At 48.8% G+C, this 72,089-nt stretch overlaps 1 protein-coding gene across 1 annotated transcript; it reads right to left on the bottom strand.

Annotated features, from left to right (window-relative positions):
- Positions 1-40,110: 40,110 nt before the first annotated feature.
- On the bottom strand, positions 40,111-59,307 carry LOC140605397 (ubiquitin carboxyl-terminal hydrolase 17-like protein 6). Its single transcript, XM_072777664.1, has 4 exons — positions 57,784-59,307; positions 42,581-42,774; positions 40,865-41,053; positions 40,111-40,273 (listed from the first exon to the last, which is right to left on the bottom strand). The coding sequence occupies exons 1-4, from the start codon at positions 59,305-59,307 to the stop codon at positions 40,111-40,113; spliced, it is 2,070 nt and encodes a 689-aa protein (XP_072633765.1).
- Positions 59,308-72,089: the final 12,782 nt, after the last annotated feature.

Below are 72,089 nucleotides of genomic sequence, written 5' to 3'. Positions count from 1 at the left end.
GACCTCGGTTGTTTAGTTTGTTGAACTTGTTTCTAAATCTTTAAATGGGGATGTAATAAAGGTATGTACTTTATAAGATATCTAAAAGGTCTCACTGAAATGAATATAAAGTGGCTACCAGACTGCTCGCTTGGACTCAGTGCAGATGTACCTAGAGATGGGGTTGGGGTGTCTCAGGGCCTAGCATACCATTAACCCCTCCCTGGGATAAGCGTGCCATGGTGTAGGTGGGCAACTTGGTAGGAACAGGCTCCGAGTCGTGGGGTCCCTGGTGCGATGCTGGCAGATGTCCTCACAGGGGAACTGGGAGGCTAGAGCCCAGGGAGGAGAGGCAACAAGGGGCCGTGGATAGCGCATCACAGATGGAGGCCTCGTAGGATCTCCTGCACTAACAGGAATGAGGACGATTCCCTACCGACATGCAGGCCTGTGCCCCGTAGTGTTGAGCGGGTGGCGGGACACTCCCCTGTGTGCCCGCTCAGGTGAGGGCCCAAGCGCTCCTGCACCTATCAGCCCAGAGGCCGAGCAGCCTCCTCTGCTGCAGTGAGTGTGCTCAGAGGTTTGGTTTATCATGTTCCCCAATAAAAAATGTAACTGTCACCCCCTCCTGCCCCCAGACACATGCAACCCCCTGGTTCATCACTGATCCACTCCCACCCTGGACGGTCCAATCAGCACTAGGGCTGTACAGGGTCAGAAACCTGACTCCAGGGGACCGCTGTCAACTTCGCCATCCTCTTAGAGGACTAGGAGCCACGGGGATCCCTTCTCCCAAAGAAACCCAAACCGAAGTCCTACATCTGGCATCCCAAACCTCCCTTCTCCCTCCAGCCTCCGTGCAAGTTTAATGGAAGTGCTTGCCTCATTTTGGGGGGTGGCTCACCCTTGACTATGTATGGAGCGTCTTCCTTTTTTTTTTTTGTTTTGTTTTTTTTTTAAGAATGTACTCCTTCACATGTGTGCCCCTTATTAAAGGAATCATAAGGAAAGAGGGACTGGTCATCGGGGTGTTCGGATGGAGGGGCCAAGGGGACCTGGGATCTCCAAGTTCAACTTGAAAAGTCTTTTGGATGACCCAGGGTGAGAATGGGGGTGGCAGGATACACCAGGCCTCAGTGGTTTCTCAGACAACAGGGGTTGCTCCTACCTGGTCTAGGGCTGATGACCCACCTCCTTCCTGACGCCCCATCAGAGACCCACTGGGATTGAGGCAGGGGTGTTTCCCGTTGTGGTGATTATGAGACTTGGGTATTGTTCAGGTGAGTCATGTGCAGGCATGTTTGGATGCCTCAGTTCAGGATTTAAGAGATTGTACTTTGGAGCCTGGGACTGTTATTTGGCACCTGAATTGGTTCCTCCTTGCCGTGGATGGTGCTTCCAGTCTGGTATGGGGCTACATAAGAATGCGGGAGCAGAAGTTTTCTGATTCTGGAGCATATCCAGAAATACCGCAAAGGCTCCAGAAGGTGAGAACCTCCTCTCTGGCGTCCTGTGCTTGCTCCATCTACTCCTGGGTCCTTAGGGTCTTAGAACAATTTTTATTGAGCCTGGTGGGCCATGGATGCCTTCCCTGGGTCTTGCAGGCAGTCACAAAGGGTTGCTGGAACCAGAGGTGACTCATAATATTTCCCAGAAGCTCAGGCATGCCAGCGTTAACCAGAGTAAAACTCCTACTTAATCGAAGGGGACAAAAAAGAGACAGTGTCTTGCACTGCAGGTAGGAGCATGAGGGTGCTATGTTGGGTTTTGCAACCAGCGAAACCTATTCACGTTGAAAATACAAGCAAGCCCACCGTTTAGAAACACCGTCTGTAGACTCTCCCTCAAAGTAACAAACCTCTTATTAAGTAAAGGAACATATTCATGTTGACATCACTGCAGGAGGCAGAGAAAGGGTACAAGCATGTTAGCCAAGCAGAGCAGGTGGTGTAACAATTTGAGGGTCATTTTGCATGGCGACAATCAATTCAGTGAGTTAGGTCTCAGCTCCTAACGCTGGGAAATGAACAAGGGGTAGTGGAAGGGCAGGTGGGCGGGCGTGGGGATGACTGGGTGACGGGCACTGAGGGGGGCACTTGACGGGATGAGCACTGAGTGTTATACATTGGCAAATCATAGTCCAATAAAAAATATACAAAAATTTTTAAAAACAACAACATAAAAGAAAACCCTATCACTGATGCTAAAAAAAAAAAAAAAATTATGTCACAGGCAGAGGACCCAAAGAGCATTTCAGCCTATGATTCTTTTCATTATTTTCATAAGATTATGTATCATGAAATTAGGAATCTTAACGATTTGGGGGTGTAGAGTTCAGTGGTATTAAGTACATTCATCCTGTTGTGCAAGCATCACCACCATCCAACTCCTGAACTCTTTTCATTTGCTAAACTAGAACTCTCCCCATTGAACACACCCCATTTCCTCTCTCCACCCCATCCCCTGATGACCACCGTACATCATTCTGTCACTGTGAATCTGACTTGTATAAGAATAATCACACAGTATTTTTCTTTTTCTGAACAGCTTATTACACTTATCATAATGTCCTTCAGGTTCATCGATGTTCTAGAATCTGTACATCATAATCTCCTTCCTTTGTAAGCCTGAGTAATACTCTATTATATGGATATATCTCATTTTGCTTATCAATTTATCTGTAGCCTATGGTTTTAACTTAAAAACATAATATGAAAAAAAAAACATAATATGAATGGATGCTTCTAAAAGTGTGGAGGTTTCCTGAATGAGTTGGTTCTACCCCTGTGAGTGATGACAAATTGTTAACCTTGGTGAGATGGAGAGGGGTCAGGAGAGACGAGGAGGATATAAGTCTACCATCTCTATGGAAATATATCACTTTGTAAAACCAAAACCAAAACCAAAACAAAGCAAAAAAACATAATCAGATATTTTTTTAGAGGATCAGGCTGGCAAAGGAAATCTTCCTCAGGGTTCCCCTATCATCACAGACCCCGTCACTGTCTCTAGAGGGGGACATGCAATATTTAAGGGGTTCATCAGAGTAATACACACAAACTCATACACTGGGGACTTGAAGCAGCATGTAAATTATGAATTGTAGGTCTGTTGGAGAACCCTCCATAATCATTTTCCAAAAAATCTGACCTGTTTCATGAAAAGAGAGGCTACACAATGTTATATGGCATCAACAACAAAAATAATCCATGATAAAAATTTATTGATAAAAATAATGAATTACAATTGTCATCATGAATAATATTAATTCCACTACTATTAATATGGGACATAATGATAAATCAGGAGGTTGGGTATAGAATCCTCTAAGTGAATGATAAAGGGACTGTGCTGGGCCTTACAGGGTGGAGAGTTTAAAGCTCTGCGTGTGCACATGACATCTGTAACAGGAGGCACAGATGAATAACAGGATGGAAAAAGCCAGCCAGAAGGAGGGTCTAGGCCAACTTGGGAAATTGCATGCAGACCCCTTGAGGGAGAGCCCGTGGGGCAGAGGGGGTGCAGCAGGACAGCCACCCGATTTCAGGAGCTTGGTCCGTCTGCAGGCCAGGCAGGACTCCACGTCCACACCTGCACAGAAGAGCCCAGCGTCAAGTGGACATTCAAGCTGCCATTTCTATTCCCACCCTCTCTGCCCAACATCCCTTCTGTTTCTTTTCCACTTAGACCCTGGAGCTCCAGACTTCTCAGTTCACATCTCCAAGGTCACTTAAAATATTTGCAGAGGGTCAGATGGGCCTGGGCTGTAGGAGGGTGTCACCCACGATACTCCCATACTAGCAGGGAGGACATTGCCTTCCGAGTGGTTGCCAGGCTCCCTTGGAAGACGGAGAAAAGTCGTGGGATGTGCAGGATGGGCGTTCACAATCTCTGTGCCTTCTGGTACTGCACCAGCAGCCTCTCCTGTGTACCTGAGGGGACTTAGATCTCCAGAGTTTCAGGCTGGCCTAGGGAGCCTTTTCTGTACCTCCATTGTTAGCTACAGTGGCTCTAGGATTCCAGATCAGATCAACTCATGTGGATGTTCATATGGACAGAGACACCAGCTCCCACCTTTCCAAGAAGGCAAGAGTGACTATGGGGGCCCCTGATGTGACTTATGTTGTGGCAGTTCTGTTCATCCAAGGACAACTTTCCGGGACTTCCAGGCTGGCACAAGCAGCCAGTGGGCCTAGAGGGAATTTTGAATTTTAACAGAGGCATATGTGTAAAGGATGTCCTTCAGGAGGCTCCTGTGGTATCGAGGGCTGGTCCTGCTTCTGGAGGCTGACTTGGAATATTTCAAGGTGCTCCTGAGCAAAATAAATATCATGTAGTACAGAAGGGATTGCTTTCCTGTGGACAAACTCTACTGAAGGTTGTATATCAAACAACTGCAGAAACAATTCATGGCAAGAAAATAATGAAAATAATGATGAATAACAAGAACAATCACAAAAATGATCATAGTTAGGGAACTGTAATTGCTAATGATAATCATAACCTAAGGAGATGGGAGATCAGAAGACAGGTTTCCCTAAGTGAGGGGCACAAGAATATCATTTTTCTTTTATTATTATTATTTTTTATTTTTTTTAACATTTTTTTAATTTATTATTTATGATAGTCACAGAGAGAGAGAGGCAGAGACATAGGCAGAGGGAGAAGCAGGCTCCATGCACCGGGAGCCTGACGTGGGATTCGATCCTGGGTCTCCAGGATCGCGCCCTGGGCCAAAGGCAGGCGCCAAACTGCTGCGCCACCCAGGGATCCCTATTTTTTATTTTTTAAAGGAATTTATTTATTCACAGAGACCCAGAGAGAGAGAGAGAGAGAGAGAGAGAGAGAGAGGCAGAGACACAGGCAGAGGGAGAAACAGGCTCCATGCAGGGAGCCCGACATGGGACTCAATCCCGGGACTCCAGGATCAGGCCCTGGGCTGCAGGCGGCGCTAAACAGCTGCACCACCGGGGCTACCCAGGAATATCATTTTTCATGGGGTAGTTGGGGTCACTGTTCTAGATTCAACAGTGAAATATGTTCCATGAGGGCAAAGCCTGTTAGCAAGAAAAAAAAGAAGCCCAACCCAGTGGTGGGCATTAGTTCTAGTGTGCCAACTATGGAAGAAGGGCCTTGTGGGCAAAGGTAGAAGGACCTTGGTCCGGGGCCCTGAAAGAGCCCTCCCACCTTCTAGGAGCAAGGACAGCTGGTTGACAGGGTGTGGCTCCATGTAAGGAAAGACAGGGCACTGAGGGGGACATTTGACGGGATGAGCACTGGGTGTTATTCTGTATGTTGGTAAATTGAACACCAATAAAAAATTAACTTATTAAAAAAAAAGGAAAGACAGGGGACCCAATCCACACCCAGTATACAGAAGCCCCACTAGAACCAACATTGAGCGCCTAGTGTTCTGTTATCCTTTGTATGCTAGCTGCCTCTCTGCCACCTGTTTTTTCTTTGCCAGGCCCATCAGCTTCAGACATCTCGATGTCCCTGTATGGGCCAATTATTACCGAACTTATTCCTCTCTGACCTGCAGGGTGGGACATGAAATGGTAGGATCCATGCATAAGCTTCCTGGAGGACTTTGTCAACAGAGGCAGAGTTTGACTCAGCTGCAAAGAGCCACCTGCCTCAAGGCAACTGCTCCCCAGAGTGACCGACAGGCAATGATTATTCACAGAGGCCACTCGGCTTCAATTTAGGACAAGGGTATGGGTCCTGCGAGTTCTCCAGCACCCTGTGTGGTGGGCTGATGCCGTGAGGGTGCACAGTGGTCAGACATCTCCCTCTGCCTGTGTTTCTTCCTCCCCACCCTTTCCAACCATGTTCGCCTTGAGATCACTGCCTAGGAAACACCCAGCACCCTGAACTCCATCTCCTCTGCAGTCGGGGACAACAGAGGAAAGATGCCAGGGAAGAGAGGGCCTGCACACAAGAGGAATCAAAGTCTACTGAGGCTGAAACTAACATAAAGACTGATGACGCTCCGTGTGACAGTGTTTTGTTGATTCGAGCATTTGAATTGTGAGCAAGAAAGAGGTCCATGAATTAATGGGGACCAAAAAATCAGATGGGTGTGGGCTGAGGAGAAAAGTTGATTAGGGGACCTTACCTCTTCTTGGATTGCAAAGAAGATAAGAGAGAAGTAGGCGGAAATATATGGAGATTGAAGCCTTTTTGTTTTTCAATGAAAATTTCAATCTGGGTGATGCCATCACGTGTTGTAATATTAGGAGGCAGAATCAGATTAGGGAGGAGTTCTTTCAAATAAAGTGTATATGTTTTAAATTATACAGATATATATATAATTATACAGAAAATATATCTAAAATTCATGATACAGAAAGAAGAGGAACCCAACACAAATGTAGAAATAAATTGCCTGAGATGAAAGGTCATTCCTTTCCTGTTCTGAGGGAGATGATTGAAAGTGTGAAAAATGTCAAATCTAGTGGTTGAAACCATCTACATCCCAAATTATCTACTTCATTTATGAAATAATTTATACACCATCTGATGAAGGTGAAAGTAGCGTCCACGGGGACTGCATGACAATGGCAAAGGTCTGAAGTACTCCTTGAGGAGCATAGAAGAAACTGCAATGCGTGCCTTACTAGGGCTGCCAAGCATTTTTGGAGAAAGACATAAAATGACATCACATACAATGGAATACTTACTACATCCTCTGGTGTAATTATTTCCTCTTGGAAATTTTAAGGAATTTTAAGCCAGAGGAGCTTATCTCTACAGGTGTTAAGAATTCCACTCAAATGTGTATATTGACTGTGAATGGCCTGGAAACAAAGTTATTGACCATATTTTATCATCTGATCCTGTTTTCATTTCTCCACTAACCAAGAAATAAAATATAAGATTGTTTTCTCCATTTTCTTTGGATTATTAATAAATTCTTTTTTTAATTCATTTTTATTGGTGTTGAATTTACTAACATATAGAATAACACCCAGTGCTCATCCCATCAAGTGCCCCCCTCAGTACCCGTCACCCATTCACCCCCACCCCCACCCTACTCCCCTTCCAACACCCTTAGTTTGTTTCCCAGAGTTAAGGGTCTCTCATGTTCTGTCTCCCTTTCTGATATTTCTCACTCATTTTTTCTCATTTCCCCTTTATTGCCTTTCACTATTTTTTTATTCCCCAAATGAATGAGACCATATAATGTTTGTCCTTCCCCGATTGACTTATTTCACTCAGCATAATACCCTCCAGTTTCATCCATGTCAAAGTAAATGGTGGGTGTTTGTCGTTTCTAATGGCTGAGGAATATTCCACTGTACACAGAGACCACAGCTTCTTTATCCATCATCTGTCAATGGACACCGAGGCTCCTTCCACAGTGTGGCTACTGTGGACATTGCTGCTAGAAACATCGGGGTGCAGGTGTCTCACCGTTTCCCTGCACCTGTATCTTTGGGGTAAATCCCCAGCAGTGCAATTGCTGGGTCGTAGGGAAGGCCTGTTTTTAACTATTTGAGGAACCTCCACACAGTTTTCCAGAGTGGCTGCACCAGGTCACATTCCCACCCACAGTGCAGGAGGGTTCCCCTTTCTCCACATCTTTGCTTACATTTGTGGTTTCCTGCCTTGTCAATTTTCCCCATTCTCACTGGTGTGAGGTGTCATCTCATCATGGTTTTGATTTGTATTTCCCTGATGGCAAGTGATGCAGAGCATGATTTCATGTGCATGTTGGCCATGTCTATGTCTTCCTCTGTGAGATTTCTGTTCATGTCTTTTGCCCATTTCATGATTGGATGGTTTGTTTCTTTGCTTTTGAGTTTAATAAGTTCTTTCTAGATCTTGGGAAGGCTAAAAAAAAACATTTTTTTTTGGACAGTAAGTTTATCAGCCCGTGGACACAGGCAGCGCAGTGCATGGACAGATGCGCACACCGCTGGGGACGGCTCCCACCCGGCCAGGCTGCTCACAGCATCACCTCGGAAAAAACTCAGAAACCGTGTAATGCAGTGCGTGATTCAGGGAGTCTTCTATGAACCAAAAGAAATGTGCACTTCAATAGGCAAATGTAAAACACAAAAAAGGCGAGTAGACCTGGAACCTGTGTCGGGTAGAATCTAAAACAATCCAGAAGTTGAACTTGTTTCCTCACTTTAATATTTCATCACAGGCTCAGACCTTGACACGAAGTCCCTCCGGTCCCGGTCGCAGGCCTGCATCTGGGGGGCCAGGCCGTCCCGAGGTGCTGGTCCCCTGAGCTCCTGCCGATGGCATCGATGATGTCCTCCTCCACTTTGTGCAGCTCTCGGACTTCCTCCTCGAGTATCTCCTGTTCCATCTGATCCAAGCCCAAGGCACCCCAGGCCCCGTCACCCCCGCTCCCCCGGCCTCCTCCCAGGATGAGGCTGCTGCTGCAGGGCTCCTGGCTGTGGGCTCCTGGCCACAGATGGAGCCTGGACAGCAGCAAGGACATGGTCTGCTCCACGAGGGGCTCTGCTCCGGGGCTCCCGCCTCCCTGAGCAGGTAGGTGGGTGCTGGTTGCTCGGCCCTCCGCAGGGCTGTCGTCCTCCTTGCCACCAGCCAGCTCGTCTGCATGGGAGGCTGCTTTTCCCTTCTCGGCCAGCAGCTTGTTCATTTCTTCCATGAGGCCCCTCCTGTACCCCACAACTCCTCAGTCGGCGTCAGACTTGGAGGTCTCGCCAGGGCTGGAGATTCCAGAGGCATCTTCTGACACAATCAATCAGACCACCAGAAATCAGTGGGTTCAGAGAACACTCCTCGGGCGGGACGGGAATTAAAACGGGGTCTTGTAGAAACATCACCTCTCTTTCCTGAAGACTTCCCAGCCGAGCCCTTGCTGCCCTCCTGTTCACTGTTCTCCCATCACCGAGGCTCCCGTGGGAGGGGGCTTCCTCTTGCCCTGCAGTCCTCTTGGGAACAGATGTACCGAACGCCAAGATGCCTACAGCTAAAGACACGACTGTCCATTTGTCATCCCCGTCCGTCCACCGCCGGAAATGGAACCCCTCATCAAGCTCCATGAATGCTCAGAGGGCAAAACTCACGACCCGGCTGTGGTCCCACAGTCGTGGAAAATGTACACTGAGCTGTGAGAATTGCCAGAAGTCTTGTGTTTCTGTTTTCTTTCATTGTGTTTTTTGTTTTGCTCTTCTCTGAACCCAGCCATTGGGGACATTGGGCATTTTATCAAACGTGCTATCACTAAATCTAACATTTCAACATTCTTATATTCTCTAACCTTCCAACAAGATGGGGAAAGAGCTCTCAAAGTATGGATGTTCAGGTGGTAAATACACGGAATCTCTGAGACCCAAAGAAATGCATGTTTACAATTTGCGGTTTTGACAGGAAGTGGTGTTTTCTCACCTGGTTCTCATCATGTCGTCGCATTGCAAATGACATAATGATACTGAATCACAGCACCGGCGCTTGTAATGATAGGATGCGATGGAATCATAGAAAGACGGTCCCCTGTTGCAAGGAAGTGTCTCGGCTCCGCTGCAGCTGGAGAGGGCAGTTGGCAATTTGCAACCTCTTCGGGGCTGAAGATGTTTAACAGATAAGATGGGATCGCTTCCCCAGGTGAGCTCCAGGTGGAGACAATACTTGGCTTCCCATTCCTTCAAGAGGGAGGAAATGGCAAGAAAAGAAAACTCCGAGAGAGAGAGACAGAGAATAAATCAAAAGCTAAATGACACCCGAGAATGGATGTTGAGTCCTTAGGAGCCCAAACATCAGCACTGCCTCATTAGGCACATGCAAGGGGACATGCAGCGGAATTATCGCAGCCGCACAGGCTCTTCCAGGCAGCAGCCTGGGCTGGTGGTGCCTTCATTCAGCCGAGGAGGGAGCCACCGGCCTGGGCAGGAGCTGTGCCCGCCACTGGGAGGACGGGGATGTGGGGACAAGGTGTCACCCTCAAGGGCTCGCCCGGGAGAAGAGCGAGAGCACAGAGCATCCCGTCCGCCGGGGGAAGAGCACTGACGAGGTGCTGCAGGAGCTCCTTAGGTTAGGAGGCTCCTGGGGCCCCCGGGTCTGAGCACCAAGGGTCCCCACAAGTGACACGGAGAGAAGCAGAAGGGGTGAGGCGCACAGAGCGGTTGCAACAGGCTGGGGGGTGGGGGACCGCAGGCCAGGCCCGAGGCGGGGACGCCGTCGTGGGGAGGTAGCTTGCGGGGGCCGCGTGGACCCACAGGGCGCCGCTGGGGCTTGAACCCGCTTCTGAGAACCAGGGGGGCCAGAGGGGCAGCAGAACCAGCACATCCTGGTCCTCGGGGGCAATCCCGGCGAGTGGCCTTCGAGACGGCCTTCCTTTAAAATCCCTCGGTTAAGGACATCGCAGCAAAGAACCATGGATAATCCGCAGAGGAGAAATGAGCGTGACGTGGGTCCAGCCTTCGATCTCCAGGGTCGGTCGGAGGACCCGGGGCAGCGGCCCAGGGAGGTGCAGGCGTGGGAGCTCCCCGGGGCAAGGAGGGGCCCACACCCCCGAGCTCGGGCACCGGCGGGGCTCAGCCCGGGGTCATGCCGGGCCACTCGGGAGAGGAGCACGTGGGCCCGGGCCTCCTGGAGGCATCAGGCTGCTCTCGGCAGGTGTGTCCACTAGGGTCTGCTCCACCTGCAGGGGCCCACGATGCCGGGTGACCCTGTGGCCAGCACGGCCGCCCGCCGCCCTGAAATGGAGCCGCAGCTCAAGGCCGCTGTGGGACGAGGACATGGAGGCGGAGACCGTGCAGTTTCCATGATGAGCCGCGGGCACCTGCCGGTGGCTGCATCGGGGCCTTTCCCGGGACGTGGGGCCCCCTCAGCACCAGGAGCTGGGGCGCCCAGGGGCTCAGTGCGGGAAGCGTCTGCCTTGGGCTCAGGCCGTGACCTCAGAGTCCTGGAATCGAGCCCCGCGTCCCGCGCAGCGGAAGGTCTGCTTCTCCCTCTGCCCTCCCCGCCCCCTGCTCATGCTTGGTCTCTGCCAAATAAATATATAAAATCTTAAAAAAAAAAAAAAAAAAAAAAGAAGCCAGAAGCTTTTTATTCCTTTCAAGCAAGTTTTAACTGCGCGGATAGCACCAAAGCCTTGCCGCAGGATTGTGTCCTCAGCGCACATCAGCCTGTCCTGCCACCGCATGGGATGTCCCGTCTGCAGCACCGTCCTGCTCCTCCCGCCCCAACTTTCTGCCCCGCAGACAGTGCTAGAGAGGAGCAAGGGCGCAGGCCTCTAAGCGGGGCACAGCGGGGGGGCCCCTTCCTGCTCCTTCTTCAGCTCCCGGGGGTGGGGAGGGGACATTTGTATGTCACACCCCACATTATTGCCTGATTGTTTCCTAATTAAAAAAAAAAAATTTCTTGGATGCCAGCGACCGACGGCCAAATTCTCTGACCTGCTGCCGCCCGCGACTCCAAATACAGCTCGTGTCCAGCGTTGGTCCAGCGTGCACCACGCAATTGAAAGAGAATTTATTCATTTTTTTATCAAGTCTCAGACGCTTTATCTAAATTATGGCACTATAGAACGTTAGAAGACTGCATAATAAACGCGCATTATTTTTCCAGGTTTACCGCAACACGATTGACATAGAATGTGCACGTTTCGGTCGGTGGGTGGTGCAAAGGTCCGAGATATGTGTACAAGGGGGTGTTTGCCCTGAGAGACTGCGTAGCACAGCCTCCACCTCCCGTAGATAGCGGTTCGCTGTCGTTGTCGTGGTTGTGGTGGTGACAACGTCCAGGTGCCACTCGCAGCCCCACCCGGGGCCTGACCACCAGGCGTCCCTGCCCGGATCCTTCGTGCATTCGCCCGTCGGGGGCACCAGGGCGGCTTCCGCGCGCTGACGGCCGTGACCAGCTTGGCGGGGACCACGGGCCGACGTCCCGGGAGCTGCTTTGCACAGAGCGTGGCAGGCGCCCCTCCGGGTCTCCCCTGGGGTGAGCTGAACACAAGAGCCTGTGAGAGGAGGAGAAACAGGGAGTCTCTTCAAGACGACGATACTTTCAGAAACCTCCAAACGAAGTCACCGTACATTGAGAAAACGGGACATTTCAAAAATCATATGCTACGTCAAATGGAGGCTGAGATCCTAGAAAAGACAACGTAAATCTAAGCTTAGAAGGAGGAGTGAATGCTTTGATTTTGAAATATGAAAACAACTCAAAGGATGGAGATTACTTTGTGGGTGCTCGGGGTCTGAAACAGCTTGAAACGACAGGAAGTGCCTACTTCCCCGGGGAGCAGGGGGCTCGGGGTGGAGCGTCTGCCTTTGGCTCAGGTCGTGACCCCGGGTCCTGGGATTGAGTCTAGAGTGACGGGCAGCATGTGTCTTAAGCATCCTCAAAGGCCTGCCATATCCGTTCCCCGCAACCGCTCTGTGGGTGCCATGCCTCTACTGTCTTCACTGGCTCATGCTACCACTGCTGAAGGCCTTTGGCCCTTGCATTTGCCAAGACATTTCTCCTCCCATTCCTTGAACACAGTGTTTCCTTCATCTACTCCCTCCTGGGGGCTCAGCTTAAATGCTTTGTCCACAGAAAGATCTTTCCTGGGAGCACCTGAGTGTCTCAGTCAGTTAAGATCTAGGTAACTGTCTAGATCTAGTTAACTGACTCTAGATCTCAGCTCAAGTCTAGATCTCAGGGTAGTGAGTTCAAGTCCCACTTTGGGCTCCATGCTGTACATGGGGCTTACTTAAAAAATTTTTTTTCCTGATTGGCACACAAGTCCCTTTGCCTTCATTTACCCCCACTGTGATGACCTCTTACAGCTGTATTCTATGTGTCCGTAGAATTTATTAGACTTGAAGAAGGCAGCCCCGGTGGCACAGCGGTTTAGCACCGCCAGCCCGGGGCATGATCCTGGAGACCCCGGATCAAGTCCCACATCGGGCTCCCTGCATGGAGCCTGCTTCTCCCTCTGCCTGTGTCTCTGCCTCTCTCTCTCTCTCTCTCTCTCTGTCTCTATGAATAAATTTTAAAAAATCTTAAAAAATAAAATAAAATTAAAAAATAAAAGACTTGAAGATAATATATCATGAACACATTTACTTGGTTCTTGTCTACCTCCCTCACTATACTAGAAGCTCTTGTCTACCTCCCTCGCTATACTAGGAGCTCCGTAAGTGCACAAATCTTGTGGGTTTTTTTCCTACTGTAGCCTAACTTATTCCTTCATATAGTTGTTTCTAACAAGTATTTGTTTATGTATGAATCTTATTCTCTCACCATGAGTTCCAGAACTCTGTGAACCCTTAAGCCATTCACCCGTGTGTCCTCCTAGTCACACATATGTGCAGGTGCATATGCACATACAACATCTCATCCTAACGTCACACAGTAAGCTCTGTCTTGTTTTTTTTTTATTAATTTAAAGGAATGGCATACTATGAGTAATAGAAAACAAAACGTTATTACCTCTAGGTTTAGTTGTATTTACTTTTTTAAGACCTATAACTAAATGTGGAATCAATTGACTAAATGAGCTGTCATATTGGTCATAATCTGAGCTTGGAGCCCTTTTATCATCTTTCTCTATAACATGAATTTTGTAAATGTTCAATCAAAAATGCAAAGCAAATTAAATTCACAAACATAAAAAGAAACCACATCATGCCCAGGTGGATTACATTTAAGTTAAAGTAAGCTGAGAAGCAGGTCTATGTTATATGTGTATGTAACGTGTCGTATGTGCTGTGTAGGGCAGCTCTGCTCTCCATGTGGGTGGTAACTCATCTCCTGCCATCTTCTACAATCAGTGACACAGCAACAAATAAAGCCTGGTCATCTTGATAGTATTAAAATCATCTCAACAGTCTGCATTTTAATTGACCTCTGGATTTCAAGGGGTTGAAATCTTTCCCCAAATAAGCAGCATGGTGTTCTTGGCCAGCCTGCGATGTCCCCAGGGGTGGTACATCTAATTCTCAAACTGACGTATCTCTGGAAGACCCCTTCCACCATCACTCATCTAAAGGAACTTAGAACATGAGTAGCTGTGTTCTTCATATCCTGTAGTGGATTTAATTTTTTAAATATTTTATTTATTTATTTCAGAGACAGAGAAAGCATGAGGAGCAGCAGAGGGAGAGGGAGAAGCAGAGTCCTTGCTGAGCAGGGAGGCCAATGTGGGGGCCGATCCCAGGACCCTGAGATCATGACCTGAACCAAAGGCAGATGCTTCGCCTACTGAAGGCGCCTCCTGCAGTGGATTTTAGAAGGGAAATGGAAGTTAATAACGCCTTATCTGTCTGATTCGTGCGGTTAGAGGAGACAAAGGGGCTGCAGATGCTGATGGCTCCTTTAACACCCACACTCACACTTTCTTTGAAATAAGGCACCTACATCTCACAGCTGTTGGCTTTCCTCCTTCCCTCACTGTTCTGTCTGAGCAATAGCAACAGAAGTGCTATGCGCTGCTCCTCTCAGCATAAACGAACGTGTGCCCCATATCATGTTACATGCAAGCTAGTATTTTACTACACACCTCAAGCTCACAATCTAAAAGTGCTGCATCAAAAAATAGTAATGGGAACTGGCAGAAAGTTGGCTTACCAATTATTTTAACAATATTCAAGTAAAATTTCTTATTTTTGTCAAATCTCTGGTCTCAGTACATGGCCGCAACACTATCCGACCTGAGAACTTAAGTACATAAGTACCGATAATCGTTGAGCATTGAAAATTATTAAAAACGAAAACATGTTACTTTGGATGTCTCTTTTGATTTGTCTGCACTTTTGGTTGGATTAAGAGGCAAAAGCTGCATTACTTTCCCACAGAGCAAGGCTACTTATTAAAAAATTGTCATGATGTCTGGTTAATAAGAGCGACAACAGTTGGTTTATAGAGATACAGCATGAGGGAAAGCAAAGATTTGTTAAGATAATTCTTCCCACTTAGTAGCTGCATCATACTCATTTAAACTCAAGCAATTCTGAGATACAGTTGAAGAAAAGGGAAAAAAATATGACTGTGATGTCATGAGACCTCAGATCCTCCCCACCGTCCCGCCTGTGGAGCTGGCCAGGTATTCCCAGCCCTGCACTGGCGCAGCCACAGAGGTAGTGTAATCAGGATGGATGCTGACAAACCCAGCCTGAGTGGTCCGTTGCGGTGCATGAGGGCAGCACCTCGTCTGTGGGAGCCCATCTACTCTTTGCTTTGAGACTTGTGTTACCATGATCCCCATTTTACAGATGAAGAAGCTAATTGCCAATGGCAAGTAATTGGCATGAAATCATAGAGATACAAGGTGGCTGAGATACACTAAAAACCTAGGGCATTTGACTCAAAGTCTGTGTTCTGTTTCTCAGCAGCCTGGCTGCCTGCAGATCTGTGCAAGACCCGTGCTGGTGATGCAACTCACTGTGCATCGAGAACACAGCCCAGACAGATGATCAACTGTATGCGACACCCAATCAAGAGGCAAAACGTTGGGTTATTCCTGGAAGGCGGGGTGTACTGTTTCTTCAGGCCACATTTGCAATAGTTCATAAAAGGGGTTAGGACTTGGAAGGGGTGTCTGCCTCTGAGAATTTTCCCTAAATGCTGGAAACTCTGGCACTCTGACCCCAGGGGCATGGCAGCAATGCAGACGACCCTCCCTGGCCTTCCAACCCCTTTCCACAAGCCATATTTATTGAACTGAATTGTGAGTAAATATGATCCCTGAAACCTCAAAAAACCCCAGAAAATCATATCATGGTTCCACAAGAACTTTAAAAAAAAGGATTTTATGAAGCTTGAGGAGAAAACTAAACATCCTTTTACAATATGATCCAACAATCATGCTCATTAGTATTTACCGAAATGAATGAAAAGCTGTCAATGCAAAAACCTGCACGAAGATGTTTCTAGCAGCTTTATTCACAATCGCCAAAATCTGCAAATAACCAAGATGCCAATCAGGAGATAAATGGATAAATAAGCCGTGGTCCATCTGCACAAGGGGATATGACCCATCACTGAAGAGAAATGGGCTCTGAAGCCATGAGGAGATACGAAGAATGTTAAATGCACATCACTAAGTGAAAGAAGCCCATCTGAAAAGCCTACATGCTTTATGATTCCACTTCTATGGCATTCTGGAAAAAGCAAAAATATGGAGACAGGAAAAGGATCCGTGGTTGTGGGGAGCCGGGGAAAGGGAAGGATGAATAGAGAGCACAGATGATGTGGATCGAATCACCCCACCTCACACCTTAAACTTACACAGTGTCCTATGTCAATACCATCCCAATGAATTAAAAACAAAAAGAAAAGAAAAAATATCCCAATGAATTTTGGGGAAAAAAAGACTCAAAGATCCATTGATTAAAGGAAAAAAAATTAAATATCCTTAAACCTTGATATTTAGATGATTCTCACCTTAAGAAATATACTAGAGCAGAAGACTTCCGATTACAGCTAATCGGGGTAAAGGGACCACCATAAACGACTGGAAAGGTGAGCGGTACACGTGGGGGTGGCCTTTCCCAGCCATGGACCACAGACAACTCGGCTCGGCGGTCCCTGGAAGAGGAGACGAGAAGGATAGGAGCCCCCAGGCCCCCGGCTCTCCGGGGGCACGTTCCGGGCTACCATCGGAGGAAAGCGGGCTAACTGATGTTAGGGTGCAGCGTGGAGTTCCGGAGTGAGGGGGCGGGAAGGTCCAGCAATCTGCATCTGGGGCTCCCGGGGTGTTTGCTGAGTGTGAAGATGCTCCCTCGGAGACTGACCTCCACGTGGGAGCCAGAGGCGAGCGGGGAGCCACGCCGAGCACGGTTCGGGGAGCCTGCGCAGGCCTGGAATCCTCTGCGTTGTTCGGTCAGAACGCTGCATTGCACTTGCATGTTCCAGGGGTGGACGGCCTTGCAGCTTCTGTCCCACAGAAGCAGACCCTGGCTGTGCCGGTCTTTCCAGAATTCAGGGTGCCATTGTCCTTTGTCATCCCGGTTCTCGGATGGGTAAGGAAAGATACTGAGTCTTCGTTTGACCCTTTTTTTTCCTGTTACAAGGATGTGGGTGACAAACCTCCAAGCTCTTAACACGCATGAGCTGAATCTGCAAGTCCTTTACTGCTTTTGATAAAAAAAAAAAAATGCTTTCTGCAAAATACTGTTCCCTGAGCATTTGTCTTGACTCCGTCTTGTTGCCTACTGTGAGACCAGTGGTACATATCTCCTTAAAAAAAGTCTTCTTCAATTATTTTTCTCTGATTGCTTCTAGGAGATTCTTGTCTGTGTTTTGCAATTTAATATGATTTATCATCTGAATGCAGATTTCCAGAGCGACCAAATGAGGCCAAGAATTAGCAAAGTAATGGCTGTTGCTTTTTTGTTTTGTTTTTGATGGGGACTTTGATACTTTCCAAATTTTAGAGAAAGACTGTGCCAGTCATTAGGAATAATAATATTTTAATGGTTGTCATTTCATTTTTATTTCCTGGCATATACAGGTCTCATTCCTTCTATTCTGGTGATTTAGTTTGCCTTGAGGGAGTCACCCCTACCCCATGCCACACAATCCTGATGGAGTAGCCACTGCAGATACCCCTCCTTTACCTGGAAAGGGATTGGCCCCCGGCTCAAATGCTCAGCCCATCTCCCCCTGACATTGAACTCCAGAATGGAGTCATTCTCGACTAAAACTGCGTGTGCCCGATTTATTCCACTGTTCTGTCTGACGAGGACGTTCATTACATACTCCTCTCTGGATTCTCAGGGCTGCTTTGTTTCGAGACCTGTCCAGGGTTTATATGCTCAGCGTTTTTGTGGTCGTGGTCGGTACTTGGAGCTATCGTTCCAGTAAATTACATTATCCTCTTTTTAGCTCATAACCTATTCTGGTGTTCAGGGCATCAGAACAATATCTCCTGTTGAGAGCCTGGTCCCTGCTGTTTAATAGTTATGGGTGTTCATCCATGACTATTATGTGACATGGGTCTCAGGATCCTCGTGAGGGCTTCATGGCCTTCACCCCTTCAGTGATGATCTCTCTCACGCAATGTTCTTTTATCATATAGAACAATAAAATAAAATGCTGTCCCCAGTTGTCGAGTTCATTTTTCAGTGGATTTCATAAACATGTAATTGGTTTGTTCTCCAAACTATCCAAGTGAAACTTGAAAAACGACTGACTATGCACTTAGCCCTTTCAATCGCTGGCTTCTCCTGAACCTTTGTCTCCTGGGATTTTAGATACGCCACTGGATTTCCATCATGTCAGTCTGAAAACATTTTGTCCATTTCATTCCCAACTCCACGGTGGATGCTTGTCCCTACCACATGATCCCCCCCCCACACACACACGCAGTATTGGAGGCTGAGAAGACTTGGGCACAAGTTCCATCTGCTACTGCGCTCTGGCTCAGGAATTCCCCGAGACCTGTTCTTGCCACCGTTTAGAATTTTAGAATTTTACAAATCCAATCATCCATTTACTCTGATCGCTAGCACAGCAGGCTTCACATCTTGGCTCACCTTCCTGTTTCATAACATGGATGAGGAACCTCAGATAGAGTTACTTTGAGACTGATGCGGGACATTGATTTGGTAACTGCCCACAAACACTCCTGGTCTCCACCACAGGCTAGTTTCCCAGGTCCCCATGTGACCCGGGTCCATCAGAAGCCTGAATGCATGACCTACACCCTTCTTTACCTGAATTAGAATTATAGTTCTCTCATCTGTTAAAATATAAACACTGTGTCTGACTTTTCTTGATTTAGGGAAGAATAACAGTAGTCATCGTAACATTAAAAACACTTTGAAAGATAAGATTGGATTATACTTAAAGAATGTAATTGTCATGCCACTAATGAAAAAGAACCAAAATTAAGATAAAAAATAACACGGAAGTGTGAGTCAATGCCTTAGTTAATAGGTAAGTGAATTGCTGCTATAAACCAGCCATGGTGACAGGCTCAGGGTATATAGAGAGGAAGGAAGTAAATGTTTTCTCTTAAGATACCCACAGTCTCCCGGTGGATGAGAATAAGAATCTCTAAAGACAGAACACTCACATGGTAGATAATATCCAGAGTAAAAAAGGAAAAAAACACAATGGAATTCTATATCATCAGCTTTAAAACTACCAAAGATATGAACTGTGAACACAAAGGCATTTCCAGAAACAATAATTATTCCTTAAAATAATTTATTAGCATCATGAGACTACATACTTATTATAACATAGCATTGAAAGAAAACATCTATTTCTATACACAACACACACACACACACACACACACAAACACACACTCCATAGTGTAATTGTCCTACTTGATATTCAATTGCATTAGGTCATTCCAGTGTCCCTTATCAGAGCAAGCATCTAGTGATAAGTAGAGTTGGGTTTTTTCATTTAAGTTAAGCTGAATTTCTTTTATAAGTTTCTAAGAATCTAAGTTGCTGTAGGTATTGAAGTTGGGACACTAGGCTTTCAATAAATCATAATAGTAAAAAAATTTATTGCACTAGAGATTGATTTTGTGGGAAACCATCTTTTTTCTCCCAGACAAGTTATTTTGAATGCCAATACATTTTATCGTACACAAATATATGGTAGTTTTAAACTCTCTGAGTCAAAATGGATCTTTATCAACCTTTTCAATATCATTTCTGTCACAACTAAATTTTTTGAACAACCACAAAGTACAAACCCCTCCGAATAGATTTGGTTGAAGCAAAAATAACTTATCCTAAATGTAGGAATATAAAAGTCTACCCTATTTATTTTAACCAATGACTGTAGATAGTGGCATATTTTCTTATGTTTATAAAATGACTATATTTAGGGAAAAATTAATTTTCTGGAAATGGATGAGCTGAAAATATACTTTGAAGAAGCTCTTAAATGATCTATTTATCTCACATATTTCTTTTAACATTGCTTTTCTTTATATTCTTTTTGAGGTTCAACTTCTGAAAAATAGTTCACTCCATTAAAGTCTATTCCCTGTTCTTTATTTCATTATTATTCTAAATTAACTGAGTTCTGTAAATATACAATATATGTGACCATAATTTACTATAGAGTGTTGTAGACCACTGAGTTCAGGAAGAAGTAGCATGTTAAAAGGAGAATATCCTACTCAATTTGGAGGCAATAGAGAGTAGTATTTAGGATCATAGGCTCCAGAATCCACCGAGGATTCAGAATCCAGCTCTGAAATGTTGGACCAAGTAAGTAATCCTTCTATGTCTCACCTTCTTCAAGTATAAAATGGGGGAAATGGATAGTAAACTGGTTTATATAGTTTTGAAGGTCAAAGGAGTTAATAAAAGTAACAAATGGAGAAGTAGCTGCCATATAAAACTCAATCATTGTTAGTGATTTTTGATTCAAGGTGGTCTTCACCATATTTCATTTTATTGGAAGTACCTTCTACTCGTCAGCATGAAGTTACTTTGAGATTGCAACAACACATTTTTCTTTAAAAAATAATAGGACAATTGAGTGTAGGACTCAAATAAGGGTCATATTAAATATTGAAAATTAAGTGAGAATATACATGTAATGCCATCTTCCCATATGATAATAATGCCAATCCTACAGAATCATAAACTCTACTTGGTAGGTGACAATCTCTAGGAACATCTTTGTTCCACAGGCCACAGAGTTCCTATGGTCTGCCCAAAGTGCTCTAAATATATGACATCTTTCATGCCAACGTACACTCAGTCTCCGTGAAAAATACCAGTAGAAGGACTCGGCAACAATATCACGGGATCAGAACTTATGGAATAGTGCAAAAATCCCCTCAACTTTGCCAATGATTAAGTTAAAGTTAGACCTCTTTTGTGAAATGCTTTTATAAATGACAAAAACGAAGAGTGACGATTATGGTCAAATCAACCATCTCTCCAGTTCTCTGTCTCCAAGGGGGCAACAGCAGAAGGTATGGCGTTCTTGTGGACGGAGTTCCTCATTGGAAACTGCCTAAATTTGTTTACTGAGAAACTATATAATTATATTACATGTGCTATAACACAAACTATATATAACATAAGAGAACTATATATAAAATATAGACATATATACAATAATAAATATACTGTGTATAATGTAATGCATATATATTATATATGTGTGTATATATATAATAGATAGACACAGTTCTTTTTATTTCTTTTAATTTTTTTGAAAGAAGAATACAACAGAATTTTGTTGGTCTTTCAGCATCATTGCCTCTTCAGAAGACAGTCTCTGTCTGTTAGATCGTCCCTGCCCCCCATCACCAATGTCCTGAATGAGAAGGGAAACAAAATACTACACAAAGCTTCTCGGGCAGCTATTCACTCCGTTAGAAGGTCTTTCCACTGTCTTATCCTTCAGGACTACAATAAAAGTATGTGCTTCTATTACATCTCCCATTCCTCATCGAATTGATTAAGTTGATCAAATACAACTTTAAGACCTGTATACAGGCGGAGTGTGTGCACCCTTGTGGTTGCCCCTTGCATGAGCTTCTTCCTGTCTGCACTCACTTACTTCACCTTGATTGCTTTGCTCCTTGGTGCCCCAAATAACCACTTCCACCTTTGGTCATGGGGTCCTGTCTGGGCCCTTTTCATTATCCTTACACAGCTCGTGAGAGCCCTGTGTTTAGGGCTCTTCATTTGGATCTTTTCCCCTCTCCCCACCCCCCTAGTCCTTCTCCTCTTTTCTCTTTCTCTTTTTCTTTTTTTAAAGACATGTTGTTTTATTTATTTATTTATTTATTTTTATTTATTTATTTTTTATTTTTTATTTTTTATTTATTTTTAAGACATGTTGTTTTAAAGACATGTCCGCTGATATGGGTATGTGTGTCACTCGGGGGCTCTTCTCAGTTGTGGGTAACTGGCAGCATTACACAACAGCTAGACTTTCTCAAGCAACCATGAGTCAAGAACCAAGAGGTTGAATGAAAAAGAAAAGAGAGTTTCTTATAATTCTAGAGGCAGCCAGGTCCTCTATCAACAACACGCTATAATTTTACATATAAAAGGTAATAATTTACATGATTTTTACATCTTTTTAAAAATTTACTATGACCCTTTCTTCATTCACATAGGTTTTGAGGCTAAGGCATTCCAAAACCACTGTGCCTTCAGAGCACAGAAAATAATGAGGCAAATTTGGGACCTTGAGCTTCATCACAGGCTCCTGGGTCACATCACAAGAGTCAAGGTCGATCCACGTTTTCTCATGTTCTCCAGCTCAGGTGCTCTAAGCACTTGACAGGGATCTGCAACCTACCTGTTCCTGCGGGACACTTTGCTGGGCAGGAAGAAGCCTCCAGAAAAGTGGGGTCAAGCGCAGAGAAGATGTGTCAGTTGCTTTCAGATGAAGCCTGGGAGCACAGGAAGGGGGCGTGGAGAAAAAAAATCTCCCTGCCTAAGGTCAGTGTGCTTGGGAGGGAGGTTTGAGCCAGCCTTCTGGAGTAATGGTTTGAAGCTTGTGCCACAGCGTCTTTAAATATTTTGAATATTATCCCTTGTAGCCTACGTAATTCAAGGTAAACAGCATTTTCTCAGCATCACATTAACTCTTGATTTATGGGGATTACATTGCCCTTACTCAGGCATAGAAAAGATTTATGAGAATAATAATAATACAAAATTAGGTAAAAGTTCTAAATTTCACTGCTGTGGATGTTTCACACTCCTAAATAGTTTCCATCCAGCTGTATAGGAAAAAAATTTTTTTTTTGAATTCTTTTCCCCACAACATATTCCTCTAAACCATGTAGAAAACATAATATTAAAATACAACTAATTTGAACCTAAATATAACATTGGCTAACTTTAACTGGCAGTTGCCAGATGCCACTCTAGCATCTATAGAGTAAAATGCTGATTTTACCGCGTTTAGAGGCCATAGAAAGTTTTGGCTTGCTTAAGAACTGGGGTAATTCCATTTTAAATAGTGTCGGAACTGGGATCCCTGGGTGGCGCAGCTGTTTGGCGCCTGCCTTTGGCCCAGGGTGCGATCCTGGGGACCCGGGATCGAATCCCACGTCGGGCTCCTGGTGCATGGAGCCTGCTTCTCCCTCTGCCTGTGCCTCTGCCTCTCTCTCTCTCTCTGTGTGACTATCATAAATGAATAAAAAAAAAATTAAAAAAAGTGTTGGAACTAATACACAAATTCAGCAAAGTTGCAGTACAAGCTCAATGCCCAGAAATCACTTGTGCTTCTGTACACTAACAATAGACGGTTCAGAAGGAAAGTTAAGAAAACCATCCTATTTACAATAGCACCTAAAAGAATACAAATTTAGGAATAAATTTAACAAAGATGGTAAAGGATTTGTGCGCTGGAAGCTACTACAATATTGCTAAAATAAATTAAAGAAGACACAAAAGATGGGAAGAAATGATCTGTTCCTAGATTGGAAGACTTAATGATGCCAAAATGTCAATTCAACCCAAAGTAATTTATAGATTCAGTGCAATCCCTATCAGAATTCCAATGGCTCCCCCCCCAGAATAGAACAATCCACCCTAAAATGTACATGGTACCTCAAAAGACCCTGAGTATCTTGAGAAAGGAAAAGTTGGAGGTCTCACACTTCCTGATTTCAAGACATATTACAAAGCTTTAGCAATTAAAACTGTGTGATACTGGCCTAGAAATTGACATACAGACCAATGAATGCTGAACCCAGAATAAACTCTCACGTAAACGGCCACGTGATTTTTGAAACATGCGAGGCCCATACAAAGGGGCAAGAATAATCTTTCCAATAGAAATACGAAAACTGGATATCCACAATGAAGATGGACCCTTAACTTATAACCTCAAAATGTACCAAAGACCTAACTGCAAGAGCTGACTCTAAGAAGAAAATATAGAGGAAGATCTTACGTAAAAATAAACTACTATGTTTTCTCTGACTAATCACCACAAAGGCTGTTTGGAAGCCTATCTTGAACTTCCTGTGATCTTTTTTTTACAAACTCACTTCCAGATTCACGCTTCTAGAATTACCTTTGGATGCCATTGTTTAGAAAATACATTGTACTTGGTCATTTTTAAATTTATTTCTTACAAGTAAAACACCCATTTGTTAATGATACGAAGAGTTTCCACCTTTCTAATATAAATATAAAATACAATATAATACATATAAAATACATGGTTTGAAAGCACCCAGGGTTTTGAGCTGTTAGTTATATGTAGATTTTCACTTGCTTCTCAAAATTATATTTAATGGACATTTTTGTGTATCTAATGTCACTGATCACAGTTAATATTAACAAAAGAATTGAAAATGCAGAAAAGAGTGTCCACGTACTAGTAATATCAACTAACTCATTCATTTCTAAACTACTAGATATTGAATTTTTCAAATTTAATTCCAATAAAGGCATCAGAATCCTTTTAGAGATTGTTTATGAAATTCTGAGGCTACTATTAGCAGAATATGAAATGACTTTTAAAACAGAAATTTAGGGATCCCTGGGTGGCGCAGCGGTTTGGCGCCTGCCTTTGGCCCAGGGCGCGATCCTGGAGACCCGGGATCGAATCCCACATCGGGCTCCCGGTGCATGGAGCCTGCTTCTCCCTCTGCCTGTGTCTCTGTCTCTCTCTCTCTCTCTGTGACTATCATAAATAAATAAAAAAAATAAAAATAAAAATAAAAAATAAAAAAATAAAACAGAAATTTAAGCAATATTTCAATCACATTTAAAAAGTAAGACAGTGGAGAACAGGAAAAGATCATTTGAAGAGTAATCAACTGATGACACCAGAGCTTAAGGATCGTACTATGAAGATGATATAAAACAGAATTCTAAATGGTTAGCTAATGCAAATTGGCCAAAAAGGTGGAAAAGAAAGAAGAGGAAAGATATAAGACAACTGGAAGGGAAACGCCTAAAGGTTATGTATAAGAAGTCACTGAATTTACGGTATATTGAATAGGGAGGACAATAGGAAAACTCTTCAACCACAGAACAATTCTGGAAACAATTCTGCAGATGCGGAAAGAGTATTGGGGGGCGCTAATTAGGGATGGGAAGATGGAATTCAACAAATACTTAGAAAGGAAGTCCTGAACCAGAAGGGGCCTGCGAGCCATCTGAGCCCCGTGACACTGACTTCCACGCAGATCCCAGAGGGCAGGGAGCGGGCCGCGCTCGGCAGGTGCAGCCGGGAAGCCGGTGGGGTCGCAGGCCGGAGCATCCCCTGCCGCAGCCTGGCTGGGCGCGGGCACCTGTGCAGCAGGCGGGGCAGGGACAGGTGCAGGAGGCGGCCGCCTGGGAAGGGCCGGCTGGCGGGTGTGGGCCGCCGGGCCCGGAGGAGGACATGGCCTGGGGTGCGGGTGGTGGACACACAGGTTCCCAGGCGGCAGAGGACGGGAGTTGAACCCGCAGTCAGCGGACTGGAGAGGGAATCGGGGAGACCCCGCGATGAGCCGCAGTCGACCTGGGACGGGCCGGCAGTCCGCGGGCATCAGCGTGGGCACCTCGCCAGCGTGGGTGCAGGCGAGGCTGCGTGGGGTCCCGACCTGAAGTCAGAACGGTCCTCGCTCGTCCGTCGGGTCTTGATGGCACAGCACATGCTTGCCTAGGGCTTTGCAAGCGTGAAGCAGGATCTGAAGCATTTTGGAAGGCTTTTCGCATTGATTCCTCCCACAGACGTAGGGAACAGGTGCTGTCCTTATTCTCAGTTTTCGTTTGTGGACATTAAGACTGAGAGCTTAAATAAAATGATTTTCCAAAAACATGCAGCGTATCGGGCAAGGGCTGTGTCTGCTTTCCCGATGACACACATTTTCGTTGGGAGGGACCCCGGGGTGCCACTGCAATACAATTTAAAATGTGTCTAGATTGGGATTGTTAATGTTTCTAGGGCATTATTTCCCAACCATGACTAAGAGCCAGACACCACGTATCTAAGCGTGTATTTATCACATGTAATTTTGATCAAAAATATTTTGATTGAAAAATCAAATCTTAAAAAAGAAATCAAATCTTACCACGAAAAACATTTTATAAATCTATTACATAAAAAGAAAATCAGATGCATAAGTATGTTGGATATTAAGAACGTATTTGGGTGCCTGAGTGACTCAGTCGCCTAAGCATCTGCCTTTGGCTCAGATCACGATCACAGGGTCCTGGGATTGAGCCCGACACCTGCTCAGCGAGGAGCCCGCTTCTCCCTCTCCCTCTCTCCTTCCATCTACTTGTGCTCTGTCTCTCTCTCTGTCTCTCAAATAAATAAAACAAAAATCTCTCAAATTTTTTAAAATAAAAGGCAAAAGCAAGAACAAGCAAATGAAGGAGAAATATAAATATGTAATAATAGAGATTGATGGTTGACAAAAAGTAAGGCGTGATTGGCAATACCCGCTGCTGATGACAGTGGGAGTAAAGGCGCTCATCATATTCCTAGTGGGAGTTTAAATTGCTCCTGGGAAGAGACAGCACTTTTTTTAAATTAAGCTCTCTATTTTGAGAGCATTACAGAAGCACATACGGTTGTAAGAAACACTACGTGGAGGCTCCGTGTGCTCACTCCCCATCTCCCCGCCCGTGACCTCCTGCGGCTCTCCTGCACAACACCTCCACGAGGCCGTAGGTACTGACGCAGTCCAGAAGCAGGACATTATCACCACGCACCTGTCTTCCTCCCCTCCCTGCTCCTTGACCCCCTGGGGCCGCGGAATCCTGGCTCCTTTCCCATGGTCTCCTCACTCAGGAGCCTTAATGGGATGGGAAGACCTGCGGCATTTTGGGGTTGGATTTTTCCCCTTTCCTTCCTTCCTTCCCTCCTTCCTTCCCTCCTTCCTTCCTTCTTCCCTCCCTTCCTCCCCCTTCCTTCCTTCCTTCCTTCCTTCCTTCCTTCCTTCCTTCCCTCCCTCCCTCCCTCCCTCCCTCCCTCCCTCCCTCCCTCCTTCCTTCCTTCCTTCCTTCCTTCCTTCCTTCCTTCCTTCCTTCCTTCTTTCCTTCCTTCCTTCCCTCAGAGCAAGTCTCTAAAGGTCCATCCACGTCATGGCGTGCATTACTGGCTTAGTTCTATGTGCTGCTAAGCAGTGCCCCTCGGAGCTGATGTACGACCTTCTGTTTACCTGCTCATCATTGAAAGGCAGCTGGGCTGTTCCCAGTTAGGGCTGCTGTGAACAAAGCTGTCGTAAATACTTGCATAGAGTTCTGCTGGTCTATGTCTTGGTTTCTTGAGAACAAAAGCCCTGGTTGGATGGACTGGGTCCTAGGGTAGGGGCATGCCTTGTGCTTTAAATTGCCTGGCTGTTCTGCAGAGAGGCTGTACCACTTCTGATAAACAGCGTTTCTGGGATCCCGTTTCTCTGCATACCCACCGGCATTTGGAACCATCACTATTTGTCACGTTAGCCATTCTCATTGGTGCACTGGGGTGGCTCCTGATTATTTTAATCTGCATTTCCCTGAAGGCTGATGGTGTCGAACATTTTTTCTTTTTCTTTTTTTTTTTTAAAGATTTTATTTATTTATTCATAGAGATGCAGAGAGAGAGAGAGAGAGAGAGGCAGAGACACAGGCAGAGGGAGAAGCAGGCCCCATGCAGAGAGCCCGACGCGGGACTCGATCCAGGGTCTCCAGATCACGCCCCGGGCTGCAGGCGGCGCTAAACTGCTGCGCCACCAGGGCTGCCCAACATTTTTTCGTGTCATTTGCCTTCCATGTACCCTTTGGGTGAAATACCTCTTACCCATTTTCTACTTGGAATTTGTTTTACTGTTGAGCTTTGAGATTCTTCATATGCTTTAGATACTAATCCTTTGCCAGGTATATGGTTCACAAGGATTTCCTTTACTCTGTAGCTGTTTTTCTATCCTATCAACAGTCACTTGAAGCATAAAAGTGTTTACTTTGGATGAAGTGTAGTGAATTGATGTTGTCTCTTTGTCTCTTACAGGTCAAGACCTGAGCTGAGATCAAGAACCAGATGCTTACCCGCCTGAGCCACCCAGGTGCCCCATAGTCAATGTATTTTTGAACCGACTGTGAGACTTCCTCTTTGACTCATGGAATATTTAGATTCTGATCAGGACTCTATGGTCATTTTTTTTAAATAATTTTTATTTATTTATGATAGTCACACACAGAGAGAGAGAGAGAGGCAGAGACACAGACAGAGGGAGAAGCAGGCTCCATGCACCGGGAGCCCGACGTGGGATTCGATCCCGGGTCTCCAGGATCGCGCCCTGGGCCAAAGGCAGGCGCTAAACCACTGCGCCACCCAGGGATCCCTAGGATTCTATGGTCATTTTAATTGCTGTTCACCTATAGGATTTTTCTGTGATTTCTTTCAAGATTTTAAATCTTTCTTTCATTTTCAAAAAAAAATTAATCATGATATCTTGGCACAGATTTACCCTGTTTGGCTGCCCACAGCTCTTGAATCTGTTAGTTTATGTGTCTTGTCAAAATTTGCCAAGATTTAACCATTGACTGTTTCCAGGCCCCTCTTCTATTTCCTCTCCTTCTGGAACCACAGTGACACAAATATTAGATATTTGTGGTCGGTCTCCAAGCATCTACGTTCTGGAAAAATCCTCAAGGGTCACTTGGCGTGGCTCCAATCCCACTCCCATCCCCAGCACGCCAACTGACACACCAGGGGCATGAGGCCCCACTAGGCTTCGTGTTGCCCATTTACAATGCTCGGCTGTCCTTTCTCCTATGGACCCAGCCTGCATATTACATCACCACGTGCCCACCTCCGAAGATCCCTTTCCTCATTCGCTTTCTAAACTGAGCTTTCCAGAAAGTACACCGACACCTGGTTTGCTTCCTTCTGCCCAGGGTCTTCCTCTTCAGTGGGTTTTCATGCCCCCAATTCATTTTCTCAGTTTCGAGATGGTGACATATCCCATCTCGGGGTGGTCAGAAAGACAGAGCCTTTCTGTCTTGTCTCTGCTCAATTTCTAGAAGATCTAATCTGGACCCAGAGTCTTTCTTCTGGATCCATGATCTCAGAGGATTAGTGGATGAAATTATCCAGCTGTGTAAAGTTTATTCTACTGGGGTACCCGTGAAGCTCAGAGTTATATTGTGTGACCTCCTGGCCACTGGTCTGTGACATCAGTGTCAAGTGAGGCAAGCAGAGTGAAACACATTTCTTCTCTCCACACTCCTGTTTGTGATGCTCCTCCATTCACCCCCGGAGAGCCAGCGACCATCGCAACACCACCTGTGTAGCAGATTACTAAACAAACCCTATTTGCAATCAGAAGTTAGAATTTTTTTCATGAACTCTGGAACTAGAAATCCCACACACGGCGTACATATTTATTTTAGACAATAATGTTTGCTGCAATAAAAATCTACTTATCAGTAAATAGAACTTCTCTCTTTTTCATTTCAAATCTTTAATCATTGTGAGTCAAACTGAATTATTCATAATTCTTAAAACAACATAATGTTTGGACATGTTTGCTATAATTTAAAGCAGCAATGTAGATGGAAAGAAAACACTTCTCTTTATTCTGCGTTTTAGCATATAAGTAAGCAATTAATCTCGGTTTGAGTTTATATGACTGTTTAGTAGTAATGCCTTCCTTTCCATTTATGCATTTAACTCAACATGCATTCCGTAATTTTTATTTCCTTTTTTTGTTGTTGTTAGAAATTTAGCCCTTGGGCAAAATAAAGGAAGTAATTACTTTTTGTCAAAAGGTTGCAAGACCGTAGCTCACGGATTATAAAGGAGACTTCATCAAGCCTGTATGTCTTCTATGCCTACTGTTATTTTACTTATCCTGACAGCCCTCAGAAGACAAAGCTCTTCATTAATGGACTCAACTATTACACTTCTAATTTTAACAGAAGGTTTTGGATATGTGGTGGTGTAAATGGGATATTATTTGAAAAAAAAAGTGTGAGTGAAATCCTTTATAATGTTCTCCTTTGATATATTTCCATTTAAATGGCCAATTTTATTAAAATGCAAAGGGACCCTAGGCATGCACATTTGGTCATGAGTAGCCATGTCTCTTAACTCAACACAAGAGAAATCTTAGATCTAATGAGAAAACAGCCTTTTAAGGACAGCTCTTCAGAAAGCGGCTGAGAGTCTACTCATGCATTTAGATTTATTTGTGGGTATAAACATGCATATTATAGAGCATCTGGTTTTTACCTTTTCATAGTTTATCATCATTTAAAACTGCTGAATATGTTACTCCTTGGACAAGTGATTTTGTCATGATTTTTCATGGAATGACTTAGCATAGAAGAGCGAAAATTACCTCGTTCTCATACAAGTGATTCGGAACACGAATGAATGATGATGCTTTTATTTTAAGAAGGATGTGACCATTTAAAATAATAGATTATCACTTTTAATATCGATAAACTCAGGATCTACCTTGGTAAAGATCTTGCACGAACCTACTTGGAGTAGGAATGGATTGGAATAGGCCAAAATGTGGAATTAAGAAAAAGATATTAAACTATCTTTTTTCTTTTTCTACTAGACTCTTTCTACTTTATTTTGGTACTTATCATTTACTCTAGGTATTAAAGAGCAAACCAAACAACAAACAAACAAACAAAACCCATACATTAAAAAAAAGAAAATGGGAGTTTGAAGTCGTAGCCTCTGATGTAGGGACTACTGTACAAACATTTCCTACTGTGCATTCAGGTCAGTACATGTGGAGGCAGAGACGGTGCAAGAGCTGGGCCAGCAGAGGTCGGGGCTGTGGAGGGCTGACAATGCCCTAGGGGTCTGGACAGCACCCCTTCAGTGGCGGCCCAGGCTGGGTCATCTCAGCCAGTTTCTTCAGATCCCTGCTGGTCATTCCTGGACGTAGCTGCTTCAGGTGGGGGCACGGTCTGGGACAGGTGGTGGTTTCGGGTGGGGTGATACCTGCAGGGCCATCTGCTAGAAAGCACTGCCAGTAACGGGGGATACATCTTTATCTTCAAGGGTATGAGTGGCACATATGACAAGCTTTGTTCCCCTGGAAGAAAGTCCTTCCTGTCCTGAGAGAAGCCCCACTAAGATCCCAGTGAAAGGCCCTGTCTAAGAGGAACATGGCGGGGGGCGTTCTAGGGTACAGGAGCAGCCCCCCAACTCCAGAGAGAGGCTGATTTGGCAGCCACTCTGGGTATCTCCCACTCCCACCATCCACTGTAGGCTCCTCATCTTCAACTGGCACCTGTTGGCTCGTTAGCATGAGCCAGACTCTCATCCCTGAGGGTATGTGCTGCTGAGGCCGAGGCTGCTGTGCGTGTTCATTCACCATCCAGTGTTGGCAATGGGCACCTAGACACATCCAAGGGTGTCACCTGCATGCCACTCGGTGACAACATCCCCCTATCTTCCCCTTGGTCTCAGGCCATTATTATACCTGCTAGAAGAGAGATTCTTCTTGTCCGCAGCTCCATTGGCACAGAATCTAAGGTGAACTTTCTTCTCATGAGCCCCTGCGTGAAGTGTTCTCTCTTAATGAAGACCTCCAAACCTACAAAGCCCAGAGTTTCAGGGACAGGAGGTCAGACTCCCTAAGTGGGTCCCTGGGGGTGACAGTGAGGAACCCCTCCATTTGCACCTTGGCCAAGACTCTTATCATGTTCTTGTTGGAGACATGGCACCAAAATGTGCACTTCGTCCTGGAGCCTGGTGTCCCATCTTTGTACAGTGTAGGCTCCTGGTGGACGGTATCACCTGTCACATTACCAGCTCCTCCTGATGCTTCCACAGGCCAGCTGTTTCTGGGATGGTATGGCTTGTGATCAGAACAGTGGATGTACTGGGCAGGACCCATTCCCCTCTCTTGCTGTAAAATGGGTCCTCCCTGAGTTAATGTTACTGAGTTAATTGAATTAATGTTAGTCCATTCTTGTAATGGAGGAACAAATATTCCAAAGCCCCTCACAGAGTGGAGATGGCTAAGCCCCTGAAGGTGAGAAAGGTAAATTCACATGCACAATACATATCATTTCTAATCAGGATGGACTGCTTTTCCCTTCTGATGTAAAAGGGGATTGATTTAATCAGTTTACCACCAGCGGGTGGGTGGTCTCCTTTTTTTTTTTTTATTTATTTATGATAGGCACACAGTGATAGAGAGAGAGGCAGAGACACAGGCAGAGGGAGAAGCAGGCTCCATGCACCGGGAGCCCGATGTGGGATTCGATCCCGGGTCTCCAGGATCGCGCCCTGGGCCAAAGGCAGGCGCCAAACCGCTGCGCCACCCAGGGATCCCAAGGTCTCCTAAAGAAATGCTTCTTAGGATCGACTCTGTCACTGGCAAGCTGGGAATTCCATAGTTTCAGCAGCTACGTGCCCTTTGCTAGGTGAGTCTCACACACAGTGTCCTTTCTTGCCAGCAGGCTCACCTCATGTGACCCTCATGCCAGCACTTGTGTGGCCAGTGATAAAGGCCAGATGTTGTCATAAGTAATTTTGTCCACCTTGTTGCCTAGTGCTTCTGCTGGGGTGGATGCTTTCTGGGGGGCATGCCGTGCAATGCAAAGATCTCTACCTTCTAGGTTTATCCCATATGACCGCCACCATGTCTACACCAAGATTTCCTGTCCCCACCCTCCTGACCGTTCTCCTTCTCATCCCAGGATATGTTAGCCAAGCCCTTCAACGCAGATCACATCTCTCTATACAGTCCAACCTGAGGCTACTTCTATTTCCACATGTGTGGCCCACCAGGTGCCCTGCTTGAAGCAAGGTAGCCTTACCACTCTCTGGTAGTACCTTCTCTGGGCTGGGCTGTCATTCATTTGTGAAATGACATTCATTTCTAACTCACACCCAAATACTGAGCTGGCCCATCGTGAGCCAAGCTCAAGCTTTTTCCTCCCATGTCAGCTCGTCACAAAGGATCACCCATATGTGTGTATGCTGACTGACAGGCCGAGTGCAGTTAGTGATGGGTGACATGGGGCCACTCGTTACCTATGTGTGAGACTTAACCTATGATTTGCTTAATGCTCACCTTCCATCTTGCAATAGATTGTTTCTGGACCACCCACACTGATGGTTGAATGGGTACATGATAGCCTAGTTCACAGAGAGTAGCAGTGGCCATATGGTTACTTTTTGCCTGTGGGACAGGTGCTCTGTCCCTATCAAGACTCAGTAGCACATCGGGAGTTGTTCTACAAAAGACGTACATGCTCATAGAGGACAGCATGCGCTTGATCCACAGCCCGAAGCATCCACGATGTGGGCTCCTCAATGGGGCTCACACTAATTCATCACTGATATCTCCAGAACTAGAACATGCCAGGTCCTATGGCCCACGTGTCACTGTAGCTCAAACCTTCACCTGGGACCACAGCAGGATCCTTCCTGTTTGGAGCCCCCTTAGAGCAACCACCTTGGGAGTCAACTGCTGTCTGAACTGAAGCGGTATTCTCGGGTGTAGAGCACACTGTGGCCACAGCCTGGCCTACGAGGCACCGTATGAGTCAGGATTCTTTAGAAGGATGGAAATTGGGACAGAATTCTTGCTACTTTGGGAAATCCAAAAAGATCTTACTCGTAAGACCTCAGACTGATTGGGCGGAGCTCACCCATAGTATGGAAGGTCCTCAAAGTTGACTGAACATTTGAGTTCAAATGTTTCTGAACATTAATCTTATCTAAAATATACCCTCGTCAGAGCATCTGGCCTGGGGTTTGACCGGTCAGCTGGCCACTCTAGCCTACCCAGGTTGGCACATGGGATTGACCGTCCCAGGCAGTGTTGAGCCTTCTTTGTGATGGGAGCTGTGTGATCAGTGATTTCTCCCTTAATTTTGATAATGTGTTTCAGCACCCCCCAAGCTGCATCTAAATATTTCACATAACATGGTGGGACTCTGAACGTGCACGGAGGACATCCCCATCACACGGAACACATCTGTCTCTGCACGGGTACATGATACATTAGCACGATGCCACCGATTTAGTGGATTAACATGGTATCAGCAGGATGTTCAGATAATTCAGGCCTCTCTGGAGGATATTATGGCAGAGGGTAGGATATTTAACCCAGCCTTGGGCCAAGCTCTAAATGTACCCTGTTTTTTCTGTGTGTGTGGGGGGGGTTTAATCCATGTGGATATGAACTTGTTCTGATCCCTTTTCTGATTGTCACCAGCTAACCTGTGTTTACCCACTCTGCTAAGGCCACAGCCTCAGGCATGGACACTGATGTCTGATTAAGTGGTGAGAAGCCTCTTTTCACCCTCCACGGCCAACATGGGCTTCGCAGGACACTGACTGGCAACTGAAATGCTGAGATGACGGGCACCACCTCCAGACCCTTTATGTTTGTAAGGGTGGCTCCTAATCCCCAAGAGATGGGGTATTGCCGCTGATGTGAGGTCTTGGCCACATGGGGACGGGGGCAGTTTCAGAGGCTTCCATGTGACCATGTGTATACGACAGCTTCTCAGCCACTAGGTGAGGCCCCGGTATGGGACCGGTGACACACTCAGACATGCCCACTCTACTTACTCATTTAAGAACTGAAGACAGGGGGGGATCCCTGGGTGGCGCAGCGGTTTGGCGCCTGCCTTTGGCCCAGGGCGCGATCCTGGAGACCCGGGATTGAATCCCATATCAGGCTCCCAGTGCATGGATCCTGCTTCTCCCTCTGCCTGTGTCTCTGCCTCTCTCTCTCTCTGTGACTATCATAAGTAAATAAATAAAAAAAAAAAGAACTGAAGACAGGGGATCCCTGGGTGGCGCAGCGGTTTGGCGCCTGCCTTTGGCCCAGGGCGTGATCCTGGAGACCCGGGATCGAGTCCCACATCGGGCTCCCGGTGCATGGAGCCTGCTTCTCCCTCTGCCTGTGTCTCTGCGCCTCTCTCTCTCTCTGTGACTATCATAAATAAATAAAAATTAAAAAAAAAGAATAAGACAAGGGTGTTTGTTTAAAAAAAAAAAAAAGAACTGAAGACATAGCCATGGGGTGGGTCTGTGGACTGAGTGGGCCCGTTACAGACAGATTTAGTCAGAAATTCATTTGTCACCTGGTCCCCGTGTGCTCCCAAGTTAGTCAGGGAGCATGAAGATGCTTCGAGTCTCTGAACATGGATGCTGGCACAGACCAATGTACTGCCCTAACCAGACACCAAATATTGGACACCCCCTCCCTAGTGTCAGTGACTTTGTCTATATAAATTCTAGACTGTGTTTGTACTGTGAGCGAATTATCAAAATTTGCAGTATACCCAAGCCCCAGTCTCATCATTAAGTAAAAGAAAATATTAGAGCAAGAAAATGGGCAGATTTCTTATGAATCTAACCCTAAGCAATCCGATGATTATTGTCTCCTTTCTTGTAGCTAGATTAATATAAATCGCAGAGAATGCATGTGATAAAGTGTGATATCCCAAGAATTAAGTTGTTATGAGTTGCATTTAACTGGGTGATCCCCCAAAAGACACCGATATCCCTGAAAATATATAAAATGGATGCTTCACATCATCATGGAATGTTGAAGTATTTAAGATCACAGCATTCATGTAAGACAAGATCTGTTCTTGCTAGAAAAAAAAGTGAAGTCTCAGTTCTCTGAATTTCCCAAAGATATGGGACGAATAATACCTCAGATATGCAATTCATTGGCATCAAGTTCTCCAGGTAATTTCTCTGGGATGAAGAGCAAGCATTGTGATAGATGACAGGGGGTCTGTTCACAAACATTTGTGTATCATTTTTTCCCCAGAAACTAGCAGTTATGTCCCCTAACAAAGAAAAGAACAGAGATGTAAAATATATTCCTATTGGATAGGCACTGTGTGTGTGTTGGGAAGATGGGAGCGTAGAATGCTGTTCCAGAAAAGATTCCTTCAAACTACATTACAAAAATCAAAATGAGCTTGTAAAGCTTGAAAACCTTTGTCTCCTACGTTTGTGGGTAGAGAATTTACGAGTTTTAACACAAAACCTCACAACCCGCCGTAAGTGTGCTGTCCTTCCAAAGTGCCTTATTTAACGTCAGATTCCAGGGAGCACTGGCATTTACTCTAGAAAGCACTTCCTGCTCTTTTTCTCCCTCGGATAGATCCAGAAACAAAACTACTTTAAGAAATGAAGTCACAATTCCGCGATATTTAGGAAAAATGGCTTACATAAAAGCATCCAAAATAATACTCCTTTTGTTCAAAATTTAGGAGGTAAATCATCAAGAATTAATATTAAAATAGTGTTATGTATGTTGTGAAATGTAAGGTTTTCTGGGAAATGACACCTGCCATTTTGCCAGGCACCCCCAAGTATTTCACTGGAAACAGATGAGGAATGGTTGGGTCATCCAGCTCCTTAGTGTGATGTGTGACTTACAAACAGAAAAACACAGAGCATAGAGTTTTAGATGTGTGCCTCGGGGCTTTCTTACAAGAACCCCTGAGGGATCCCTGGGTGGCGCAGCGGTTTGGCGCCTGCCTTTGGCCTAGGGCGCGATCCTGGAGACCCAGGATCGATTCCCACGTTGGGCTCCCGGTGCATGGAGCCTGCTTCTCTCTGCCTGTGTCTCTGCCTCTCTTTCTCTCTCTGTGACTATCATAAATAAATTAAAAAAAAAAAAAAAAAGAACCCCTGAGCCAATGACAAGCATTAAGAACATTATAGATCTACCTTTGGATATAGAGTGAAAGGCAGGCAGCATTGTACAGGGGACTTGAGGCAATATTTTTAAACCTAGGATTTTCTAGTTTTTCTTGAATATGGCTCCCAAAGGAAAATGTACATGTCAAAACAAAGCAGGGGCAAGCAAAAGAATTCTCACAGAGAGAGATGCAATTGCAAGGGGATTCGACATCGCCTCCAGGCATGTTTGCAATAAGAGTATTAATGACCGGGTAAGAAACATGGCAAGAAATATTTGATGCTGCTCAAGGGACAATAAAAGACCTGGAAACTTGCCTTCATTCAGTGGAGGGGAGTGAAAAGTGGGCACATGTCTACTTGCTTCTATAAATCTTCATACAGTGTTACGTAAATATTACACAATCCCAGAAAGAATACAGGTGGGCCATGTGGGAACATGCGTTCCCAGGGCCTGGGAAGGGGCCAAGGTCCAGAAGCCCGCCGGTGCTGATGGTCATGCGACGGGGACTGTCAAGCAGCCAAGTCTTTAGCACTGATACACACGCCCAATTGTTCGGAATTGTATTTTCCAGATTTAAACCTTGAGAAATGCATTCACAGAAAAGTGCTATATATGAAGAAGTCAAGGAATATATATATATATATATATATATATATATATATATATATATATATTTTTTTTTTTTTTTTTTTTTGTCAGTAGATCATGTAGTTCTGCACAACATTCCCTGGGTTCAACAAATACCAACTCATGAAACACACTACCATATTTTTAAAAGAACACACTAAAGTTGATAATTCGTGCTCACATGGGATACAGATACCAATCCCAGATGTGATATGCCCAAGAAAAAAAAGGGATATAGAGAGGGAGCATGAATTTCTGCCTCAAGCGCCCCGAGCCACATCACTTACTAGCAACACAGTCTTGAGAAAGCCATGTAGACTCTTTCTCTTCAACTATTAAATTGAGATATCACCACTTGCTTTACAGCGTTGTTGCAAGATTTCATGCAATCATGCCTGTAAATTGCACAGTGCTGGGCGCATGTGGGGAGATGGGCACAAAAATACATTTGTATTCTTCCTGTGTCAGGTTCTGTGGCCAACGTCAGGGTACCCAACCCCTGGTTTGCTTAAAGTAAAATTCTTTGCAGTGCCTAAGTCTTTTAATTTCTTCAAAAAACCATGATCAAATTCAAATGTGGATTTTTAGGCTACGAGTAGATTATGAATCCAATGCCTGAGAGAATGTAATTATTTCAGAAGAATAAGACACTGCTTTATGAAAGCATTCTAAAAAGTGCTCCAGACATGGAAGAAATTGCACTTAAAATGGATTCTTGTCCTTGTTATTTAATGCACTGGTGATGACAGGTGTGCTTTGGGAGTTAGATGTTTAATTGGGTCACTAATTCACACCATGGTAATAAAAAAAAAAGTAGATCTTTTTAGTTTCATACTGAGAATAATGATTTCCTTATCTTACCCAGTTAGATTCAACATATCGTGCAGTCAGCTTGTCAATTATAATGATTGTGTGTATTGGAAAATGAGAGAACCTTCAGGGCATTTTTGATGGTGTAAAAATTGAACTTTATTTTATTTGCTTATTATCTGACTCTCTGACTAGTATGTGAGATCCATGAGGCTGTGACCCTTATCTGTTTTGTTTGCTTAAACGGTGCCTGGTACATAATAAATATGCAATCAATTTATTTTGAAAGATTTGAATGAATGAAGGCTTTCACCTGGAAAGTGAATGGAATATTTGATCTTCGAGAGTGACTATCCTTGAGGCATGCATTAGACAAAGGTTATAAAAAAGAGGGGAGAAAAGACCCATCCATGAGTGTTCCCCCAAACGTTCCTGACTTACCATTTGAGAATTTATTTTCCTCTGTGCATAGATTTGTTCTAGGCCATTCTGGGGCTACTATTTTGCTTATGTGATAAAGATCCTCTTCTTTGGTGATGGGTTAACAGTAGCATTTCCCTCGAGGCTGCTACACTTCCCTTTCTTTTTATAATAGGAGAAGCAAGTGTTTGCAGAAGGAACCCATCTCTAGTGAATTTAGGTAAAGATACAAATATGAAAGCTGTGAATGCAGATTCTAGTTTTACCAAAAAGTCTGAACAGAATAGAGAATCCAGAAGTGGACCCTCAACTTTATGGTAAACTAATATTCGACAAAGCAGGGAAGACTATCCACTGGAAAAAAGACAGTCTCTTCAATAAATGGTGCTGGGAAAATTGGATATCCACATGCAGAAGAATGAAACTAGACCACTCTCTTGCACCATACACAAGGATAAACTCAAAATGGATGAAAGATCTAAATGTGAGACAAGATTCCATCAAAAATCCTAGAGGAGAACACAGGCAACACCCTTTTTGAACTTGGCCAAAGCAAATTCTTGCAAGATACATCCATGAAGGCAAGAGAAACAAAAGCAAAAATGAACTATTGGGACTTCATGGAGATAAGAAGCTTCTGCACAGCAAAGGAAACAGTCGACAAAACTAAAAGACAACCTACAGAATGGGAGAAGATATTTGCAAATGACGTATCAGATAAAGGGCTAGTATCCAAGATCTATAAAGAACTTATTAAACTCAACAGCAAAGAAACAAACAATCCAATCATGAAATGGGCAAAAGACATGAAGAGAAATCTCACAGAGGAAGACATAGACATGGCCAACACGCACATGAGACAATGCTCCGCATCACTTGCCATCAGGGAAATACAAATCAAAACCACCATGAGATCCCACCTCACACCAGTGAGAATGGGGAAAATTAACAAGGCAGGAAACCACAAATCTTGATTCTATATACTGTAAATCCCTCCACTTCCCCTGGAACTTTCCAGTGCTGCTTGGTCAATAACTGGCTTTTCCCCTTACCTTCTAGCAATTCTTCTGGGGGAGGGTCCTGCTGTGCTGATTCTCAGGTGTGTGTACCTGGGGAGCTGCCCCGCCTTCTGCCAGGTGTACGGCTCAGTGGGAGTTTATCCTGTGAGCCCCCTGCTCAGTCCCAGGTACAGGGTGACACCAGGAGGGACAACAACAGTGCAGGCAGCCAGCTGTGCAGCCCTGGAGTCAGCTCCCGCAGTAACTACAACAGCCCCCAGTGTGCAGGGCCTGGGTGCTCCAGGGCGGGGCTGCTGACCTGCACAGCTCTGGGCCTGGCAGCAGGAGTGACCTGGCTGTCCTGGGTCCTCCCGGCCTCTGCCTGTCCCGGGGGAGCAACGGATCCTCGGCTGTGTCCCTCGGCGCCCTGGGCCAGGGGGCTTGCAACACTGTGAATGGACCTAAAGTACCACGATGTGAAATTCAGAAGCATCAGAGTAAATTTTGTACCAGGTTAACTTATCCCTTATTACAAATAAAATATATAAACCCTTACAAAAGGTTTACGAAAATCATAAAATAGAGTAACAATGCAATGACAGGGAGGGGAAGGCTCCATTGGGCTATAGCCACCACGAGCCCCGTGGCAGGAGCTGGGGCGGGCTCCCGAGGTGACCAGGGGGCTGCTCAGGGGTCGAAGCAGGTTGTTTCGGAGGCAGGTGGTGGCTCTGACACTCTGGGGACCCCAATTGCAGGCTCCTGGGCCTACTCCTCTGGGGTGGCCGCGGGTGCAGGTGGCTCTTCCTCATCAGGGCAGGGAATCATAGGTTCGACCAGCATCTGCACTACCTTAAACTCAGGAGCCAGCATCTCGGCTTTGACCAAGTCCTCAGCTCCAGCAGCCAGGACCAGCTCCATCACCCTGAAGCTTCAGCAGGCCCCACAGTCGGAGCTGGGGCGGGCTCCCGAGGTGGTTCACAGGGTTGCTTCGGTCCTATGGCTGGTTGCTCCATCGAGTTAGGAGGCTGCTCGGGCACATCCATGACCTTGAGAGCAGGGGTGGCACCTGCTCCTCCTCCAGGCTCGCAGGGGTGCAGGGGGCTCCTGCAGGGCGGAGCAGTGAACTAGACCAGTGACGACTTTGCCTCCCCAGTGGGTGCCTCAGCGCAGGCCAAGCCCTCAGCCCCAGCAGCCAGGATGGCCTCGATCCCTTCAGGCCCCGACGGGGCAGTAGGCCCCACGGTCAGAGCTGGGGCACACTCCAGAGCGGGTTCAGGGTGTTTTGCTCGGTCCAAAGCTGTAGCTCCAAGAAGACAAAGTATCACCATCAGGGCAGACTGTCCACGTTCCTCCCAAATCAAGGCCACTCTTCCCACTGCTCCACATGTGTGGGGGCAAGAGCCCTGGGAGGTGTCCCCAGCCCACAGCCCGTGGGGTGGGGTGTGAGCCCACCCCCTGCTCCCGGCCCAGCTGCATAGAGGCTGGATCCGCCGGGCACCCCCTGTCCCCGCTCGGCCACCCCCTCTGGCTCCGCTGCTGGAGGCGTCTGAATTGCTGGAGGTAACGCCGGGCATGGAGTTCCACGTCCGAGCCTGGCATGCGCTGCCTCATGAATTCCAGAATCATCCTCAGGGAGGGAAATTCTGGGAGCTGACAAAATTCATCCCGAAAATAATCCAGCCATATTTCCAGCATGCAGGAGATGGCCCTGGGGAGGGACAGGAGGGCACAGGTGTCAGAAGACAGGGCACCATCACTCACAGGTGTCCTGAGGAAGCCCTGCAGGACCCAGGGACCCGGCATCCCTTGCAGGATGTTGGAGGCAAGTCCTGATCCTCGTCCCCTTGCCACCTGGCGGACCTGCCTGCCACAGGCCTGCTCCCCGAGGAGGGGCTGGCACGCAGCCTCTGTGCTGGGGAGCCCACGGCCAGTGGAGTGACCATCACCATCTCTCCTGGGGAAGCGGGGGTCCCTCCTCAGCCTGGTCCCTGCCCACCTGCCCCTTGAGTCCACCGGCAGGCGTACGGGGACGGGGGGCATCTGGCCTGTCATTGCCCTCACTGCACACACTGTCTTCTGGGTAGGTCAGAGCCAGGAGGGCTCGGGCTCTGTGTCCTGCCAGGGCTTGCCAGGAACTGCCCAGGACCGCCACCTTCCCTCCTGTGGCTCTGTGCTGCCTCACTCCCGAGGGGGCCCTGGGGGTGTCCTTCCACTGACTCTAATCTCCCATCTCCCACGGGGCGGGGGCCGCCTGGTCCGGGAGCCCCCACCAGCCCTCCTGAGCACCTGCTGTGCCCCCTGGTCCAGGTGCTACCAGATTGGGGAGTGCAATGCTTCCCACCCCCTCTGCTCTGGCCCCAGGTGTGGGGCAGAGAGAGGGTTGGGGGGCATGGAGAAGGACTCCTTAGGGGTCCCAATGCCTCCCACCAAGCCCGCATCCCATCCACTGCTCTCCTGTGCTCTTTTCCAGAAGGGGCCTTAGACCTTTACCCTGTCACAGGAATTGCAGATGTGTGGGGTGAGGGTGCAGCCTCCCCACCCCACAGCCCCCTCACTGCCCTCCTGGAGAGGGAAGGCCCTCCTGCAGGAGCCGGAGTCACTCACATTTTCCAGCGCTGCAGGACCATGTCATTGTTACCCCACGCATCTACGATGCACCCATATCTAGAGGAGGGCGGGGGCATCCCATGAATTGTGCTGGGGACGTGACTTCTCATCATGGGGGCTGTCACCCTCTGACCCCGACTAGGCTGGAGCCCCGGGAGCCGTCACCTCTGTTCGTGGGGCCACGGGCAGCTCCCAGAGAATCGCCCGCACCTGCTGGGGACTCCTGAAGGCTTGAGCATGAAAGGGCTCCAGCCAGGCCCATGGCCCATATCCTAGTGGGCCTGAGGCACCCCGGGGTCCCCCGGTCTGGTTGCCCCAGGACACAGACCCCCGATGGACTCTCAAACCTCCCTTTCAATGGGGAAACAGGCCAGCTCAGGCCCCTGGTGATGGGTGGAGGAGGCACAAGTCTCCTCACAAGTGAGGAGGATGGCTGCTGAGCACAGGCACAGCCCCTCTGGCCGACCCGCCACAGGCCAGGCCCTGGGGCTGCCCTCCAGGACCTGCTAGGCCCTGGGTTACCCTGCTCCAGGTGGGGGAGCAGCCCGAGGCCGGGAAGCTCACACCATCCCCAGCCTCCCCACCAGCAGGTGACCCAGCCCTGGGCTGCGGAGGGGCAGGTGCTCACTCAGTGGACAGCAGGTCCAGCACCTCGTCCGTGGTGGCGAATCCACGATAGTCGTCTAAGAAGCTGCAAATGGAGATGACATCTCTGCGCTGCAAGGCGAGCAGCAGTTGTCGGACTTTGTGCTCCAGCAACTCCGTCCGGCTGGACTTCATCAGGGCGATCAGATGCCCATTCCCGGCCAAGGCCCCTGCACCCTGAGGTGGGAAGAGGGGACATGCATTCTGCAGGGAGCCGCCGCGAGGCCTGAGAATCTATTTGCAGAAGATAAAATTGACATTCTACATGGAAGAGTAGCCTTTGTCATAGTGCATGGATTTCCCTAAGGAAAGTACAAGGTGTGTTTTGGGGGTGGGTGCATGGCTCCAGGAGCATGAGAGGCAGCACACTGTAGACCCGGGAATTTCCACACAATGCAGCTGAGCAATGACTGATTCCCCACATGAGTCCAGGAGGGGCCACGTCTTGAGGTCTTCAGTCATCCCGTCAGGTGGCAGTGGGGTGGAGGACAATGTCTGAGGCCAGGAGCTGCCTCATTCACTATCAGTGTCTTCTGAGGATGAGGACACCTGTAGGTCACTGTGGAGGACACTCCAGGGGCCACAGACACAGGCTCCGTCCAACAGGTGGGTGGCAGGAGGGCCCTGAGCAGGTCCTGGCTTCTCAGGAGGAAGGATGAGGGAGCTGCGAGGAACCGGGAGCTCCAGCAGCTTCTGTCCAATCTGGTGAAGACCATTCTCAGGGGCTGAGTGGGGGCCCGCGCAGAGGGCGGCCGAGGGGGCTCGGTGCATGGCTGCAGCATCTCCAGGTGACGTGTGGCAGGTGTGGGCTGGGGGCTCTTGCTTGGCCAGAGGGCAGGTGTCTTCCTGGGCTGCGGGGGCCCAGCTGTGCATCCACAGGCATGACTGCTTCCTGGAGGACACAGATTCCCTGAATTCCCCACAGGGGCTCCCTGGATGCTCCTGCGGGTGTGCTAGCTGGGGCTCCACCGCGCTTTCTTTTGGGGGTTCTGGGTCCTGTCTAGGGGCATCTGGGCACATTTCTTGCCTGGAGTATGGAGGGGCATTTGGGAATTGTCTGCCAATTCGTTCCTGACAGCGGGACGGGTGTTCTCCTCAGGATACTTGGGTGGTGCCTGGGTGTGTCCTAACCCATGGCCCTGGGAGCCAGCCTGGAGCCCCTCGAGGGAGACTCTGCTGCACACCCAGGCTGTCAGCCCTGACACAGGGTTGGCGAGCTGGCTGTGGGGTGTCAGCGATCGGCACTTCCTGGGCACCAGGAGGTCCACCAGGTGGGCTGAGGCTAACTTTAGGGCTACTCAGAGGAGATGTGGAATGGGACTGGACAGTCTCATCAGGGGTCTCAGTATGTGTCTTCATTGGCAGGTTAGGCTCAGGGATTAAAACTTTCAGGTAAAAATGGAGATATCATATAAAACATCCTACACAAGCTTTTATTGAACTCCATGGGTACAGAATCAATATCCTAAAACATGGTGGCTTCAGAGATGACACTTTTATTCTCTTAGTGTCCAGGGATGACAAGTGAACATCAAGAATTCACCAGGGCCCCAGGGCTTGTGAAGCCCAGTCACTGACCAAGGCCTGTCAAAATGTTCCTGTTTCTCTTGGCCTCTGGTCAGTAAAGAAGACAAATAGACTTAGGTTTCAACCTTTCCTAGACTTATACAATTTCCTATACTTCATTATTCTTCACTATTTTATCCTGCACAAAGATGCCTCCTTTCCCAATGCAAAGGATCATGGTCACAAGTAGGAATGAATTGTCGTGACGACTCAAAAATGTTTCAGCAGACACTAGCAATTCTGTGGGCGGAAGAAGCCATAATGACACTTTCAAACCACAAGCTAACCAGGTGCCCTCCTACCTGCATCTACACCTGCCAAGCCCACAATGTGGAAAAAGGCACAAGCCTACAACATATTCCAACTGAATCAAGAGAATATAAAGGATATTGGGGTGGAATTCCCTGAGGAACAGTTAAAATGAGGCATATAAACACTGGATTAAGGATAGAGACTCTTGTAGGAAAGGGAGTTTCAAAGGAATGTTTCCCAAAAGCATAAAACCAGCCAGAGAATTTTTCTTGTGGTGGACCCGGGCCACACCTAGACAGAAACTGGTATTCATCAAAACCTTCACAATCTTTGTAGATTGGGATCATAGTCCAGAGAGATGGAAGTGTAGAAGCCAAGCAATGGATGCCATATTCCCAAATAATTGGTTACAGCTACAAACATTCTGGCTGGTGAGGAGAACGAGTTCCTATGTGATACCTGCGCTCCTTTGGGAGAGTGATCTTCCGTGTCCTAGAGCACTGACGTCTAACACTCCTTGGCTCACTTGAGGTTACTGAGGAAGAAAAAGGACATTCATAGAGATATCCATTGAACATAGAAACTGATCAAATTCGGTTCAGAAATGAGCAGGGGCAGTTAGGGAGGTTGAGAAAGACCTGAAGGTGCTGTCTGATGAGAGAGTCAAGATTAGGACCTGGGCTGGCCTGAAAGGTCTCTATGAGAAAGGGACCACACCCAAATCCCTTAATCCAATCAAGCAATTATAGCCGATTGGAAGATCTTGCTCTTTATGATATTTCAGTTTTTAACTGAAAGTTAGTTGACAAAATGGATATAACATCTTGAATAACCTCAAACCCTGACCCCATTTTTAATACCATTAGGTCTAAATTCAGCAGAAGTGTTGGTAAAATACCAATAGTTCAGGAAACATGAGTCCTGAGGCTAATTCCGATGCTAAAATGTACCAATATAATTTCACTTGCAGAAATTCCAATCTCCACCAAATCCACATGGACTCACACCTCCATTCACAGAGACACACAGACAGGCACACACACGGAGTCATAGAAATCGCTCTCATGAGGACATCATTAGCCTGTTGAAGCTGCTGATTGGCTCAATCCCTGCAGCAGCTAAGAGGATTAGGTGGATGTCTTTGAAGTGGCTGAAATGTCACGTGACCTTGGGGCAGTATAAAAGTCCGGGAGCAACGGAAGTGGCCATTCCTGACCATCCCTCTCTCCCACGGGACACCCAGTCTCCTGCAGCGGAGTCTGTCCAGGACCTTTCTCAGCCTCTCCTGATGGGCGTGAGGACCACAAGTGCACTTCAGGTGAGTTTTCGGGCCACTGGTCCGACCTTCCCTGACAGAGCAATGGGACAGTGAGGAAATGATGGAGGGATTGGCCTTTCCTCCACGGGTTAAGGACTCTTTCTGGTCTAACATGTTCTGAGGACAGAGACTGAACCAAGGCATGGCTGTGAATGCCCTGGACACCCGGAGGTTCCAATGCCAGTGGAATGGGGCCTCAGGTGTCACATTGGTGTGGGGTGGTGGACGAGCAGGGACAGAAGGCCTGTAAATGTCTCACTGGGCCCTGCAGACCTAGAGAAGACACAGGATCAGGGCGCCTGGGCAGCTCCGTTTTTTCAGGGACTGACTTGGGTCGGGTTGTGATCTCAGGCTCTGGAGATGGATCCAGGCCCTCACTGGGTTTCTGATAACTGAGTGTCTGCTTCTCCCTCTGTCCTTCCTACAGCTCAGGTGATCACTCTCCCTCATACACACACACACACACACACACACTCACTGTCCCATAAATAATTGACCTTTTTTTCAATAGAAGAATTACCTGGTTCCCAAGGTGAAAAGAAATTCACCTCCCAAACCTTCAATGGCAGTTAATTGGGGGCACTGCCACGAACACATGGAATGGAAGTGTTCAGATGGGCAGCTTCCCATCGAGTAGAGAAGAATGTGTTTTCCCAATGAATTTGGACTTAACTATGGCTTCCTCTGGAGTCACAAGGGGCATTCAGATATGAGAGAGGGAAGCCCACTTTCCTGACGCTTTTGCCCTTTGCGTGTTCCATGGTGCATCCCACTGGACCTCAATCGGGAGAGGTCCCGTCCCTGGTTTTGTTCCCACAGGGGATTTGGAGAGACTTAATGATAGTGTCAACAAGAGTCCTTCCTTAAGGGCGGCCTTCCTCAGAGCGGGGATGTGGCTTGGCCAGGAGAGCGTAGGCAGGAAGGAGGAAAGAGAAGTGACAGGGGGAAATGTGTTTGGCACCACTGTCCTGAAGCTCACTAAGGCCTCTTGGGAAGATGGTACAGTGAGGACGCCTAGGTCAGGTGAATAGGACTCTCTTGTTTCTTTTCCCTCAGGCTACCCGAAACCCATCCCTGAAGCAGACTGACTTGTCCCTCCAGAAGGTGGGACTGATGGCGGCTGGTCATGCCCACCTTGGGCCCGACAGTCCCTTGAGACCCCAGAAAGGCAAGAGGCCACAGATAGCAGGACTGGCCCTCAGAGTTCCCAGTCCAGAGGAGGAGGATCGCAGGGTGAGTGGGGAGGCTGGCATGGGTTTTGAAGCAGGAGCTCTGCCAGGAGTCTTGAGACAGGCTAGGCTCCCAGAAGATCGTGGCCCGGACTCAGTTGTCCATCGTGACATGGGCAGGAAATCCCCCAGGCTACACACTGGGACACTCAGAGGCTCTGAGCATCAGCCCCAGGGCACCATAAGATCAGATCGAGCCTTGTGTTTGTCCCGAGTCTTAATGATGTTTCCACCTGTCCTCAACCTGACACCTCCAATCCCTCTTCCCCTTTCCTTCCTTCCACGGGATGGGGAGTAAGCATCCAGAGGTCTTCACTATACTGACACCTCACTAGCAGATACGATGTCCCCTGTCCTCATCCCATGTGCCACTCCATGACGATGGCCTCCCATTCGTGTGCTTGACAGATTCACTGGCATTTGAGTGGATGCACTGACCGTTGCCCCTTCCTCCCACAGGTGAAGTGCAGGGACTGTGGCGCCATTGGACACAAGGCATCAAGCACCAGATGCCCCATAAAACACTGAGCACGACCCTCGTTCCCGTGGCCTTGGGCTCCAGGAGGCTGAAGGAGAATGTGGAGCCGGGGAGTCAGCGGGACCCAAGACACCAGGCTGGGCTGTTGAACCAGGCTGAGAGGGAGAAGGCAGGGAGACGAAGGTGAGGAATGGGGCTTGTGACCCGATGCCAGGGCTGATACGACAGACCCCGAGTCCGTGTGCATGCACAGTGTGCAGGGCGGCTGCGGGCAGAGCCAGGCTGGGCGAGGCAGGCAGAGGAGCTCCCAGACTAACAGGGTCCACATTTGGGTGATGGAGCTGTCCCTGCTGATTTGGTGTGGGGTTTGCGGCTGGACAAATGTCCCTGCACCAGTGAATGTATGGAGCTTGGCACATGCCAAGGCAGACCCTTTCAGACTCTGAATGTAAGAAACTGCCTGGACGACCTGTTCAGCTCCCGATAGTTAGGATGAGGGGCAGAGGTGGGCGTAGAGTGGCTGCGGAGGGAAAGGACCAGGTTGGCCCAAGCCCCGAGCAGGTGTCCGGCTGGAATCCAGGGAAGGGAGTTCCTTCTCCTTTCTATGCCTTCATTTCTGGTGCAGGCAGGAAGCCGAGCAGAGGAAGGCCCTGCTCCACAGGTTCCCCAGGAGACCCCGGGAGGGGCAGAAGCGCACCTGGAAGGAAGACACGGAATCTTGTGACTATGTGAGGGTGAGTGTGCGCTGCGTCCCGGGCTGTGCCCTTCTGGACTCGCTGGGCTCCATGGGCCTCCTGGGGGAGGCGGGGCTCCACTTCCTCTCTGACCAATGGCAGTTGAGCAGCGTGGATTTGCACACTTTTTTCCCTTGGTGCCCATGATGTTGCCTTATGCCTGGTATTTGGGCGAACACTGGCTGTTTGACCTGTGAAGGTCATTGGCGGGCACTCCTGGAGCACATACCAACCTCAGAGAAGAACAGGCCGCTGTCCTTTGTGACACATCATCCCACACTGCCCATCCCCACTCAGGAGCTCCCACCATGACTCTCCAGCAGCAGGACTCCTATCTCCTCATGAGCAGAGAGGATGGAAGCGCTGGTCCAATGGAGGAAGCATCGCTGTGAGGCAGGACTTTGCGTGTCCCCCCCATGTCTCAAGGGCATCAACAGCATCCTGTCAGGCCTTTGTTTGGACGAGCCCTGCAGCCAGATTCCCTACTCCTAGGTCAACAGATCCCAACTCTTTCTTTCCCTGTTCCGGGGGAGGGGGTGGTTACTAAGGTCGTGGGCGTTTGTTGGTTTCTTTCCTGAATGTTCATTTTGCCTTGGTGCCGGGGCCAAACTCATGGAGTCCCGTGTGTTTTCTTTTCCCACAGTGTCCACACATGCCGATGCTCGTCTACACCAAGAGGAGGCCTTCTATCCCTGAGCCTGCCCTGCCGATGGAACCACGTACTCAGCCCCCTGACATAAGACTCCGGTCCCATTCCACCTCTCATCTCAGAAGCCCTAAAGTTAGCCTCAGCTCACCTGGTGGACCTCGAGGTGCCCAGCAAGTGCTGATCACTGACACCCCTCTGCCGGCTCGCCAACCCTGTGTCAGGGCTGACAGCCTGGTTGTGCAGCAGAGAACCAAGAGGCCCTGCAGAGTCTCCCTCGAGGGTCCCCAGGCTGGCTCCCAGGGCCATGGGCTGGGACACACCCAGGCACCACCCAAGTATCCTGAGGAGAACACCCGTCCCGCTGTCAGCAACGCATTGGCAGACAATTCCCAAATGCCCCTCCAGACTCCAGGCAAGAAATGTGCCCAGATGCCCCTAGACAGGTCCCAGAACCCCTGAAAGAAACCGTGATGGAGCCCCAGCCAGCACACCTCCGGGATCATAAAGGAAGTCCCTGTGGGGATTTCCGGGAGTCTGTGTCCTCCAGGAAGCAGATGTGCCCGTGGATGCACAGCCGGGCCCCGGCAGCCCAGGAAGACACCTGCCCTCCGGCCAAGCAAGGGCCCCCAGCCCACACCTGCCACACCTCACCTGGAGATGCTGCAGCCGTGCACCAAGCCCCCACGGGCGCCCTCTGCGTGGGCCCCCACTCAGCCCCTGAGAATGGTCTTCACCAGATTGGACAGAAGTTGCTGGAGCTCCCGGTTCCTCGCAGCTCCCTCATTCCTTCCTCCCGAGAAGCCAGGCCCTGCTCAGGGCCCCCCTGCCCCCCACATGTCGGACGGAGCCTGTGTCTGTGGCCCCTGGAGTGTCCTCCACGGTGACCTACAGGTGTCCTCATCCTCAGAAGACACTGAGAGCGAATGAGCCAGCTCCTAGCCTCGGACATTGTCCTCCACCCCACTGCACCCTGACGGGGTGACTGCGGACCTGAGGACGTGGCCCCTCCTGGACTCATGTGGGGAATCAACACTTGCTCAGCTGCTTTGCATGGGAATTTCCGGGTCCACAGCCTGCTTCCTCTCATGCTCCTGGGGCCGTGCACAGACACTGAACCCCAAAGGCACACAATGCCCTTTTTTTAGGGAAATCCGTGTGCTGTGGAGAAGGCTACTCTTCCCTCTGGAATGTCAATTTTCTCTTCAGCAAATAGATTCTCCAAGAAGTGGAGGGAATTTCGAATGAGCACTTGTCACTCCAATGGAAATAGAAACTCAGACTTTAAGCTCTCATTGGCATACACATGTCTGCATTTGGGTTTTCAGCTGCGAACAGCCCCTGTGGGCTCTGCAAATGGACACTGTGTTTTCTCCTGAGATGAGTTTTCTAGACTGTGGTGGTAGCTTTGTGGGCACTGTGATGGGCAATATTTCATCTGCGCATTTCGATTATTCTCAGCCATAATTTAGAATCGTGTGTAGTGTTTTATTTCCCTTAATAAAATGTTACCACTGATGAATAGCGTGCATGTGTTTCATTTGATTTGGTTTCTGGGTTTTTTTAATCTCAGCAATTCTGAAACTCTCTATAGTTAATTTAATTCCTCCAGCCTTAATTAACTGAGAGGAGACAACAGCGTGATAGTTTTGGGGGATATGTAGACTTTGAGGGTCTCCTGCACACCCAGTCTCCTTGGTGAAGTACTGCATAGGGAACATTGACCCTGTGCACCCTGTGAGGGAGCCCTGTGTACTGTATGGGCCCTGGGTCACAGGTTGGTCTTTAATGGGATGAGTGGGTGGTTTCCCTCTATACATATTCTGGATCCATCTTTAATGTTGGATCATGATGCCTCCTTTCTGAGACCTGGGCAAGGAGATTTTTTACCCTCCTGATGATTTCCTAAGGAGGCAATGGTTGACAAGTCGTCCAAATAGCACGAGACCAAGGCCACAGTCTCTATCTATCTATCTATCTATATATCTATCTATCTATCTATCTATCTATCATCTATCTCATTCTCTCTCTGTCTCTCTTTCTCAGGGTTATCTCTGATATGGGCCCATGGGAAAAAACAATACAACACCATGCCAAATGAAACCAAACCACACCAAGCACCTCCATACTTGTATTTAGAGAATTTCTTTTTTTTGGAAAAACAACTGACTGCTCTTTTCTCACTCCAAAGCATCTGTTTAAGGGTGTTCCCTCTGTCTGTGCAGATGCCTGTAGGTGGAGGTAGAAGAGCTCCTCTATGAGCACACTAGGGTTTAAAAAGTCAGAATGCAGTAGAAAAGCCACAGTGTGTGATCCTTCTCCCACCCCCAACCCCTAAGTAACTCCCATTCAGGCAATCATTATGTGACCCAGGTCAGAGTCTGGCCCCTTGAGCCTCAAGCCCATGTCTCATCCCATGGATGCCGCCCTATTGCTATCTCATGGCTTCTGAGGAAAATGCAGCTTCCTGGGCACTCATGGGATGTGTGCAGTAATAGAAATGTTCCCTACTTTCTGGAAGCCTCAGAAGATCCCAGAGGTCCAAGGGTGCGAAGGCCTATCATCATGAGGGGATGCTGGGATTGGAACTAGCAAAGTAGCCTAAGAATTCTTGGACTTGCAGGAATATAGGGCACAAGGGTGAGGATGCAGGCAGGCTTGAGCATAGGGCTTTAATGCTGGGCTCTCCAGCAGAATTGGGACTTCATGTGCAATTGAGAGGATTCCTTCCATGTGCACAGGGAGTCCAGAGAGAAAGGCTAGCGGAAGAAGGTCTGAGCAGGCCTGTTCTCCCCCTCTAGTCACCTTACATGTCTTTTGCTTCCCTGCCATCAAAACACCAAACCAAACCAAACCAAAGCAAACCCAACCAAACAGAGCCAAACCTATCTTCCCAAAGCAAAATCCACTCTCATCCAGATATGGAAGACGACAGAGTTATCTGAGCAAGCTGGTATAGGTTATGGATATTAGTAATAGATGGATTTAGCACAGTTGGAAGCACATTGGGTGAATCCTCCCCTCCTTCAGCCTTGGGGAAAAATGGGGCCACTTGAAGGTGGCAGGATTAGAAGCAGTGAGCAGCCAGCTTTGAGTGTGGAAATGATGCTGAGGACCTGGGGTCAGTGTGAGCATGTCTGACCGTGTCCTCATGCATCCCTCATCCCATTGCTTATCTTCTCTTTATATTGAAAGACCATTTGTCCAAACCAGCGTGGGTGGAGTGTTGGCAGCAATGTTTTTGGTCATATACAACCAGCACCGATTTGAAAACCCAGAGCACCTACACAAAGAAATGACAAACTACCGTGTAAGGCAATGACCTACAGCCTTGTATGGCGACAGACTTCTTTTCAGGAAATTATGGGCACAAAATATATATTGAGAAGTTAACCTATAAACCCGGCGTTTGATAATATTTGGAAATGCAAAGAGGCAATGAAATGCTTATATTTCAGGAGTTAAATGCATCCTGCCTGATTAGATCATGTTGATTGAATCACAGCCCCTTCACAATCCACCCCCACCTTTGACTGAAGAGAAGGTGCCTGGCAAGGACCCATCTCCCACAGGGAATTGCTCCATATCCCAGCAACTCTAACCTGTCCAGAACACTTGACAGTCATCCGTCTGTGTAACAATCTCCTGACAAGGAAGAGGTGGGCACAGGATTTCAGATCACTTCCACTCCAATATTGGTCCTTGGGTGACACCTCAGAAAGACATTCTCCACTGAATGAATGTGGGTTTTGAGGTTAACTAATGGGTGCTATGTAACAATTATATTTCTTAGGGGCAAGATTGACTAATGCATTGTTGAAAGGTAATTAATGCGTGATTATACAGATTCTTATGATTTGGGAGGCCATTCTCATGCTGTTTTAAACTTTGGTGACATATACATGCATTTAATGTTTCCATTATTTCCTTTAAGAATGAATTATAACTTTCACGAATCACAGTTATTAGAAAAATAATGTGACAGTTTGAATTTTGTAGAGAAAATATCAGGGTTTTTAAAATTTTTATTTATTCATCAGACAGATTGAGATAGAGAGCTAAGCGGATAGATCTGTGCCAGTTGGAGAGTGAGATGGAGCCTCTCACTGAGCAGGGATCCAGACTGTGCACGGCAGACCCCAAAACCAAACCACATTGTTGGAAAAATCTTGAAAATGTCTCTGAGTTGGGAGGTGGATCGGACACGAGAGAGGAGGTCAGTGTAGCAAAGTGCAAAGGACTCAGTGCTTCCCACACCCTGAAATACTGAGTAACACCGGGCTCCCTGGATCTAATCGACTTGGATGTGGGGACATAGATGCCAAGACATGAACACGTTTCATTGTTTGTTTCTGTTTAAGATTTATTTGTTTATTTGTTTGAGACAGGGAGAGACCAGAGAGAGACCACAGAGTAGCGGGAGAGAGGGGGCCCGACAAAGAGAGGGAGAGAGATTCTCAAGGAGACTCCCCAGTGGCCGTGCTGCTGGATTCGGGGCTCCCTCCCACATTCCTGAGACCCACATGTCTGGCGTTATTTTTCATTTCCAGGTAAGAAGCATGAGACAGCAAGGCCCTCAAGCAGACATTATCTAGGACACTCCAAGGGCAAAAGCAGCCACATTGGAAGGAATTCGCAGCATCGGATTCCCTCCTGACGGCGGGGCTCTTCCTTATCCACCACCGTCTCCCGTCTGTGCACCCAGAGTGTCTTCACTCCATGCTCTTCCTCCGTGAGGGATTTCTTAAAATTCCATTCTCTCCCCGAGTTCCCTCCCTTGCTTATGGGGTCTTCAGGTTCCATGTGTCCTTCAATTCTTTGCTTCTGTGTGATCGCTGACATGTGAGCCCCAACATGCTAGAGCCACCACGTGGAACTGATTTACTGAGATGTCTCCAAATGGAAAAATCCCTAATGCAACAAAATGTATTGATTCCATATATATTCCAAATCGTGTATCACACACAGTATCACTAAAAATTTTTAAGACAGCTATGGTTTTCTTTTTAATATTCCCCTGGCTATTCAGGGTCTTTTCTATTTCCACACAAATCTTAAGATCATTTGTTCCAAATCTCTAAAGAAAGTCCTCAGTGTTTTGATAGGGATTGCATTAAATGTGTGAATCGCCCTGGGTACCCTTGACATTTTCATAATATTACTTCTTCCAATCCTTGAGCTTGGAATATTTTTCCATCTCTTTGTGTCTCCCTCCATTTCCTTAAAAGTGTTCTGTAGTTTTTAGGGTATAGATCCTTTACCTCTTTGGGTAGGTTGATTCCTAGGTATCTTATGTTGAATAGCAGGGGTGAGAGTGGCCATCCCTGCCTTGTTCCTGATCTTAGGGGAAAGGCTCCCAGTGTTTCCCCATTGAGAATGATGTTTGCTGAGCTGTTTCCGTAGATGGCTTTTAAGATGCTGAGGAATGTTCCTCTATCCCTACACTCTGAAGACAGGATTAGCTCGGTCCACTGCCAGAAGAGTGAATGCAATGGCTTCTTCTAAGGAAACTAAAACACTGTATTGAAACCTTCTCATCTGACCCTCTGGTAACAGGAGGCTAATGTATTTTATGTCCCCTTATCACCACAGGGGTGGGGTTCTTTTCCCATTAAAATGAGCACTTTTAATAATATCACCGTGGAATGGATTGTTCTCATCTCCATGCCTTTACTGTGCTTGATTTCTATGAAGTGGAGAGGCAGAGCTAAGATGTGGTCCATCTGTGGTGTCTTCTATTGGAGCAGCTGGTAATGGGATGATGCACACCTCACAGGAGGAGACAATCTCCCTAGAAGCTGTTTCCTGTCTCCTGCCTGAGCTCAAACCTGCCACGAGACACATGCCCTAGGATATCTCCTGTGAAAAGTCCTGACTTTGTTTTCTCCTGCTGGACAACAGAAAAGCTCAGGAAGGGGAGTCAGGTAATCCTTCTGCTTACATTCACCCACCATGGCCAGGAACCTACCCTCCTTGTCAAGCTCACAGATCATTAATTGGATGTGGCCTCCCAGATTAAACCTCCATATACTGCCATGGAATCTAGCCTTGGGGCTGTCCCCAAAACCCAGTTTCAGCCCTGATTTCTATTGTGAAAACAATTCCAGCCTGAAATCTTGCCGCAGGTTGATGGAGCCAGGACTCAACACATTGTAGCCTGGAAACAGGTATGAGGTCCACCTAGAACTCCATCCAGGATTGGCAATTCCAGTTTCCCAGGAAAGAACTCATGAATCTGGGGATCTCTGGGTGGCTCAGCGGTTTGGCGCCTGCCTTTGGCCCAGGGCATGATCCTGGAAACCCGGGATCGAGTCCCACGTCAGGCTCCGGGCACGGAGCCTGCTTCTCCCTCCTCCAGTGTCTCTGCCCCCCTCTCTGTCTATCATAAATAAATGAATGAATGAATGAATGAATAAATAAATCTTTAAAAAAAAAGAACTCGTGAATCTGTTCTGTGGGTCGCTCTGCAGATTCTTTGGTCTGTCCTCATGACTAATAGATCTTGATATAGAGAGACACCCCTCGATTGACTAATGGATACCTGGACAGGATGAGCATTGACGTCCAGACACCTAACCAGAGAATCCATCTGCTGACTGCCCAGCCTCCACCGTCCCCACAGTGTGCTATCCAACCATCTCCCGTCATCCCTCCTAGGGGTCTCTGCTAGCCTTGGGCAGAGATGGTGTGCTTCTGGTTCAATCTACTCCTCCCCCTTAATTTCTCATACAAGCATCTTCCTGGTCAGAGCTCTCATAATTGAAGAGACCCTGAAGAATAATGTCCCTATGTCCCATTGCATTTCTTCTTAAATGGCTGCTGGCGCTTCCCCTATATTGAGCCAGTGAGTAGGAGTGAGAAATTCCCATGGGGGGAGGATATGAATTTGAGCTGCAGGTGACCTAGAGGTGGCTGTGGAATTCCACTCAGGGGAAGCAGGCAAAGAAGGCTCTGTGAGGAGCCAGCCTGGAAATAAAACAACTGTTTCAAGGTTCTGAAATACTGGGGAGAGAAAGCCTGCACACCAAATCATATGTGGGAATTTTTTATTAAGAATAAAAAACCACACAACTTCATAATAACATTTTAGAGCAAAAACAAACAAAGCAGATGCAATATTCTGCATAACAATTTCAGAGAAATAATATCAACAAGTACAGAAAATGTCTTCTAGGAGAAAACATGGTGTAATTTGCAGAACTCTGGATGGGATCTTTTTCTAAATCAGAAATTCAGACATTTATAAAACAATTTCAGATTAACTTGTTAATTTCTGTTTACAACCAAGTTACAAATTGCCAGGATGATTTCCCTACATTTGTTAGAAAATGGATTTCACTAAGACAAACTTGACATTCCGGATTGGGAAGCACGCTTTGACAGTCCTATAGATTTACCTAACGAAAAACTGTAGCATCTGTGTAGTGGGGGGAGTGTATGTGTAGGCGCACAAAAGCAGGACACTCAGCACGTGGTGGACTTGACCGTTTCCATCCAGTTCAGCGGGGGAATTGCTGGTTCACCACAACAGTCCAGGTGGAGACATATCCTCATTCACACAGACACCTCCTCAGGGTCCTCTGCTGTGGAGGACAAGTCCCCGAGTCCATGAGCTGTCTCATTCCCTATGACAGTCTTCAGAGGACGGGGATACCTGCAGGTCCTCTTACGGAACTCTTGGCAAGACATGCACACAGGTTCCCTCACTTTTTATGACACAGTAAACTGTATTGGTCAAAAGAAACACAATTTCCAGACATGAAAGAAACCCTGACACTTTATATCTCTAATCTGTTTTTGTTACATGAAAATCTAAAAAAAAGCGTGATTTCTTCTGCACAGATCCTATTGTCCCTTACTCTCCAGTAAGGGTGCATGTCCAAGTTTGGATACAGAGTGAAAATAACATTATGATGTGATGTTACAACTGCACAACTACGGTCACACTCAGAGGCGTTTGCTGGTCATGCAATAATTTCCATTCTACAAAGAACTTGTCAAACTCCTCTGTAGGAAATGAAATGATAACACAGAACACCTATAACCCGACCTCAAAAAGCTTTTGCTAGATTCATGAACTTGGCACTGTTTTCCAGAGGTATCAACCCAGGTCCAAATTTGAATTTGAACTGGTCTGAAATCCAGAGTCCACTGCTTCTGGGTCAGGAGGTGCCACAGAGCAGATGGTAGCAAAATAGTCATAAAAAGTTATGTTCAGTGGGAGGCTGGGCATTTCCCTTTGGAATAAGAGTCCTTGTTAGTTTGCTTCTCTTCAGTCTTAATGTGGGAGAGAGTGAAGGGAACATAATAAAATCACTGTGGTTCAATCAGGTCTGGATGCAGTTATTGCCCCAAAAGTAAGCACTTAATTTCCTTCCTACAATTTCCAAGCATTGACCAAGACACATCGCTAGCAAGACCCAATACATACTTATGTGTTCAGACAAAATTCTTTCAATATAAATAGAAGAAAAGCATTGGGAAGTGGGGAGCATGATGAGAGGGTCAAACATACTGACTTCAACCCCAGGTCCTCAGCATCATATCCAATCTCAACCCTGACTGCTCACTGCCTCTCACCTGCAAGTGGCCCCCACTCTCCACAAGGCTGAAGGAGAGGCAGGTTCCTGGATTGACCCCATATGAAATCCACACTATCCCAATATAAGATCATGACAAAGACCCAGGTTTAAATATCAGTGTCTCCTAGTTTCAGTTGAAGGCCATATCCCATGAACACACCAGATAGATGGTTCTTCCATACATACAGAACACACACTTCACACAACACAAAATATTTCCAGTATGGGTCTATGTTCGGGTTTGGAGTGTGTGAGTGACGCTGTGTGTGTGGGTGTGTGCGCCCATGTGCACCAAAGTTAGGAGACACATCCCTGGACTGCTTCCCCAGAACTCTGTCCCTTCTTGCTCGTCCTCTTGGTAGGTCGGGCTCTCCCTGGCACACGCGGGACTTTGGCCACGTCCCCGGCCACCTGAGGTGGGAGCATCCCAGCCGCAGTGGTGAGCAGGTCGACGGTCTGCTGAGGATGATTCTTCGGCATCTCAGGTCTGTATTTGGAGTGGTGAAGGATGACTGCGTTCGCAGGAAGAGCAATTTCTCTTCTCCTGACATTAAGTTCAGACTTAGGGCGGTTGCATTCTTGGAGGCATCTCCACTGGTCTAATGTCATTTGTTGCCTTGAGGTCTCTTCCCCACGCTCCTCCAACTCAGGAAGGTTCACGGAGGGATCCGTTGCCGGCTCTCCTGAGGCCTCACCCACCACTGTGGGGTCTGCCTCGGGAGATGCGAGTCCTCCCTCCTTGACTGACTCCCTCCCAAGGTCTCTCTCCAGATCAGTCTTCTGCATATAAAAGAGGACATAGGCAGGTTGGCGCAGCGCGCAAGTCACATCACAGGCGCTGACCTTAGCATCATCCATTTTATACCACTGGCCATTTCCTGCCTTTACGAAACAGAAGTAATGTCCGCTGTGGCAACTCCTCCCAGCGTGCACCAGCACGGCATAGAGCACATAAACCAAGGGTCCTGCCCTCTGCTCAGACAGGTAGTGTTGCATGTCAAGGCGCTCAGGATATTGCACCTCCTTAGTCATTTTGTTGCCTGTCAAGTCTGAGAATCGTCTCAAGACCAGGATGAGGACCTTCGGGGAAGTGTGCAAAGTCAACACCTTGGACGCAGGCACCTTCTCCAGACACTTACGACAATGGTAGGCATTTTCACCTTCCAGCAGTTCGGGCTTCACCAACTGCTCCAAAGCTTGGCTGACGCTGTGAGCATCCCCGATGTCCAGGCTGATGTCCAGGTAAGGTTCCAGAGTGCTCGAAATGCCTTGGCAGTGGAGACACTGGATTTGAGACCTCCAGTACCCCCCAAAGAGTTGCTGGATGAGGGTGCTGTCCTGAGGACACTCAGGGTCTGAGAGCTTGTCCTCAGGCAAGCATGCTTGCTGCATTGCATCCAGAATGAACATGAGATACTCATGGGCATCTTCCTGCTTGTGTCTGTGGAAGGCGGCGAGCAGGAGTGGCAGGGGCCGGAGCACACGTCCAGGATGGCAGAGAACCCGCGTCAGGTGAGCCTGCAGGGTACACAGCATGCAGGATGTCTGCCTCCTACAGGTGGTCCCGTGCTGCTGGGACAGCATGTAGCTGGCGAGGGGCTCTGTGTAGGTCAGACACTGTAGGGTCGCATTCACATAGCAAGTGTTGCCCATGTTCTGAAGCCCGGCTCCCACCTGGGAAAGGCTCTTCCAACTCAGAGGCGTCTTGGTGGGAGGCAGCCCTGCTGATGCGGGAGCCAACGGGTCAGTCGGGGAGGAGAGCGTCTTTGATGCAGGAGATGTCCTCTCGGGCACAGAGGGTCCTCCGTGGACTTCAGCACCGCCTCTCCTTGACCAGTCTGACTGGGGTTTGGGAGAGGCGCTGAACTGAGGCTCCTCTGAGGGGTGGAGGTGGGCAGCCTCCATGTCTGCAGAAACAGTGTCCACAAGATACATTCAACCAGGAGCTTCAGGTCGCAAAGGGATGCTCCTCTCACTGAGCCATTTTCAAATGGCAGATAGTGAACCTCACCTCCACCTTTATGGCTTTTGGGCCCTGGGATAAGGCACAAAGTCCTCTAATCCACTCTAATTGCTTGATTGGATTACGGGATTTGGGTGTGGTCCCTCCCTGACGGAGACCATTCAGGTCAGCCCAGCTCCTATTCTTGCCTCCCACAACAGGCAACTTTCAGATTATTCTCAACCACCTCAACTGTCCCTGCACCTTTCTCAACAGAATTTGTTCAGAGTTTCTATGTTCAGAGGAAACCTTTTTGAATGTCCTTTCCTTTGAGTAACCCCAAGGGAGCCAAGGAGTGTTAGACGTTAGTGCTCTAGGACAGGGAAGATCACTCTCCCAAAGGAGCTCAGGTATCACATAGGAACTCGTTCTCCTCACCAGCAGAATGTTTGTAGCTGAAACCAATTATTTGGGAATATGGCATCCATTGCTTGGCTTCTCCACTTCTAACTCTCTGGACTATGATTCCTATCTACAAAGATTGTGAATGTTTTGATGAATACCAGTTTCTGCCTTGGTGTGGCCCGGGTCCACCACAACAGGAATTCTCTCACTGGTTTAATGTTTTTGGGAAACATTCCTTTGAAACTCCCTTTCCTACAAGAGTCTATATCCTAAATCCAGTGTTTATATGCCTCATTTTACCTGTACAAGACCGCGGGACCTTGAACACAAGGCACCAAGCACCAGATGCCCGGTAACACACTGGGGTGCAACCTTCCTTCCCCTTGCCTCGGGCTCCAGGAGGCTGAAGGAGAATGTGGAGCCGGGGAGTCAGCGGGACCAGCGGCACCAGGCTGGGCTGTTGAACCAGGCTGAGAGGGAGAAGGCAGGGAGACGAAGGTGAGGAATGGGGCTGGTGACCCAAACGCCAGGGCTGATACGACAGACCCCGAGTCCGTGTGCATGCACAGTGTGCAGGGCGGCTGTGGGCAGAGCCAGGCAGGGCGAGGCAGCCAGAGGAGCTCCCAGGCTAAGAGGGGCCACATTTGGGTGATGGAGCTGTCCCTGCTGATTTGGTGTGGGGTTTGTGGCTGGAGCAGTGTCCCTGCACCAGTGAATGTATGGAGCTTGGCACATGCCAAGGCAGACCCTTTCAGACTCTGTATGTAAGAAACTGCCTGGACGACCTGTTCAGCTCCCTGTAGTTAGGACGAGGGGCAGAGGTGGGCGTAGATTGGCTGAGGACGGAAAGGACCAGGTTGGCCCAAGCCCCAAGCAGGTGTCCGGCTGGAAGCCAGGGAAGGGAGTTCCTACTCCTTTCCCTGCTTTGATTTCTCTTGCAGGCAAGAAGCCGAGCAGAGGAAGGCCCTGCTCCACAGGTTCCCCAGGAGACCCCAGGAGGGGCAGAAGCGCACCTGGAAGGAAGACACGGAATCTTGTGACTATGTGAGGGTGAGTGTGCGCTGCTTCCCGGGCTGTGCCCTTGGGGACTCCCTGGGCTCCATGGGCCTCCTGGTGGAAGCGGGGCTCCACTTCCTCTCTGACCAGTGGCAGTTGAGTAGGGTGGATTTGCACCCAGTTTTCCCTTGGTGCCCATGATGTTGCCTCCCACCTTCTATGTGTGTGAACACTGGCTGTTTGACGTGTGAAGGTCATTGGCGGGCACTCCTGGAGCACATACCAACCTCAGAGAAGAACAGGCCGCTGTCCTTTGTGACACATCATCCCACACTGCCCATCCCCACTCAGGAGCTCCCACCATGACTCTCCAGCAGCAGGACTCCTATCTCCTCATGAGCAGAGAGGATGGAAGCGCTGCTCCAATGGAGGAAGCATCGCTGTGAGGCAGGACTTTGCGTGTCCCCCCCATGTCTCAAGGGCATCAACAGCATCCTGTCAGGCCTTTGTTTGGACGAGCCCTGCAGCCAGATTCCCTACTCCTAGGTCAACAGATCCCAACTCTTTCTTTCCCTGTTCCGGGGGAGGGGGTGGTTACTAAGGTCGTGGGCGTTTGTTGGTTTCTTTCCTGAATGTTCATTTTGCCTTGGTGCCGGGGCCAAACTCATGGAGTCCTGTGTGTTCTCTTTTCCCACAGTGTCCACACATGCCGATGCCCGTCTACACCACCAGGAGGCCTTCTATCCCTGAGCCTGCCCTGCTGATGGAACCACGTACTCAGCCCCCTGACATAAGACTCCCGTCCCATTCCACCTCTCATCTCAGAAGCCCTAAAGTTAGCCTCAGCCCACCTGGTGGACCTCGGGGTGCCCAGCAAGTGCCGATCACTGACACCCCTCTGCCGGCTCGCCAACCCTGTGTCAGGGCTGACAGCCTGGTTGTGCAGCAGAGAGCCAAGAGGCCCTGCAGAGTCTCCCTTGAGGGTCCCCAGGCTGGCTCCAAGGGCCATGGGCTGGGACACACCCAGGCACCACCCAAGTATCCTGAGGAGAACACCCGTCCCGCTGTCAGCAACGCATTGGCAGACAATTCCCAAATGCCCCTCCAGACTCCAGGCAAGAAATGTGCCCAGATGCCCCTAGACAAGTCCTAGAACTCCCGAAAAAAACCGGGATGGAGGCCCTCCCAGCACACCTGCAGGATCATTGAGGAAGCCCCTCTAGGGATATTGGGGAGTCTGTGTCCTCCAGGAAGCAGACGTGCCCATGGATGCACAGCCCGGCCCCCGCAGACCAGGAAGACACCTGCCCTCCATCCAAGCAAGGGCCCCCAGCCCACACCTGCCACACCTCACCTGGGAACGCTGCAGCCGTGCACCGAGCCCCCACGGCCGCCCTCTGCGCGGGCCCCCACTCAGCCCCTGAGAATGATCTTCACCAGATTGAACAGAAGCTGCTGGAGCTCCCGGTTCCTCGCAGCTCCCTCATTCCTTCCTCCCGAGAAGCCAGGCCCTGCTCAGGTCCCTCGTGCCCCCCACCTGTCGGACGGAGCCTGTGTCTGTGGCCCCTGGAGTGTCCTCCACGGTGACCTACAGGTGTCCTCATCCTCAGAAGACACTGAGAGCGAATGAGCCAGCTCCTGGCCTCGGACATTATCCTCCACCCCAAGCACCCTGAGGGGGTGACTGCGGACCTGAGGACGTGGCCCCTCCTGGACTGATATGGGGAATCAGCACTTGCTCAGCTCCTTTGCATGGGAATCCTGGGTCCACAGCCTGCTGCCTCTCATGCTCCTTGATAGGTTCAGGGCATACGTAGACATTGAGGGTCTCCTGCACACCCAGTGTTCTGCGTGAAGTACTAGCCAGGCAATGTGGATCCCTGAGCATCCAGTATGGGTGCCATGTGCTCCACATGGGGCCGCGGTCGCACATGGTCTGTAATGGGATGAGTTGACAGTTTCATTCTTTATATATCCTGAAACTCACTTCAATGTTGGGTAATGATGCTTCCTTTCAGAGGCCTGAGCATGGAGATTTATCTCTCTCCAGATGATTTCCTAAGAAGGCAAAGTTTGACTAGTGGGCATGTAATGGTCCAAATAGCACAGGACCCAGGACTGGGTAGTTCCCTCTGACTGTCTGTCTTTCTCTCTCTGTCCCTCGTTCTCAGGCATATCTCTGAAGTGGGCCAATGGAAACAATACAACACCATGTGATACCAAACCAAATGAAACTCAGCAAAACCAAACCAACCCAAACGAAACCAAACCAAAGCACATCCATAGTTGTGTCGTGAGGATTTCTTTTTTAGGAAAAACATTGACTGCTCTTTCCTCACTCCAGAGCTCCTGTTCAAGGGTGTTCCCTCTCTCTGTGCATATGGAGGGTAGAGGAGCTCCTCGATGTGCACACTAGGCTTTTAAAAGTCAGAGGGCAGTAGAGAAGCCACGGTGTGGGATCCTTCTCCCACCCTCAAGCCCTAAGTAACTCCCATTCATGCAATCATTATGTGACCCGGGTCAGATTCTGGTCCCTGGAGCCTCAGGCCCCTGTCTCATTCCATGAAAGCTGCCCTATTGCTGCCTCATGGCTTCAGAGGAAAATGCAGCTTCCTGGGCACTCAAGGGATGCATGCCACAACAGAAATATTCCCTACTTTGTGGAAGCCTATGAGGATACCAGGGGTCCAAGGGTAGGAAGGCCTATCCTCACAGGGGATGTCGGGATTGGAGCTAGTGAAGTAGCCTAAGGATCCTTGGACCTGCAGGTGTATAGGGCACAGGGGTGAGGATGCAGGCAGGCTTGAGCAAAGGGCCTTCAGGCTGGGCTCTCCAGCAGAACTGGCACTTCATGTGCTTGAAGGGGATTTGGTCCATGTGCCCAGGGAGACCAGGGAGAAAGGCTAGAGGAAGAAGGTCTGAGCAGGCCTGTGCTCTCCCCTCTAGTCACCTCACGTGTCTTTTCTTCCCTGCCATCAAAACACCAAACCAAAGCAAACCAGACCAAATCTATCTTCCCAATGGAAAATCCACTCTCATCCAGATATGGAGGAAGACAGAGTTATCTGGACAAGCTGGCATAGGTTATGGATATACCATGAGCCTGAGACACTAAATCTCAAATTGTCAAGAAGCAAAACTTATATATGGAGAACAATAAAATTCATTCCAGTGACAAGAACCAAACATAAAGAATGTATCTATAAAATATGAGTGTAAAAAATTGAAGTTACCAAATGTCTTAAAATCAAAGAGTTGAGAAAACACGAAACCAGTGGAAAAGGGGAAAAAGACAAAAAAGCATCACGGAATTTTAAACTGCAGATATAGGAATCATTAGATGAACAGTCAAATTCTCTATACTGTGTTGTCCCACACCTGGAATACGCAGCCCTTTGATGTCCATACACATGGTGTTCATGGCATCTTGGGAGCTGATCTCCCGGGGGAGGGGCCTGCTGCACTGATGCTCAGGGTCTGTTCCTGGTCCGGCTTACACGTCCCCTTGCCTCGGGGCTGGGCTCACTGTGAGCTCTTTCTGGTTTTCCTGCGTGGCTTTGTTCCCTGAAAGCCCCCTGTGCCTCTTTAGGAGACCAACACGAAATGGCTGGAATCTGATCTCCAGCCTGAGAGCAGAAAGATCAGGGTCCCGCTCTTCAGTAAGCACTCAGGGCCAAGCAGGAGTCACTGGGGTGTGCCAGATGCTGCAGATGCCTGTGGTGGGCGCCCAGACCAGTCTGCCAGGAGAAGAGAAAGGGTTGTCCTGTTACAGTTCCTTCCAGGGTCTCTGCACTGAGACCTGTCCCCCGGGGGTGCACCTACACTCTCTGCCTATCCCAGGGGAAGGGGCAGGGTCCCCACTTCCCTGTCCTTTGCAGGATTCCCATGTGGAGAGTGGTCAGCCGATTAGGCAAAGTGGTTCCAGTTTTAGGGCCAACTGAGCTGTGAGGCACCTTGCACTCTTGTTGGCCATGACCAGTGTCCACACCCCAAGGCTTGGGAACTCCACCCCCGTGGGCACCCCCATTCTTTCTGGGACTCTGAGAATTCTGAGACACTGTGTCCAGAGTAGTGTCTGCCCATTTCACCACCTGAGCTCATTTCAGGCAAGGTTGTGTCTCACCGGATCAGATTGCTAAGGCAGATTGAAATGTGGGCTCTGTGGCCCTTCCCTTTCCCGATTCTGGGGTGCGTAAACTGCCCGCCCTGCCATTCACCTTCTGATATATCACTTTGGATTCACGTCTCGCATCTCCCACCTTGCAGAGGGTGGTCGCTTTTCTACTGAAGAGTTCCAGCAATTCTTTTATTAAACGTCAGGTGGGATTCCTACCTTTTCACAACGATCGGATAGCATCTACCTACCATCAAGGATCCAGCTGAGCAGAGGTCCCCAGTTTTCGACAATCTTGCCCCTTCACTATCTTATTTCTTTGCAATTGTAATTTTGCCAGTGTTTTACACAGTTGAACTCACTGAATTTTTAAATATATTTATTCTTGCGATAACAATAATCAATTATCTCAGGTTCCTCGGGGAGTTGGTACATACACAAAGCCTAATATATTCAGTAAGTAATTATGAAAATACAAGTATTGTGATGAATCAATTTTGAGTTTATGATGTGCAGAGGAACAGGGTTAGAGGATGACAATACCTTATTTCAAATCCAACAGTAGATACGGATGCATTTATCAGAAGCCGGAACGCCCACCGTCCTCCTAATTTCTGTTAAATGCACCGAATCCTATTTGGGAATTTTCAAATCGGATATAGAATACGCTTCTTGCTCAACTGTTGTTTAACTGATGTAGCAGGATCTGATGACTCTACCTTTGCTTATTTAATAGAGGATGCTCAGGCATAGCTGGTGGTTTCCCTATCCTGAGGAATCCACACACATGTAGAGAAAGTATCCTCTTCTCTTTTATAACGTAAAATAAATATGTGTCACTTGCTTCAAAAAGTTAAAATACATTGACACCAGACCTAATGAGGTATGAATACATGTGGAAAACCATTTGACTTTCTAATACAGCATTTATAATCATTCCTTTATGTATGAATGTGTGTATTCTTTGAGTATCTGTGTGTGTTGGGGGTTTGTTTCAGGAAAGAGGGTCTACCTGGAGGAAGAGCAGACCTTGCCCATCCCACACCCCTGTCCTCCAAAGCCCCAACTACCCTGAAAATTCTAGTGATGAGTGACCTGTCACTCTTCCTGAAATTTTCTCTCTCCGACAACAATCATGTCTAAGTCGAGTTGTGACTCTGAGCCTGGGCTGTGGATCTCCTCCTAAATAGTTCCCTCTGTGCCCTGAAATCCTGTGTCAGTCATTCTGGCCGGAGCCGCTTTGGAAAACCAACCATCCTCTACAGCCCTGGATCCAGGAATTCTAGATGAATGAAGACTGACAAGTATTTTTGGAATTAAAGGGTTTAAATTCACAAAGTGGAGTTAGATTTTGAATGACTACATCCAATGAAGTGTCTTTTATTGTTGATTTGATCTGAACTGACAGGAATCTTAAGTGAAATGGCAATAGGGCAGGACACATGAATGATGAAGTAAAAAGCCACAGAAAAATCCACATATGCAAGTCAATGTGTATAAATTTCTGTATCCAAACCTCTGCTGGATTAACATCTGCATTCAGACACACACACACACACACACGCTCACACACCCACACTATGAAAACCCACAGAATCATCCATTCAGCTCCCTGCACGCTGTGGCCAGCACCTCCCGGATGACCTTCTCCCACCTGTGCTATCCACACCTGAGCAAGTCCACCCACCTATTCCCATTGCATAGGGGAGGTCACAGGAAGGAGCCTTGCACCGTGAGCTCAGACCAGCAGAGGGCGACGCTGGCCAGCCCAAGTTGTTCCTAGGCTTCCAAAGGACCCCACTTTGTGCAGCTGCTCAGGCTGGCAGGTGTGCAGCTCCACACTTTGGGCTGCAGCGTGTGCATTTGCTAGAGCTGCAGAGGCACGATGAGTATTGACAGAAGGTCTGGGGACGTGGTTCCCACCTTGCAACTCTAATGTTGCCACAGCTGGACACTGCCTGCTGAGGAAAGGAGAAAAATCTTTCCTGTGCTGTGCTTCCAATGCTCCGCAGTCCTTGCTCATCCCCTGTGCAGCCCCTGCACCTGGGGAAACCATGGCTTTCATTGGAAGCCTGGAGGCCCTACTGGGAGGTCAATATTGGTTTGGAAAAGAGTAGATCAGGTTGTGACCCTGTAAGTGCCAGGAAGTTTCTGATAATATTGCCCTGCGAGTAATGGGTCCTCCTGCTTCACCCCTGGCCAGGACCTTCCAAGCAGGGAAGGAGGGCTGAGGAATAGCTCTCAAGAGCAATGTTACTCCCTATCTATTTCTCCATCGACTGTGTGTCCATCTATCGCTGACGAGCCTCCCTGTCATCCATCTCTCCTCCATCATCTCTCCATCATACACCTAGAAATTTCTCATTCCTCACAATGCACATATTCACTTTCACATAATAGGAGATGAGATGACTTTCCTGCCGCTCTGCACCTGATTTCACAGAAACTACTAAGGCAGGACTGTCTTGGCCCAGTACATGGTAGTTTTTAAACGTAACTGTCTCGTGTTTTCAAATGACTTAGCCTGTGAATAAATCCATTGAAAATGACATTGGCACAGGCATGTTGACTCCTCTCTTTCCTAGAAAGTCCTGCCTGCAAGGCTGCTGCTTCCTGGTGAATAGCTCCATGTCCAAGAGAAGAGAAAAAGGAAACACAGGAGCCCCCGTTTGGACAAACACCACAATGTCCTCCATTAACCTGGTCATGAACATGTCTGCACGTGGCCTGGCCCAGAGCCTGATCCTTTGTCCTCCTGAGCGCTTGCCCCATGGCCCATAGCCTTCCCCATCGCTGTGACACAGTCAGCACACGAGCTGCACTGGAGCTTCAGTTCTGTGAAAGCAAGCGTTCCAGAAGACATAGGACAACCACCCCCTTCTGGACTCTTCTAAATAGCACATGAGATAGTGAACATGCGTGTCAGCATAGATATCATTAAATTCGGAATAATTTGTGTGGAGTCAGTCTTCTTGGATGTGTAACTCATGAATCGAAAGTTGAGGAATAGATCGGTTTTCTGAAATAGCTGCAGTTTTGAACACCTGACCCAGGGTCACAGGGCACAGAGGGTCCCATTCGGGAGCAAATCCACAACCCGAGACTCAGAATCACAACAGGAGACCAGACGACACCTTCTGCAGGGTTTGCCTTGGATTCAGGAGCCTAGGATCCTGGGAAGCTGTTGCCCATCCCTGCCCAAGGGGACTGTCACCTTCTGGGCCACCAGAATGAGGGTACCGGTGCCCACGTGTGTGCACAGAGGACCTCGTGGACCTGGACGCATGTACACACCAAGGAAGAACGAGTGGGTGGAGGTATGTCCTGCAGGTGACACCCGCCTCCAAGGTCATAGATATGAGGCCACAGTGGCCTGGGGACATCTGGGGGAAGCACCCGCTAGAATACTCCCTGTCCCACAGTCAAGACGCCAACCATCCCCATGGGCACAACTGCTTGTTGGTGTCAAACCGGGGAAGACTGGACAGTCATGTCTGAACCCAGGCGTGTGTCCAGGCTGGGGTCCTGGGTGCACACAGTCCTTCCCTGGGGCCTGTGGACAGGGCTGCGGTCGTGTCCCTGTGTGCACAGGCCATCGCCTGCAGGGATGGGGGAAGCATTGGCAGCACGAGCACTGCCCCTGCAGCTTCCTCCAGGAGTGGGTCAGGGAGGGGGTCCCAGGGAGTGAGGTCACTTCCGTGTCACAGAGCCCAACAGAACTTGGAACCCCCGTAACCAGGCACCCGCATCCAGTGCAGCCCCAGCTCAGGCTCACTTGGCTGGAGACATCTGCTACTGGAGGATGTTCTCTTGCTGCCGGCCCACCTCTCGGGGCTCTGGCTCCCAGGAACCCCGGGGGAGCCGCTTGTTCCAATGCTGTAGGCATTGGCTCCAGGATAGATACCAAGGCGTCAGGGCGGTGATCCGGAGGCGCCGTCAGGTAACACAGCGCAGGCCAGGCCAGGCCCCCTGTGCCACCATCCTGGGAGCCTCATCCCCTCCTCCTCAGTTTCAGGGTACCAGAAATGTGTGGGCAGGTCCCATGCAGGCTGGGGGACGCTGCAGGGTGGCACATTCCCCGGGGATCCCTTCAGGGTCACCCTGATGTCACAGTGGGCAGGGGGGAAACAGGGTTCCTGAGGTCCTCTACCCCCCCCGGAGTCACCCCGAGGCCCTGCAGCCACATCCCTTTCCTCTCTCCAGGGGCGGTGGGTGCCGCCTGCGCTGTGGTGTGTCTGGGTGGAGGCAGCTGGGGGTGCGGCACAGGCGAGGGGGCCAGACCAGGCGCTGAGGCCTCCTGCCTGGCTGCCGGGCACTGTCTCCACAGAGCTCCACCCGGGACGTGGGGCGCAAGCGGGAGGAAGGGGTCGTCTGCCCCACCGCCTCCAGGAGCAGGGAGGTGCCCTGCGCAGCTAATGGAGGCCAGCGCGGGCTCAGGGTGAGTGCAGGGGCTGGCCCCCCCGACACCCGGGCCCCGATGCGGCAGGAAGGACCCCGGGTCCCAGAAGCCAGCCTGCTACCCCCTGGGCCCCCCGACACTCCTGCTCCCACATGAGTCTGGATCCCCCCCTCCCCACACCTGCCCCCATGGCCCTGCCCCTGCCTGGGCCAGATGCAGAGTCCCTGCGCACAGATGTGTGGGAACATCAGAATAGAGCCCTCAGGGGAGGCCTGATTGCCCGGCGGTTAGCGCCTGCCTTCCGCCAGGCCTGATCTCCGAGGCCCAGGATCGAGCCCCGCCTGGGCTCCCTGCACGGGCTGCTTCTCCCTCCGTCTGTGTGGCTGCCTCTCTCGGTCTCTCTCTCTGTGTCTCTTGAGGTCCTCGTATTGATCCAAATATTTTGAACATTTATCCTCTGAGATTGTTTCTTTATTGCATAGTTGGTCCTGTTTGTGTAAGAGACAGGCAGGGAGCTTGAGCGGGAGAGGGAGCCCCAGCTCCTCAAGCCCACGGGGCCCCAGCGCAGGGCCTGCCGGGGCGGGATCCCAGGTCTCCTGGCGGCTCCCTGCAGGCTGCACGTCCCCTCTGTCCCACCTCAGGGTGCTGGGGCCGCGGCCGGGAAGGGGCATCAGATTGTCCCGAAGAAGCTCAGCCGGACGGAGCTGCTGGGGCACGAAGACCGACAACTGCTGCTCGCCTTGCAGCGCAGAGATGTCATCTCCATTTGCAGCTTCTTAGACGACTATCGTGGATTCGACACCACGGACGAGGTGCTGGACCTGCTGTTCACCGAGTGAGCACCTGCCCCTCCTCAGCCCAGGGCTGTGCCACCTGCTGCTAGGGAGGCTGGGGATGGTGTGAGCTTCCCGGCCTCGGGCTGCTCCCCCGCCTGGAGCAGGGTCCCCCAGGGCCTAGCGGGGTCCTGGAGGGCAGCCCCGGGGCCTGGCCTGTGGCGGGTCAGCCAGAGGGTCTGTGCCTGTGCTCAGCAGCTGGCTTCCTCCCCCATCATGAGGCCTGGGCCTCCTCCACCCCGTCACCAGGGTCCTGAGCGGCCTGTTTCCCATTTTAAAGGGAGGTTTGAGAGTCTATCGGGGGTCTGTGTCCTCGGGCAACCAGACCGGGGGACCCCGGGGCACCCCGGGCCCACTCGGTTATGGGCCATGGGCCTCGCCGAGCCCTTTCATGCTCAAGCCTTCAGGAGGCCCCAGCAGGTGCGGGCGCTTCTCCGGGAGCTGCCCGTGGCCCCACGCACAGAGCTGACGGCCCCCGGGGCTCCGGCCTAGTCAGGGGTCAGAGGGTGACAGCCCCCATTATGAGAGGTCACGTCCACAGGACGATTCATGGGATGCCCCCGCCCTCCTCTAGATATGGGTACATCGTAGCTGCATGTGGTGACGACGACACGGTCCAGCGTTGGAAACTGTGAGTGACTCCGGCTCCTGCAGGAGGGCCTTCCCTCTCCAGGAGGGCAGCGAAGGGGCTGTGGGGCGGGGGGGCGGCTGCACCCTCACCTCACACATCTGCAATTCCTGTGACAGAGTAAAGGTCTAAGGCCCCTTCTGGAAAAGAGGGCAGGAGAGCCAGGATGGGGTGCGGTCTTGGTGGGAGACACTGGGACCCCTAAGGAGAACTTCTCCATGCCCCCCAACCCTCTCTCTGCCCCACACCTGGGGCCCAGAGCAGAGGGGGTGGGGAGCATCGCACTCCCCAATCTGGTGGCACCTGGACCAGGGGGCACAGCAGGTGCTCAGGAGGGCTGGTGAGGCCTCCAGACCAGGTGGCCCCCACCCTGTGGGAGATGAGAGATTAGAGTCAGTGGAAGGACACCCCCGGGGGCCCCTCTGGAGGGAGGCAGGCCAGAGCCACAGGAGGGAAGGTGGCGGTCCTGGGCGGCTCCTGGCAAGGCCTGGCAGGACACAGAGCCCGAGCCCTCCTGCCTTGGAGCTTCCCAGAGCGACAGTGTGTGCAGTGAGGGCAATGACAGGCCAGACGCCCCCAGTCCCCGGACGCCTGCCGGTGGACTCAAGGGGCAGGTGGGCAGGGACCAGGCTGAGGAGGGAGTCCCGCTTCCCCAGGAGAGACGGTGATGGTCACCCCGCTGGGCGTGGGCTCCCCAGAACAGAGGCTGCATATCAGCCCCTCCTCAGGGAGCAGGCCTGTGGCAGGCAGGACCGCCAGGTGGCAGGGGCACAAGGAGCAGGACTGGCCTCTGACACCCCGCACGGGAGGCCGGGTCCCCGGGTCCTGCACGGCTTCCCCGGGACACCTGCATGTGACAGAGCCCTGTCTTCTGACACCTGTGCCCGCCTGTCCCTCCACAGGGCCATCTCCTGCATGCTGGAAATATGGCTGGATTATTATGGGGACGACTTTTGTCAGCTCCCCGAATTTCCCTCCCTTATGAAAATTCTGCAATTCGTAAGACAGCACATGCCAGGTTCAGACGTGGAACTCCGTGCCCAGCGTAACCTCCAGCAATTCAGAAGCCTCCATACAGTGGAGCCAGAGGCTGGGGGTGAGGAGGCCTGGGGGTGACTGAGCTGGGGACAGGGTGGGCCCCGCCGATCCAGCCTCCATGCAGCTGGGCTGGGAGCAGGGGGTGGGCTCACACTTCACCCCACGGGCTGCAGCCTGGGGACACCTCCCAGGGCTCATGCCCTCACGCACGTGGAGCAGTGGGAAGAGTGGTCTTGACTTGGGAGGCACGTGGAACGTCCGTCCTAATGGGGATACTTTGCCTTCCTGGAGCTACAGCTTCAGCCCAAGGAAAACACCCTGAAGCAGCTCAG

The sequence above is a fragment of the Canis lupus genome, chromosome 15 (genome assembly GCF_048164855.1).
Source record: "Canis lupus baileyi chromosome 15, mCanLup2.hap1, whole genome shotgun sequence".
In the NCBI taxonomy this organism is placed as follows: Eukaryota; Metazoa; Chordata; class Mammalia; order Carnivora; family Canidae; genus Canis; species Canis lupus.
The sequence above is the reverse complement of the archived record's forward strand: the minus strand, read 5'-3'. Positions and strand labels throughout refer to the sequence as shown.

Coding starts and splice junctions, on each gene's coding strand:
- LOC140605397 (XM_072777664.1), bottom strand. CDS start 59,307: ATGGAGGCTGCCCACCTCCACCCCTCAGAGGAGCCTCAGTTCAGCGCC. Junction 42,775..57,783: donor ACGTGGCCAAAGTCCCGCGT/GTGCCAGGGAGA, acceptor TTCCCACCTCAG/GGTGCAGGGGCCTTGGCCGG. Junction 41,054..42,580: donor CTGGACCTGCTGTCCACTGA/GTGAGCACCTGC, acceptor GTCCCTCCCCAG/GGCCATCTCCTGCATGCTGG.